Genomic DNA, 63,789 nt, shown 5'->3' with positions numbered 1-63,789 from the left:
TACCTGACAACACAAGAATCAATAAAAAAAAATAACTATTGATAATTACTTATTTTGTTTGGTATCTCAAACAAGGGAAAGAAATTGTACTTGACTGAGGTGGTGGTATAAGTGGAATTAGTTCCCTTTATATGTCTTCGCTTTAAGGTAAGTTTGAGACAAACAATAGATAAGTATACAATCTTCTATTTTTATAAGCACTTTAATAGCAGAATGGTTATTATATCGGCTTGAGGAGGCTTGAGTTCGAATTCAGGTCGTTTCCCCATTGTTTTCTATAAATGCTTTTAAAAAGTGATTACAGTAGAATTCATCCTGATAGCGCTTTCTCCCTGCCACCCCCTCCCCAATTCCCAACTGGTCTAAATAAGTGATGAGATTATAGAGATTATGAGATTATAGCTTAGTGAAAAAGCTAAAAGCACGAAGTAGCGCTAAACAAACACAATTGGTAAAAATATTCCTACACGCACAGTTTTGTTGTATTTGGTATAGATCTCTTACCAATTTTATGACACAACTGATCCAAACTAATGGATACAATTACACTTACAATAAGCTTGGTTGTTGTGTCTGTGTGTTTCTATATTGTCAATGTTTTTTTTTGTTCACATTTGTATCTATAAGATCCGGCTTACACTGATGCAAGAGAATATGGTAAGATACAACTACACTTCGTCTAAGCTTTTATTTTAACAATGTTTTTAAAATGTTTTTTTCCAAGCGGCCCCCGAAAGGGGAAAAGACGCTATTAGTTTTGTGTGGAATGTCTGTCCGTCCATCCGTCGGTCAGTCCCGTTTAGATCTCGTAAACTAGAAAAGAAAGTGAAAATCCGACATCATAATATTTTAGACCATTCAAAGTTCTAATGCAACGGCTACTTTTTTCTTTTCTAAAAGCGAAAAAGCTAATTTTTTAAATCACTTATGCAAGCATTTTTTTTTCATAAAAATACACCACTTTAATAGTAACAAACATTGGAGGCTTTTTATTTGGGAAGAAATACATATTCTACATTTTTAACACATTTATTCAAACGGTTTTAAATGTTTTGTCAAAAAAAATATTTTTTTTTACATTTGTATTGCTAAGTTAAGTAAGTTCTGTTATACTTACTACTACATTTACACACACACACAAATTCATTTTTTAAGAGAAAAGATCTATTTAGTATGCATATAAGTTGGACATAATTTAAAACAACAATTAATGAGTAGTTTTTCATATTATCACGTGAACTTCAGTGTTCGCATCTTTTCAATGAACACTCAACTAAAGGATTTTTTTACGGAAATTCTTTTCTTCTTAAGGAATAAGAGATTGACACTATACTAAACAAGTAGGTCAATTAGATATTCATTATCAGACATCAGTTAGGCCAGGTTCACATCTAACTTCTCATTCACTTTCACCTATCCTTTGGTCTGCTGGACCGCTGGGGCATCATACAAGATCTGTCAACCTTCTTTCTCCATTTTTCTTTGTTATTTGTCTTTGATAGAATTTCATTCTGATGTTCTTTCTGAAAATATTGAAACCTGCCTTTTTACCTGCCTGGGTGGACCACTTCGGGGGCCGTTTTGAGTTTATGTTTCCACGCAAGCTGCCTTTGTAACCTTGTTTTTTTTTTTAATCTTATTAGCTTATTTTTATTAGTCTGCTGAACTCCCCACCCCCGCACACAGAGACAAACAGACAGTCAGACTTCCACCTCAGATTTGTGTGTGTGTGTATTCCAGGAGCACCTCTGGGGTCTCAGGGTGTGAACAGACGAGATCTTGTTGTTTGCTGACGACGCAGAGAAAATTGAAAGCGAAGAGCTGTCAATAATCTGTGATCAACTCAAGACATCGTAACCTGCTCATAATCCTTGTTTGTCTCCAAGTTGATCTGTCACCCAGGTGTATGCAGTGTTTCACCGTTAGGGTCTCACGCCAGCTCACTCCAGAGCAGCAATGACCGCAATCAGTTAATTGTGACTGACCAGATGATATGTGCCCCCGGGCCATGATCCCTTCTATTCAAGTTTGACACGACTAGGGTCTTGGGGCCCCCAAGATAAAATGAAGTTTCTTTTCTTAGTTTTTTTTTTTCACATCATCCCTACCATTCCCCCTTTTTTCTACCTCCCGTCGCGTCGCCCCGCTGCCTGCCCCAGCGCAGGATGTGACAAATTGCCCCCCGACCTTCCATCTCTTAAAGTCTTCTCAAGCGTTGACTGCCGTTTTTTTTTTCACTGTCCTCATCTCGCGAGTCATTCTGGGGGTGCCGGGCATAGAGACGGAGGGGTGGGCGCCGAACCAGAAGTGGGAGTTGAAAAGTAAATCACGACAGCGTGCGTAGACTCCGCCCCGAGTTTGGAGACAAGCCTCGCCCTCTCGTCCTTACATTTGACAGTCCCTTCTTCCTGCTAGAGTTAGTATGATGGCGTTCGACACCCCCCCTTCTCTCCCCCGCATTCCCTGGTTCCCTCTTGTTTTTTTTTTCTTTTATTTGACAGTTATGCGGGCAAACGGGCAGTGGTAGTGATAGTCGGAGCCTAAGATGTCCTGCAGGTTTTGCCCCCCCCCCTTCCTTTTTTTCAAGAAAAAAAAAGTGTCTTTGTTGGTAAAAATAGTGGACGGTGGACTTGATGGAAGAACGAAGGGCTTGGTGGACACGCAGTGTATATGTTAGAGCTAGAGAGATGGACAGAAGCAAGAAGAGACAAAAAAAAAAGAATTGAAGATATGGGGAAAGCGAAGATGTAAGTGTGTGTGTGAATGGAGGGGGGGGATGCTGGGAATCCCTAGAAATCCTATAAATGACAGGCACAAGTACCACAGCTTGTTCCCCCCGGTCGATGAGCAATGGAGGACAGCGCATGACAGGAAAGTGGGCGTGGTTCCGCGTGTCAGTTTGTCGCGGCCGCAAATGTCGGGTGCTCTGTGCTGTCTCACCCCCCCCCCCTCAACTTGACGACACCACGCTGTCATCTCCACACTACATCTGCATGTATTCGGCACATCGTCACACTGACGATAACAAAAAAAAAATGGTTTTCTAAACCAACCAGTATGTACCGTGACTAAACAGCCGAACTGGGTGGAGGGTGCCGCTGATAAAAGGGGGCACATTTCCCTCCCATATACATATCTTAACAGGAAAAAAAAAATCAACTGGATCTTCATGAAAACTGGAAACTTAGTGACGACTTCTTTGTGACAACTTCTTCGCCTGTTTGTGTCATTTCATTATTTCAGTTCGTGTCGCGCCCCTTCCCTGACAAGAGGTCCGCCCGTTCCATAAGGGCGCGCGATGCGAGATGTGCCTTTTGGGAGTAGTTGCAGACCTTATATAACTTCTGACAGCATCATAGCGAGGCTCAGTTTGGATCCGACTATTTGCCGAGCAGTTTGTGATACGTTCAGTGTTCAGCCACAACAAAACTTGGACATTGGCCATTTCCAACTTGGTGTTCACTTGGGAACTGACCACCGTTTAGTCTACCTGCTAGACTCTCCTAGTGATGTTTAAATGATAATTCACATCTAAGTAAGTTGCTTTTAAATACACTTCTATAGTCTGTTCACTGCTCTTCATTTTGATAAAAGATAAACACGCTGACTTACGTGTCACGTCAATGAAACGGTCCATAAAGTTGTTTTAAACCGTAGGCCTATCAATTCTCATATAGTTACATTGTGTTCAAAATGATCAAATCTCTTCAAGTACGAGATACGTCTTGAAACTTAATTCAAGATCAGTTCAACATTTACAATTCTCGATATGTAACTGTCAATGCTATCTAGAACAAACAAACCAATTTAATTTTAGAACGAACCTTAATATTCCTTCTTAAAATTGCAAGTGGTCTTTTTTATTTATTTTTTTGTTTTTATTATTTATGTATCTATATTTTTGTTTCAAAACTTTGGCGTAAATTAAAATCTTCCACAAGCTACAACTAAAACGGAATAACATTATTGTCTACGATTCTCTCGAAACGGGAAATTAATTTTTTGTTACTAATGTGTTTTATGTCTCCTAGTATTATTTCCTCTAAAACGCGATATTTCAATCTAGAAACGGCCTGCATGTATATACGTTCTCTTCAACTCTGCTCAAATTAAAACTCTGAGAAAATTTACAAATGCGATTCGTTATTCTTAAATTTAAAGAAATTTGTTGATTTACCTGAAAACTAAACACATTTGAATATTCATTAAGTTTTTACTTTAAACATCAATTTATTTTTATATCCCTAGACATTTGCAATCATTTGGGCCTAACTTAAAAATTAAGACATCATTTTTTGGTTTTGTTTTGGTCATTAAAACTATTTATATATATTATTTATAACATAAAGCCTACTAAATATTAACGCTTGCTAGTTTCGTGTCAAACACGGCTTCAATATCTTTTTGGAAAATGTTGATAGACACAATGCCGAGAAAATAGGAAAGTAAAAATCTAAACCTTAAAATCAAACAAATTACTTGACACAAACTGTTAGGTAAATATACAAATATAAAATCTATTTTATCCTTCTAATAAGACCAAGCTTATAGGTTTAGTGACTAGACTCTAGCGTCCCCATACCGCAGAGTAGGTCTAGCAATGCTCAGTAGAAAGTAGATTCCTTGAAATATGTTTATCTGGGTGTATCATTTATCTGTGCCATCACACAACTTCAAGATCGGATCGATTAAATGTCATTCAAGATGACGTTGTAATTATAGAACTGATTGAGACTGATCGATACTTTGGTAACTGTAGAGACTACATAGGTAGAGCATCTTTTGTCTACGTCTGTCAAGTTTCTTAGAAAAAAATAATAACTTTACGAAATAATAAACTGCTTCCGGCATTATTTGTTTATTTATATATTGAAAAAAAATATTTCCTTTTATACATTATATATGTCCGGATAGATGTACTTTCCTTGCGAGTCGTTCACCTGTAAAACTATATACAAAGTCATCGCAAAGATTTTATTTTTAATCGCTGACAAGAAAATGGGATAAACTTTGTTGTTTTGTTTGCGATGTTTTGTAACGAAAGCCTTTTACACTAAAACCTCAATTTTTAATCATAAAACAAAAATACATGAAGGTAGTTACTTGTGTTTTTATTTATTAATTGTTATTCTTGTTTATTTTTGTGTTTCTATTTTGCAAGTAGAATATATTGACAGTCAAACGGTTAGGTGTCATCGGAGAGTATACTGTCTCTAGATTTTGAATTGTTGAGTAGCGTTTAAAGTATTCTCTGGGGTAGCGAATTTCTGTGACATATTTACAAAGCCTTCATTGAGTGCTGAGACATTCAATAATGTATGTCTCGTGTATCTGGTAGCTTACTAGCCTTACGTTTGTTGATTTTAGAGCGCTTACCCAGCAATTCAATATATACCAAATAGTCCTTTGATTTTGTTAATAGTGTTATTACACTATATACGGAATTATAAGAATGTGTTTTAAACTAATATACAAACATAAAACAGAAATATCTCGTAAAAATGATTCAAACAAGATGTTAAAAAACAAACAATGTTAACGATGAAGCGGGAAAGGACCAAATTGAATATTGAAACCGTTTGTACAGAAAACTTAGGACCTAATTGTTTCGCTTCAAGAAGAGAGAGAAAAAAGATAACCTACTTCAAAGCTGGAAGATTACATGTACAAAATATATCACAAGACATCATGGATTTAAAAGTAGCCCTCAACTATTATTAGTTACTTATGACCAGTATTTCATTTATAGATTTTTTGAATTACAAACACAAGCGGCATTTGATTATCATTAACAAAGCTGTAGGAAATATCACTGTAATTTTTGCCAGATTTAAAACAACTTACTATCACGTAGGCCCTACATATCTAAATACTAGTTCACATGTAGGACAGGTTTCAGCCCGTTACAAATTGATCTTGACCAACCATGTTAGAATCTATCTTTAATAAAAATTCATGTAGGCTTTATCATAACGCCAAACAGTTCTGGGATCAAACTTCGGATAGATTAAGTTAATAAAAATATAATTGATCTATGACTGTCGAGTAAGTGAATTCCTTGTATGACTGGTCTAATATAGGTTTTTTTGATAGGACAATCAGGTAGGCAAACCATAATGACAAACCAAATATGGCAGGCAGAATCCAATATTTCTTTAACTTCCGAACTTCAAACTTACGTATCTGTAGTGTTGAACATGTCACCTTAACCAGTGATACCCAAACTACGATCCACGGGCTATAAACGTGAAGCATTTCTTTACGGTCCTCCATCCCAGGACCATAAAGATAGGCCATCCACTGACCTAACCCATCCACTGACCTAACCCATCCACTGACCTAACTTATTCACTGACCTAACCCATCCACTGACCTAACCCATCCACTGACCTAACGTATTCACTGACCTAACCCATCCACTGACCTAACTTATTCACTGACCTAACCCATCCACTGACCTAACCCATCCACTGACCTAACCCATCCACTGACCTAACCCATCCTATCATTCCCCTTATACATAGTTGTATAACTAAAATAAACTAAGCAATGTTGAAGTAGTGTTTCTACATTCTATCCCTGAGTCGTTAACTTTCTTCTAATAGAACTACAGGAGTTTGTATCTTCCTAACAAATATATAACATATCATTCGTAGTTCAAGCTTTATTACAAATATAATTGCATACAATCTATTAATTAAGGCCAGCTTTACTAAAAGAGATAAATCTATGTACTGGTACTCCGTGTGATTAGATTCTCTCTACTATGGACCCACCAGTAGTTTAAAAGGATGCTTCGCGCTTCCCTTAAAATAAATATTACAAAGAAATAGCGATTCCAGACTCATATTTAATATATGGGTAAAGTTAACATAAACTGATCCTTAGGGCCCCCAAGCCACACATTTTTTCACGGATATTTTAAATTATTTTGAAGAAAAAGTAAAGGGAACTTTGTCTTGTTGATTACAAAGGGCCCCTTATCTCAAATAGCTTAGGATCTTAATAAGTGTAGATCCGGTCCTGTTTATAACTGCAAACTTTTTGAGACAGGAAATGTATCTTTGTGAATTATTTTAGTGACTTATCCCTGTGGCCTAAAAGACTTATCATTGTGATCTATTCTATTGATTTATCCCTGTGGCCTAAATGACTTATCATTGTGATCTATTCTATTGATTTATCCCTGTGGCCTAAATGACTTATCATTGTGATCTTTTCTAGTGATTTATCCCTGTGGCCTAAATGACTTATCATTGTGATCTATTCTATTGATTTATCCCTGTGGCCTAAATGACTTATCATTGTGATCTATTCTAGTGATTTATCCCTGTGGCCTAAATGACTTATCATTGTGATCTATTCTAGTGATTTATCCCTGTGGCTGAATGACTTATCATTGTGATCTATTCTAGTGATTTATCCCTGTGGCCTAAATGACTTATCATTGTGATCTATTCTAGTGACTTATCCCTGTGGCTGAAATGACTTATCATTATGATCTATTCTATTGACTTATCCCTGCGGCCTAAATGACTTATCATTGTGATCTATCTTAACGTTGTCCTTGGATCTTTCCAAGTTTTCTATACTTCTTCAAGATTGAACCATCGTTTGCTTGGCTCATTCCAAGGATGGAGAAATAGTGCGCTTGGTACATATCCCTTTGGAGTACACAGGATTGACTTTCTCATAAATTATACGTAGAAATACAGACTGAACTTAATTATTAAAATTTATAGAAGATTTATTCTTAACTGTTTGTTAAAGTAATTGAAACTGATATTGTAGTCTAATTCGTAGATACTTTTTTTTAATCTCTTTTGAATTTTATTCGGGGATAATCAAAAAGATCTAGAATTGATTAGGCCGATCTTTTGATGCAATATAACGGATGTACCTAGCATATTGGATACATATTATTGAACTGAAGTGCTCTGAGCTACTATCATGGAAACATTGCTTTGTTTGTTTGTCTTTTATATTTTACTAAATGAAAGCCCAAAGTTATAAGGAAAATGTGGTTCATGAGAACAAATCGAATGATTTTATTTCTTTCTGAAGCTATACTAGGCCTACTGTTAGAGACTTTTTAACAATCAGTATATCAGAGAAGATTGTTTAAAAAACTAACTTTCTATTTGATGTGATTTATCAAATGGCAACGAATTTATCTACTGTGCTAATGACAAAATAGGTAGGGCACAGATGGGTCTGAATGATCACGTAATGTACGAAATTATTCTTTTCATCTTTATGCATATAAAAAATGTATATATTTCTCAGACATACAAGTTTACAACAAATGACCACTTTATTTTGAGATTTTTGTTCTCGAATATGAATACATCGTGTGATATTTTTTTTAAATCTTAACTTAAATACACTAGTTTTATCCTTATCTGTGTTTTAGCTTCATTTAGATCTAACTTTCCCAATCATTTTGGTTTTAGCTTCATTTAGATCTAACTTTGCCAATCATTTTGGTTTTAGCTTCATTTAGATCTAACTTTCCCAATCGTTTTGGTTTTAGCTTCAGTTAGATCTAACTTTCCTACAATCATTTTGGGTTTCATCTATATTTAGATTTAACTTGTCAACATTCTGTTGTGTTTTAGTTTCATTTCAATAAAACCCCGTTGGGTTTTACCTTCACTTAAATATAACTGTTTCCCATCATGTTGTGTTTTAGCTTCTCATAGGACTTAGTTATAACTGTTTCCGATCATGTTGTGTTTTAGCTTCTCTTAGGACTTAGTTATAACTGTTTCCCATCATGTTGTGTTTTAGCTTCTCTTAGATATAACTGTTTCCCATCATGTTGTGTTTTAGCTTCTCTTAGATATAACTGTTTCCCATCATGTTGTGTTTTAGCTTCTCTTAGGACTTAGTTATAACTGTTTCCCATCAAGTTGTGTTTTAGCTTCTCTTAGATATAACTGTTTCACATCATGTTGTGTTTTAGCTTCTCATAGGACTTAGTTACAACTGTTTCCCATCATGTTGTGTTTTAGCTTCTCATATGACTTAGTTATAACTGTTTCCCATCATGTTGTGTTTTAGCTTCTCTTAGGACTTAGTTATAACTGTTCCCCATCATGTTATGTTTTAGCTTCTCTTAGTTATAACTGTTTCCCATCATGTTATGTTTTAGCTTCTCTTAGATATAACTGTTTCCCATCATGTTGTGTTTTATCTTCTCTGAGGACTTAGTTATAACTGTTTCCCATCATGTTATGTATTAGCTTCTCTTAGTTATAACTGTTTCCCATCATGTTATGTTTTAGCTTCTCTTAGATATAACTGTTTCCCATCATGTTGTGTTTTAGCTTCTCTTAGGACTTAGTTATAACTGTTTCCCATCATGTTATGTATTAGCTTCTCTTAGTTATAACTGTTTCCCATCATGTTATGTTTTAGCTTCTCTTAGTTATAACTGTTTCCCATCATGTTATGTTTTAGCTTCTCTTAGATATAACTGTTTCCCATCATGTTGTGTTTTAGCTTCTCTTAGGACTTAGTTATAACTGTTTCCCATCATGTTATGTATTAGCTTCTCTTAGTTATAACTGTTTCCCATCATGTTATGTATTAGCTTCTCTTAGTTATAACTGTTTCCCATCATGTTATGTATTAGCTTCTCTTAGTTATAACTGTTTCCCATCATGTTATGTTTTAGCTTCATTATAGCTCTGTTCCCTCATCATTTTTAGATCATCTCCTTACACACGTGACTATTTAAGCCCCCTGTCTTATTGTCCTTCTCTCTGACCTTCCGGTCAGGATTAGCGTGACATGAGCAATGCATGTCCACGACCTCTGACCTTTCCCCTACCAAGACATCACCCAATTAATGAAATGCATTAGGCCATTTGAGGGCGGAGTGACAAAAGGTTGTAACAAGGATGAGAAATTGGAAAACAGCTAGGAGTGTATCTAATTCTTTCTTCTTCATCACTCATAGGCGTCCCCCAGGCCCCCACCCCCACCACACACAGACACCGAGACACATAATCGTCCATTCCTATCAAAGAGAAGATGAGCACATAATAAGTGTGTCTGCTGAAGTAACTTCCTGTGTGTCTTGACTTTCTTGAACTAGTGTCATTCTGGCCTAGTTAATCTTTCGTGTTTCTTGCTATATGATTCAAAAAAACAACTAGATCTATGGTCAATAAACATGACCGCAAATTAGGGTTCCCTGAAATTCACCACTACAGGTCAGTTATGCTAAACGTCGACTCACGTTTTCGTATAGTCCTGTTGTTATCAAATTCGACACTCTCCAATATTGTTTGCTTCTATTGTATGTCAACTTTTTAAAGTCAGTAAAGATTTTTAAAAAATTAAGTATCCAGAAGAAGTTCTGACAATTACACGCTAATTGTGTAAAAATAATAATAATAATATTACACATAGATTGGTCAGTCACTACTATTTGTACTAAGCGATCAGCTTTTGTTACATTTGTGTTGTTTCTAGTTACGAACTTGAATACATTGTGTATTACTAAGAACGAAAAATGACATGTAAAAGCAGGAAGCCTGCATCATTTCGTAGTATCTAGAATCAACTTTATATATATATATCTCGTCACGACTTCTTTTTATTACCGCTAGTTGCCCCATTTGTTAGTGTATGTCGTGCCATTGTCCTGCATCGAACACTGACACATCCTCCATTGTGATGCTATGTGGGCTGCAAACGAAAGTGTGTATACATTGGATTGTGCTCAAAGAACACAAAAAATGATGTAAAAAACTTAAAACTGCACTGCTTATTAACAGCGATATTCTGTTCAAACAAAAACGAGTCATTCGTAATTATTCGTCATAGACAAAATCTTCAAATGTCTTGCGATAAATACAAAACGATCCTGAACTTTTCATGCTCTATTATAATGTCTTGTCTTCTTCATCGTTCATGATGGTATTATTGATCAACAATGATTGACTCTAACAGAGAATTTTATAATTGCCTGTATCATTTTCTAACTGATCCAGCTACATTCCAATGACAAATTGAACATATCTAGATATTCTGTTGTTTTTTTGGAGTAACCTGCTTTGCATATCTTGTGTGATATCCAATTATTTTTTTTTCCATCTCTTAGCTTTTAATTTTTGTCTGTTTGGCCTCTCGACCAACGAACCTCAACTTGTGAAGGATTAATTCAGTCTAGTATAAGCTACACATATGCATCGCCATCACAGATTCTAATGTCAATGAAGTTCCAGTTTTTTTTTCTCTGAATTTCTATAGATTATTAATAATAGAAGGCTGTTACTGTTAAGTCAATAGATATGCTACTGCTATCAAGTCTTTTGTTATATTACATCACTGATCTCAAGGGTAGTCTATACATCGAGTCATACATGTGCCAATTGTATTAATTGTTTCTTATAATCTTAAACGTTTGTTAGGATGTGTCTAATCAATATCTATCATTGTCTGAGTTTATGCTTTACCACGTAAGGGTTGCTTACATATAAAACAAAATGTACCTACAATCATTCACTGGCTGATTCATCGGACGAAGGCTGGACTATCGTGTGCGGGTGGTGGTGGCTGAGTGGTGAGACGCTTGCCTTACGAATCGGAGGGTACGGGTTGGAATCCTGCTGAAGATAAAAGGAGATATTCATAAAGCATTTTACTGGAACTCAGTGACTCTGGGGGTCTTATTGGGCCTACCACTTCACTTAGGATCAAACAAATATGCCGCTGTTATATAGTATATGTATTAGTGAATCGACTGATATAACCTGGTGTAACACATAAACAGTGTTGACAAATATGTTACATAGTAAGCCAGGTATAATAGAGTGAAATGGATAATGAAATAGGCAACATGTATGAAATATTTAGTGCTAATTTCATAGTCTACCAGCGTAGAAATGCTAAAGCTATCTTATATTTATTTAGTATTTTATAGATTTAAAAAAGCTTGTAGATATTTGTTTTAAAAAATGAGTTTATTTTGTTGGTTCAAGACGATTTCAAGCCTGTATACAATTAGTGTGTGAGTTAATACATTCGCCAAGAGGGCATGTTAGATTATATGTCTGTACCTACAAACCAACAAGACTTAATAGGACTGTTCAACAAACCAAGAGGCAAGGAAATAGAAGAGAGGAAGACCACGGCTAACGTGTATAAACAGATGCACAATAGATTGGAGTTCGGGTACAGAGACGTATATCTCGGGAGATATCTGAATGGAAAGATATTTTAAAGGGAGATCAGGGCTCACAAGTTGTTGCGCCAGTGGAACGGAGGAAAGAAGATTTAAACATTTACTTTATGAACTATGTTTGTTCCACCATAAACAAGCAAAAACAGAATCAAAATAACCTATTTTTCTCATTAAATGGGTTGCATTGGCGCATACATCAAGTTTTGTAGCACCAAGAAAACACCAGAAACGAATTAGAAATATCCTTTAAAAAAAAACTAGGTGCCAGAAATATTCTTTTGAAAACAGCTTTCTATTTATACATCGTTTGTTTCTGTTGTTTCTCCCTAAGTGATCTCTCAAAAAAAAACTTTTGTCCATTCTAAAACTGTGGCTGCTGAACCTTAAAACATTGAACGTAAATAAACAAGGATCGAAATAGAAACCTGGTCAAAAAGTTCGTAAGAACAAAATATTGCGAAATCGGTTAAAATATTATATTTTTGTCAGCAACCTAAGAAAATAGCTCTCTATTAACTGCAAGTAAATATTTGTATATGGCAGTGTCAGAGACACGGCGAATGAACTTTTGTGGTGCAGTGATTAGTATGTGTTTATTTTGCAGCGTAGTTACTATTTTGTGCCCGGAATCCTGAACCATTACCCAATAGAAAATGTTGACTGTAATCAACAAATTTGACGTGATTTCTGTGCGTAGTAAGAGCTTAGAAAGTGCAAGTGCTGAAATTTGTTTTAATCAGTCGAGATTTCCTTGTAATATTAATAACGTATGTTCTAATTCAGCATCTGAAAAATCGAGTACTTAAAGTCATATTCAGAAGTTAGTTGAAATGAATTAAAGTAAACTTGCTAAACAGGCTAAAGAATGAAAGTTTGTACCAAAGCATTTAAGCCAATGGAATATAAATATCGAGAAAAAAAAAAGAGAGAAAGCGCTTAAAACAAATATTTCCTTATTAGGAGAATTAAAAGTAAAATACCATTTTCGGACTTAGCGATATATAGGATAAATAATTAAAAGCTCATATGTTTCTATAGCCAGCGTATAATGAGGGTGCCATGTGGCCAGCACAACGATCAATTGCCTTTACTTTTCCCAATTCATGTCAGCTACCCATTACAGTTGGGCGGACTCCAGGGCGTCCTTAAAATCTCGAAGTTAAAAAATCTCAGTCTTTTCTGGGATTCAAACCCAAGACTCTTTGGTTCGGAAGCCAAGTGATTTACCACTCAGCCACCCAATCGGAATAATGAGATAAACTTAAGTGTGTTACGTTCATTTGTTAGTTATTAGCAAAAAAAATATTTGTTTATAATTAGGTACAAAATATTTTACTACTGACTTATAAAGCAGAGGTACTTACATTTTTTGACATGGGGACTCCTTTCAGATAGTCAAAACTTGCCCATGGACCCCTAAGTGAAAAAGCTACACAAGTGCATTGTACATAAATGACAAATGTAGGGTATGAATGCTGAAGGAGTGCTTTTTTTTTTTAACTTGTTTAAAAAAAAGTATTGTGATGTGGTTGACATTTTGTTGTGCATTTGTGTTTGTAAGCAGCAACCGCAAATCTCCACAAGCAACAATTTCTAGTTGGTTCCTTTTAGTTGGGATGAGATTCGCAACGAGCTGAATGCACATTTTATACACATTTTGTCAAATAGAAAGAAATAGAAAGACGGACAAGCCATTCACAATGTGTGTACAATAATCCACATTTCAGGATATAATAGTGTAACCTGTTTGTGGAAACAGTTATTTGTTCTATCTTTGTTCGAGAACATTGGTTTAGGTTCCTCTCTTGTAGGTATTTCAATTCGATGCTCTGTTTCTGTGTTTGAATTCTTTGTCCACACACAATAGAGTTCAACGCCCATTCGGGAATATCCAAGTGAAGAACGTCTTCAACCCTTTGGTTTAGGTCGTTAAAGAATTGTGCATAGTTGAATATTATTCAAATTATCCGATCGGATAAGCTGGCTTTTTGCGAAGAAAGTATTTTAATTGTATAAAATATTCATATTTTCTAGACCCCTTACGGCTGTCTCACTTGAAAGAAGCTGACCTTGGTGTTTTTGGAGGTGATCTTTTCCCAAATCAGGATTCAGGCAATACTACATTTACTCTTGTTGGAAGCCATCAAAGTCACGTAGACTTTCTTCTTCCTAGATTTGGCGATGCCCTCTTGGACATTTCCATTGCATTTAGCCTCTATGTAGACATTTCCTGAGACTTTTCTCTCAGCAATGAAACTTAGAAACACTAGAGAAATTCTGTTTGACAGATTTGTGAATGACATTGGAGAATATAATTCTTCGACCGGCTTACGCAATCATCTATAATCTTTGCAGGAACAGGTCTGAGTCAGAAAAGCTAGTGCTAACTAATTGGATGGTGCAGAAATTTTGATCTTAAACAGAAATAATTTCTTAATTTGTTTTCTTCTGAATTAATTCAGTACATATTAGGATTAAAAGACATACCCCCCCACACACACACACACAATATAAATAATCTTGTAAAAAAATATAAGAGTTGAGGATCTGATAATGAGAGATCTCATCGCTCTCATGTATTAACTGGAGCTCGTGGTCACGTGGTGTTATTACTTTCACAAGCATACATTATGTATATCCCTATGCATGTCAAGCCCTAGTATTTGTTTCACTCGATACCTGAGACATGATGCAATCCTCCCATCTTGCACATCACAAAAACATGGGTAAGATTTTGTTTAAGTTTGCAGGACTTTCATTGGATGTCTCTGCAGACTCGATCAAATATTCATAATCTTATGTAAGCATCCATCACAAGGGATTGGGCTTGAGTTTCTTCTTTTTCTTAGGAGAGCGTAAGATTTAGAGCAAACCAAATATTCACATATTCACATTTGATTAGAGTAACACCATTAGTAAATATCACTAAATTTTGGGACCTCAGGACATAAGACTAAAAAGACTTAAAACACCAAACCATATAAATACAAACAACAACAACAACAAAACTAATAAAATATTTAGAAAGACACAAAGATAAAAGCATTTTTATTATTTCTATGCAAGGATAAAATAACGTTAGAGCATTGAATGGGTTGCCTGAATCAGCCAGGAAAATCAACGACAGAGTTTAAGTCGCATGCAGGACTAGATTGATACATGAAAAGCACATGACGTAATTTAACGTCTGTAATTTATAGGATAAGATAAGATAATTTATTCATATAAGTATATATATAAGTTTTGTTTAACTTATACATAGAAGGCACAAGAGATAGGGGTCAAGAGGCGACCTAACAGTTTCAGAGTCTAATATAGGCGTTAGAAGTAGGTAATAAGGGTGGAACTCCCAATGACAGACCCTGTTTGGTAACCTTCGCTTAGTATCCGTATGCAGATTATAAGCAGTACGATGTTATGGAGTTCAAAGGTCTTAAATTCCACTCGCCCAAAGCCCACCCCAAGGCTCCGCACCTATCCCTCCCTATCTAGCAGCCTGACTTGTAAGAAGAGAATCCTCCATAAGTTTATTTATTTAATGGCCACGGTTTTGCAATGTGGGAAATAACAACAGATCAATCTTAATTAAACAGGCTATTGTTATTTCCTCTAGGTCTTGACAGAAATAAAGCGAAGAACACACAAGGCCATAATAGCATCGTGCGAGGAAGTGAAACCGAATCGTCATCTAGACAAATTGGATGGGTCGATGCCTGGTGGGGGAGGGGGGAGCGTGCGATCTATCCATAGAGATGAGGAAACTTAAAGGGATCTGGGGGGGGGGGAGGAGGAACAATGACGTGCATCTGGTCAACAAAAGCTGATGACGATTGAAAGAGGCGTTATGATTTCGATTGCGCGGAAGGATATTAAGTGGATGTTTGTTTAGCGGACTTGCTTTCAATGCACTTTGGTCTCACGGTTGTTACTAGTAATAGTAGAATGAATGTTTGTTGGTTGCTAAAAATGAAATCCATTTTTTTTTAAGGCAAACTAAAGATTTTTTTTTTATTCTGGTAACGTCTAAGCCAAAGCTTTCTGTCTATCGAGACTATTGTATTTATACTAATGAGGGGGAAAGAAAACAACCACTCTCGTTGTTTCAATACAACTGCTTGCAAATTAGATGGTCGACAAATATTTCAGTGTCCTATCTAGTTACCAAGTCACCAGGACCATCATGTGTGTCTGACCACTGACAAACATTTGTTTTGAAGTAAATATTCAGCCAAGGGACTTTCACATCGCCAACAGTGTTCTTTATTGACATTTTAAAGACACCATCAAACTGATTGTTCCCAAATAGACACACAGGTTTAGTCCCAGAGTAGAGCTAGCAGAATCCATAGAGTGGAAAAGCGAATGGATTATAAGGAAGAATGGTAGCGTAAGATATCAATTATGTACATATATTCTAAATGTTTTACATGAATTCAGAGTTGAAGATAATTCACATTCTAGTCCAAATCTCCCATAAAACGATGGGGACGGCAGTGGACAGGGTATGAACTGGAACCGAACAGTCCAGCATGCGTAGCACAAGATCAAACAACCATCCAATATCAATATATCTTTGGGGATTTTCATATTAGGTTAATCGCAGTAATCTTCTCGTTGTTTAGGTTTGAACTTTTTTAGGATTTGGTTTACATAAAAAAAAATTAATTAAAAGCAATAAAATGCAGTAAGGACGCAGAAATGAGAAAGCGATATAACAAAAATATGTGGGCAATATAATGGAACTTCAAGAAAGCGTTTTGAGGGAAACTTGGAGTGATTGAAATAGACAAGGCAACAATGTCAAGGACGTTCTACTGAAACAGAACTGTTACCAACAAAGTAATGACATTTTTTGATTGGGCTACACGCTACAAGACTTTTTTTCAGAAAAGTGAAAAAAATATGCTTTTAAAAAAGAAAACACTTAGTTCACCAATGCTTCTTGAAACCAGGCACATCAGAAAGCGAGCTATTTATAGATTTGCCTTCACTCTTTCTAACAATGCTCCTTGAACTGTCAAATTAAACTGAGCTTAAATAGAGTCTAGATTAATTTAAAACTTATTAGTTTTATTAAATTAGTTATATTATGAGTAGAAATAAACTGCATTCTTTTACTATAGTGGTCTGTTGACCAGCTTATGAACATGATTTGTACATGTTCTAACTATTTGTTTCTATTTTCTAGATTGCCACAAGAGTTGTCCAGAAAACAAAAATGTCAACGTCTCACGCCTCCAGCGATCCATGCGTGCAATCAAGCCACCAGAAACAGAATGTGGCAAGAGCATCGGGGAAAAAGTCGTTGCCCTTTTCTATCGACAGCATCATGGGCCGCGAGCCAACTATCCCTTCCCACACCCCTGTGGTGCTGACTCCCCTCACGCCCTCTGTCGCCTCTCCGTCACCCACATTCAACTGCTCGTCAGAGAAGAGCTCTTCCACCAAGGCTGAGGCGTCACACTACGCTGCCCTACCGAGCCCAGGGTCGGACTGTACGGACTTGTCGATGGGGCCGCTGAAAAGAAGCGTGAAGGCGACGTCGCCGCTGACAATTTATACGTCCCATTCGCCCTTGAGAAAGTCTCCTGGTGTTTGCCTGAGGACATCCACGCCGAATCCGGAACCCAGAAAAGATGTTGGAGACTACGAGAGAATTTTATCGGAACACCACATGAAAACGTCAGAGTCCCACCGACGTACACCAACAAGATCTTCAGCGTCACGAGGTTACGATTTCCGGAACGGCAAATCTGCCGCCGCTGCAGTGATGTATCCGTCTAGAGATTCCGGCAATCATGCCTTCTTTCAGTACACACGGGATATTTATAATGGCCTTCACGATCCATCACGAGGTCAACCCATCATGGCTGCTCTTCCTTCCGGCTTCACTGGCATTCATCCGGGGCTGACCAGAGATATACGAGATATGGGTCCAGTTTATCCTAACTTTCACCACGCCTTTATGGGAGCGATCCCAAGGCCTGCAAGTCTCGAAGACTATCATGCCCAGCTCTTACGGTGTTATCCTCTTCTCAGCCCTGGACTCTTGACCCATATCAGCGCTGGACAAATGGCTAATGTACCTTTAAACATTTTTGAGTCTATGAAACATTCACAGCTTCACCATTCATTTCTTAGAAGTCCTTCAAACAATAACAATTCCAATATTAACAATAACCTAAGCTGCTCTACCGCTCCAGAGAGTGGTCATATTTCAGGACATTCACAACGAATGAACGAACCCCCTTGCAAGCAACTTAGTCCGCGATCATCGTGCAGCACTCCTGGAAGTATTTCTCTTCAAAAATCGACAGACCAGCAGCGTGGATGCTCTTATGATTCCCATAGCTCTGAATCCAGCCCCCATGATATATCCGTGAAAACAGAGGACAGTATGGAAGCCGATGATCAGTGCGTGGACTTATCTTCCCCAAACAGCTCTGTTGCGAGTAGTAATGAAGATTCCAAATCGAAGAAGCTTCTTGGGAAATCGCAAAAGACATTCACCTGTCCTGAGTGTGGGAAAGTTTTCAACGCTCACTATAACCTTACCCGCCACATGCCTGTTCACACTGGTGCAAGGCCGTTCGTCTGCAAGGTCTGCGGAAAGGGTTTCCGCCAGGCTAGCACGCTCTGCCGGCACAAAATCATCCACACGTCCGAGAAACCGCACAAGTGCGGCACCTGCGGGAAAGCGTTCAACCGCAGCTCCACACTGAACACGCACATGCGCATACACCAGGGCTACAAACCGTACGTGTGCGAGTTCTGCGGCAAAGGGTTCCATCAGAAAGGTAACTACAAGAACCACAAGCTGACCCACAGCGCGGAGAAGCAGTTCAAGTGCAGCGTCTGCAGCAAGGCGTTCCATCAGGTCTACAACCTTACCTTCCACATGCACACACACAACGATAAGAAGCCCTACACTTGCCACGTCTGCGGTAAGGGTTTCTGCAGAAACTTTGACCTGAAAAAGCACATGAGGAAACTGCACGATGCCTCCCAGCTTGGGGGCTCAGGGCACTCCTCTGACCGCATGAGCCCACAATCCAATTCAAACCAGCCCCAACATCGGGATCTCCCATCCCCTCATTCACACATGTACTCTGGACAGGGAGGGTTCGGGCCCTCCGCGTTCCTCGCCAGACCACCCATGTTCCATCATCAAGCTCTTGCGTGCCAGAGGCGCCTCCTGTCGCCTTACATCGTCGGACCCAACGCTGCTACTCTTTTACACAAAATTTCATCCATGATATAAAAATTATGATGACATTAACTCTTAGTGATATTGACAAGAGAAAAGATAATGGACGCGCAACACACGAGGACCAGAAAACTTGTGCTTACAAGACGTTCCTGTAATTTATGATGTATTTTTATTTTATTATATTTTTTTTTTGGAAGAATTATGTTGACCTGTACTTTCTATCTTACGTTACATTGAAAGAAAAAGAAAATACAATCATATGGTGGAGACAAAATTTGTATGTGAGAATGAACTAGACAGACAGACAGACAGGCAGACAGATAGATAGATAGATAGATAGATATAGATTGATAGATAGATAGATAGATAGATAGATAGATAGATAGATAGATAGATAGATAGATAGATAGATAGATAGATAAATAGATAGATAGATAGATACACTACATACATACATACATACATGCACACATACATACATACATACATGCACACATACATACATACATACATACATACATACATACATACATACATACATACATACATACATACATACATACATATACATTTTAAAATATAACTTGCAACATGCAGTTTATATATTTTCAGTTAACATGGCTAAAAATATCTTTACATAGACATTTGCGGTAATATTGAAAATGTGAAAACCTTTCATCAATTAAACATTGTTTTCAATTGTCAACTTAGTCTCTAGGCTACTTTATGTTGTCAGTCAAATTGAACTAAATGCACTAACTTTCACGGCGAGTATAACAACACTAGGGAATTGGTCAACTATGGTTTAGCACGAAGACTTCCTGGTGGTAGTGTTTATTCTTGTTGAAGTGCAATGTCCAGGGAATGTTTCACAACATCACATAAGTTCCAATCAATTTTTTAAAATACTAATTAAAACAATTTGAAACTGTTGCAGTTCTAACTGCGCAGTGAAGTAGCACATTCAAGAAATTATTAAAATTAGAGTAAAATTTTCCTTTCAGACCATGCGATCTATGGCAGGGAGGATGTTAAGGTCATTTGTTTCTTTGGACAACGGTAAACGAGCAGGGTGTTATCTGGCAAGCACAACGACCAATCGCCTTTACTTTCCCCAACTATAAAGTCAGGTACTCACTACATTTTGGTGGACTCAGGGGCGCCAAAATTCCCGAAATTCAAAATAACAGTCTTCACCGAGATTCGAACCCAGGACTCCAGGTTTGAAAGCCAAGTGCTTAACCAGTCCCACCAAGTAATCATTACATTTTCTAAATAGTTCAATTATGCTTTGTAAAAACAATTAACAATAATGAAAGTAAAAGTAAGTTCCCCTTTTAGACCTAGCGGTTTCTGTGGCCAACGGTTAACGAGGGTGCCATGTGGCTAGCACAAAGGCCAACCGCCTCTACTTTCACCAGCTAGTGTCAATTAGAGCTGGGTGGACTCAGGGCCGCCCTAAACATTCAGAAATTAAAAAATCAGTCTGCATCAGGGTTAAAACCCGGGACCCTTGACTACTCATTCCACCTTTATGAAGCGACTTTCAGTAAGAACGATTACTTTGTTCTTAATATGAATGATATATATTTAAAAAAAAAACTCGGAACATTTGTTATCTTGCCCCTATTCTCACCCGCCCCTTTTGTTTTCAGATTGTACATTTAAATAATTAATAGTTTACTGCCTTCCCACCCATACAATTGAATGGCTTTATAATTTAGATTAATATCGTGTTTGGAAAAAAAAAACTTTACTTTTTATAACTACTTTACAAAACAACATATTTTCATTTTTTTACCGTTTTTCACGACATAGTGTGAAGAGATCTGTATGTCCATTCTAGACATAAAATATATGTGTCTTTGATCTGGATATATAGGCCTTCTTTTGGAATCTGGGATTTTTTTCGTGGGGAGTGAGTATTAGGGCGAGGTAAAAAATGTTCCTTTTTTAAAAAAATTTATCATTGATTAGTTGTTAAGGATTTGGTAATTGTTCTTATGGAAAGTCAATAGCTTCATAGAGGAAGAATTGTCTTTAAAAAAAAAAACTATTTTATTTTAAAAGATATTCCTTTCGAGCTCTCATACAATCTCCTCATGATAATATTTCTAAGCAGCCAAATAAAGTTAAAAATAGCATAAAAAAAACAACAACAATACATTCAGTACAAAAATTTAGACACGCCTCTGTGTCTCCCTGGTATGGAATGGTTTTTATTACAATTTTATTTTAAATGTTTATTTTAAAGATTTAAATTTACTTTCATCAATTAGCATGCAATACAATCAGCCACTTAGGTATAAAAACGTGTTGATCTAATTCTATAAACAAAATGAGTTGGTATCTAGAGTCTTCTACATTTGTTTGTTTCTTTATGGAAGAATGGCATAATACAATAGCGAACAGCTCAACAATGCAAGTAAGAGCTTTGTTTATTTTTATATACATAACACATAATGCTGTGACAATGCATTGTGACAATGCAGGCATGAAAACATATTTTTTTTTTGTAAACATACATTTAATTTGGAACAATGCGATGATGGCTGTGAGGCAGGTTGAACACTTTGTAACAAAAAATATATAAATTTGTGCGCTTTTGTATAACTTTTTCTTTTTTTATTAGTTTATGGTGTTTTTTAAGCGCATAAACCATTATTGTGTTGTTGTTTTTTTGTTGTTTTTGTTGTTGTTGTTTTTTTTTGGTGCGAAATAACCGTTTGACAAGAAGAAACTTAGATTTCTGTTTTTATGTGTTTTTTTTTCTGATCATTGTTAACTTTTTTTTTCTTTTTCCCCCATAAATAAACGCTGTGTGAAAGTTCAAACGTAATGTTTTAAAACAGTGTGACTCTATAGAGAGGTGAAAAATAAAATTAGATTCATGGTTTACCAATGCAAGACATATAGATAGCTATGATTTAGATCGAAATAGTTTGAGCTCCATACGAGTATATATGTACAACTAGTATAGAGGCGGGGAGAAGAAATAGCGTTGAAACAGTAAAGGAAAGTTAATTTTCTGCTTTTTTAAAAAATGGAGGTAGCCCTTGCGTGGTATTGTAATTGCGTGTGGGTGTGTGTGGGGGGGACGTGTGTTTGTGGGTATGATTGTCTGTAGGTGGGACATGCATGTGTGTATGTGACAATTTTTGTGAGAACGAGGTCCATTCTTTAATGTCTATCTCTCACATACATGTAACCATATAATTTCAAAGAAAATAATTATTTTGTATGAATTGTTTTTAGCATGTGTACAGTAAAAATGGATAACTGTCTGGCTATGTACATTAAATTACATTATCTGATATATTATTCAAAGTAGTTTAAAATGTATTTGTACAAAATTATCCAAATATACAAGAGTTTAATTTATATGAATTTGTGCACATTATTTGATTATATTCATTGTTCTTTAGTTTCTGGAAAGAATAATAAAAGAAGTTACAATTTTATTAAATATCTTTTTTTTTTAAATTCCTTTTGGCTCACCATGTTGAAAAGTACTCCATATGCTTGGACAAATTGGTAAAAACGCTCCAATCCTAGCGCTGTTTGAGGATGGAATGTGTTGCCTGAATCAGTCATAAAAACCAACGACTTGGCGGATTTACATGCATCGTTAGATTAACGCATACGATGCAATAATATAATAATATTCTCTTTTGAAGAAAACGTCTGAAGCTCAGTTATATATAGAGAGAGAGAGACATATGTTTCTTTTGGTCTAATCTATCGAAAAAAATGTATTGTATCAAAACTAAATTTAAATGGTTATATTGGCTTCTTTATCCTTTTTTTCCCTCTCTTCTCTTTCTCTCTCGATCTCGTAAATTAATTCATTATACATAATTTTGTGAAATAAAATAGATTGATAAGCACGAAACGCCAACAAGAAAAAATAAATAAAGGAACATTTGATATGAAGTCTGAACAAACATATGAATATTAATATGATCTTCAGGCAAACATTTTCATCTGCAGTAAAGCAATGTATTTACGTTACACACAATTATGCAAATAATTAATGTAATAATAATGTAATAATGTTAATAATTGACAAGAAACACTTGAAAAAGTGACATGAAAATACATTGTGGTTATATATTAGACGAATTTGGAAAAACGTAGTACAAAATTTTGCATCAAGCTATAAATATAAATATTGATTTCAATTTAGATCCACTGCGGTCTATTGGAGTTTTATGATCAACGGTTCAATCGCGTATCCGGTGCCAAGCACAATGACCAACTGTCCTAATATCAGGTATCTATTATTGAGTGGAAAATTTTTTATTTGGTTGGCGCGGCGGCTCAGGGGTAAAGCGCTTGGCTTCCGAACAAGGGTTCCGGGTTCGAATCCTGGTAAAGACTGGGATTTTTTTATTTCGGGATCTTTAGGCGCCTCTGTGTCCACCCAGCTCTAAAAGGTACCTGACATTAGTTGGGGAATAGGATAATCTTTATTTTTGCCCTATAGATCACAAGGTCTGAAAGGGGAACTTCCAATGTTATTGAGTGTATGTGTGTCTGTTTATATCGTCCATCGTGGTTCGATGATGACCACTTTGTCATCCAGGGGGCTGAGGGCTTTGCACTGGGGTTTTTTGCCTCCTCATGTGGCTGGTGAAAGTTGTATTTTGGATGGGGGGGGGGGAAGAAGACTTGTGACTTACGCTGGAGTTTTGATTTAAGTGTGGAGGATTCGCGCAACACGTCGACCTCACACTCTCGCCCTAAAGCCCATCCTTTTCCGAAAGCAAGATTTGGTCAAGACGTCCGGGGACAAGTTTGGGTGCAGTGGATGACCAGATACTTTCTGTGTGTCTTGTCCTGCTCTAGAGTGCTCCACATCACTGTGCTCGTATTTGCCTTTCTGTCCAATTTGTCTAGTTTTGTGACGTTACGCTCAGGCCGCCAAATCTTTATATGGTAGCGGGGGAACGAGGTTAGAAAATGGTTGTGAATGATGCAACATAGGTGGCATTGTCGTCAGTTGGTCTTAGGTCAGAAAACTCAAGAACATGAGACTGAAAGGTTGTGTTAATGTAGTGAGTTGGATAGTCGTACTTAAGTTTACTAAATTTATTTCAATTTATCTTCAGTTGATTCTTTTTATATCGCAATTAAAGTTATATTTAGTATTGTTCACAAGGAAGTTATTCAAGTTGTTTAATTCCATTAGTTAAGATTTATTACGCCTACAACGGTTTAGTTTCTACCAGCAGTTCTACCGACTACAAAACAATAGGCTACAATTAATTTTGAACAAATGATTGAAACAACTGTACAATTCTTAATAAATGTTACTGGCAAACTTCGAAATCTGGCATTCTATAGAGTACGTGACGATTTCAAGCGATCTAGGACATTCTCCATTGTTTACTTTACTTCAATCTAGAAACTCAAGAACTGTTTTAGACAAAGTGTATGAACGCTGATTTAAAGTATTGTATTAATATTATACATTTCTCGGAATAATATTTCTATTCGCCAGTTCTCTGAATGATTTAGTTCTGTCTTTAAAGTGTGGAGTTTGTTAAATTACGACTGTCCAACCGTGTATGCTGAGTAGGCTACAACTTAACTGTGATGCAGGGGCGGACTGAGTATAAAAATCGGCCACAAATTGCATGTCCTATATTTTTGGTGTGTGTGTGGGGGGGGGATTTTTACCCCACTTCGCATTATATATATATATATATATATATATATATTAGTGTGTGTGTATACGTAATTAATCTTCATTACATTCTGATCTTTCATTCTTTCAAACGTTTTTTCTACCCTAGAATATCCTCTTCCTAAAATTAGTGGAAAGACAGTACACACCGCCAAAGAGCAGGTAGGGAGTCCGGGGGAGTGCTATAAGCTCCGGAACCAAGCATAATTTCCGTTATTTTAAGCTTTAAAAACGCATATTCTGAGGTATCTACAGTGCAATTAGCCTGCTACTCTTCCGCTAAAAAAATTCAAAAACCAAATCTACTATTCAATGGAGTCCAGCGGCTGGTAGAAAATGGTAAAATGCTTTAGTTTTTTAATTGGAGGGGGAAGGGAAACCACAAAAACCCTTTTAACTACGCTCATGAAATTTGGTGACTGTAGTTTGCTTAAGTTGGCTGCTCGGGGGCAGTAAGTAAAGTTTCCCCTTCAGACAATGAGGTCTGAGGCTAGTGATGGTTGGAAGACCCTCCCCTCCCGGCTATTATAAGTGTAAGCCTAATTCTCAACAAATATATAAAGTTTGATAACGCATCGAAAACTGAATGTATGCATTCGTAGGATTACATAATGTATTCTATTTATACATGTATGTAGTCTGAAAATTATAAATAATACAATAGCAGCCTAATGAGTTTGAAGCTTTTTGGTATTACTTATAGATTACACACGTTTATTCAAAAAATAATATTGTTACGTCTTACGCATTTCATGTGTTGATCTAGTCATGCATGTTGATCTGTGATTTAAAATATGCTAAATCATTGGTTTCCTGGCTGACTCAGGCAACCCATTCCATTAAAAGATAAGAGAAAGCAGAACGGTTAGAGAGGCACTTACTTAATTAATTTGAAAAGCTCTTGCTTCCTCCTAGTACATTCTCAAAAACGCTATTTGTATATGAATATACTATGACCCATTATTAAAACTAGTCGACCGGCGGCGAAGCATACGCCGCTATTTTGCATGGCCGGTCTTAGGTCACTGCAACCTAAGCTACCGCAGTGGGCCCCCACTTTCAAAGGACCCGCACTTTCATAGAACCCGCGCTAATTCAAGGTGTATAAATTATTAAATTAAACCATTTTATAACTTAAAACAGATTTTCCGCGCCCTCCTGTCGATTTATCAGGAGCTCCTGGAAATCTCCCGAAATTTGCAAAAGATACGAAAAAGTCCTTCAAATATACGGAGATATATAGAAAAAAAATTGTCATTTTGGGGTGTCATTCAATATGGAAAACGCCAATCCTACGCGCGATAAATAATAACGGCATTATGCATTAGCCGTAATTGTATAGTCTAGTGAAAGAAGCTTCTCGCACCTCAAACTAATGAAGAGTTACTTGAGGTCAACAATTCTCAAAGATAGATTGAAACATTTGGTAATTCTTGCTATTAAGCGTGATCTATGTAGGAAACTGAATTTTTATGATATACTCTATGACTTTGCTATACGCAAGTCTCGTAAAGTAATTCTGTACGTAGAAAAGAATGAATAAAATACATAGACGAATTTACTTTCTAATACAAACTCTTAAATCTCACAAATTATCCGCTTCCCTACCCAAACTTGGCCCAGCGAAATCCGTTTCCAATAGGGCCCCACAATGGTTAAGTCCGGCCCTGCTATTTAGTGTTTGTAAAATGTTTGTTTGTAAAATGTTTTACATGTTTCGGATGTTCCTTCAGAGTTGAAGATAGTTTACTTTTTAGTCCAAACCTCCCGCAAGACGAAGGGGGGTGGGTGGGAGCGGGCAGGGTTTGACAGTCCAGCGCGCAGCCATCCGTATCGACGTGTGAATACCCACGTGTTCTCTCCCCCCCCCCCACTCTTGTTTTCTCGTGGACTATCCGCAGAAATAAGAGAGTGATCTGTCCTTTACTTCTTCTTCTCGTTTAAACTGTTGAGGGAAGAAGAGAATTATATATATAGATATAAATCTCCTTTCATTAAATATCGGATGTGACAGCGTATAATTATTGTAATCATTGTAATAATTTTCATCATTAATGACTTCATACTTAGCATAAGTTTGCTATTAATCATAATAGTATAAAAATTGATTTAGATCTAGATTTATTTTTTAATTAAATAATTTTTTTTGTAAGCCTTAAGTGTAGTATTTTTAGATCTATGTTATTGAAAATAAACAAAAAGAAACTTGCTTTTTCTTTTCAAATCGCAGAAAGTAGAGCTTTATACCCATATTGAGCTATGAATAAGTTGGGTGGTTTGCAATTTCGCGGCTGTGTGTATGTGTTTAAGTTAATTTCTATTCAGTATTGTTAACGAGTTTTTTGTTGTTTTTTTTTTGCTGAGTTATATCAATGTTTTCTAACTTAACCTCTCTCATCTCTCTTTTTGGTTAAATTTCATTGGAACCATTAAAAGACGGGGGAGGGAAGGAGCGGAAAAAATGGGAGTGCCATCAGAGGCCCATGCCGACCAGCAAAATGATCAGGCCAAACACAACCTCGAAGACATCAAAGCAGTCCATGCCGCTCGTGCATAGCTGAAAGTACGGTCTAACGTTTTGCAAATGATAATACGTACAGTGTATAGTGTATTTTTTTTTTTGATATTCTTGTTGAATTTCAAACAAAATTAGTTGTAATAAGAATAAAAAACAACAACAAGAAAACGTGTTCGGGCCTTTGTGTCTTGCTGCTGTCACTTTTTTTTTTTAAAGATGTCTGCATTGAAATTTTTTTTCCTTTGGTCGCGACCTGACCGGCCCATTTGGTAACGGCCCACCGGGCATTTGCCCGTTTGCCCATATAGCCAGTCCGCCCCTGCTGTGATGTGTAAATTGTTGAGACAGATGTTTCATATTGTTTTGTGTGAAAGGTGAAAGATAAGTATTACATGCAATCAAGGTAAACACCACTTTTTAGAATAAACCACTTGATTAGATCTTGACCTATAAGTTGACCAAACGTCTTGTTGTGATGATCGTTGAACACATAACAAGCTGATCGTGTTGAACAAATGTACTTTGAGTGTAATTCTTTTTTTCTGAAATATTTTTCACAGATTTCATTAAGTACTAAAGAGCGATAAAATCAGACATGGAGTTCCCTACAACGTTTTTTTTTTGTTTTTTGACGTGAATGATGAACTGGTGTAAAGAAAAAAAATCACTTCGTCTGAGAACGCTATGTTAAACTTAACATGTTATTTTACAGCCTATGATCTACAAACCTTTTTTTTTTTGTTAAGCACTTTAAAGCCTAGTTTTAATTTTCAATTTGTCTTATGTTTTATTGTCTTTGTAAGGCTTTCTCTCTTTTTTGTCCTCCTATGGGTTTGAATGTGTCCGGTAATGGTTAGTCTTTAAGACCATGGAAGAGTTGAAAATGAAATGAAAACCTGTACAAACAGAACCTACGGTAAACTGACGCTTTATATTGCTTTTTAGCCGCCCCCGAAAGGGAAATAGCCGTAATTAGTTTTGTGTGGTGTGTCTGTCACTTTGTTCGTCCGTCCCGACACTTAGGATTTAACAATATTTTCCTAATTATCAGCTCAATAAATACATATAAATACTAACAATACAATAATAATAACATTAATGAATCTCTGTATCCTGAGGTATCAAGTCGTTAGTCGAACTAACAATACAACATTGCTGGCAACACTTTCCACAAGAGCACCGTCTCTTCTTTTTGTATTGACGGAGATAGGGTTGTAGTTGTTGATAGTTTGTAATTCATTGTTTGTTTTAATATTCTTCCTGAAAATATTGAACCCAGCCTTTTTACCTGCCTGAGTGAACCACTTCGGGGGCCGTCTTAGAGTTTGTGTTTCCACACAAACTCTTTTGTTTTATTACGTCTTTGCTATATAAATTAAGACAAATGACTGAAACATTAAATGGATTCTTATTTCTTCTTGTAGACTTATTAGAAGAATCTAAACCAAATTATAGTCACTTACGTGTAGGCTATTACTATTTTAAAATACGATGCATTTAAACAATTATTTGATTATTTGAAAATTGAAATTGCTATTGGTATAAATACCTAGAAACCTAAAAATTTATTTTTGGTCGTAAAATATACAGTTGTTGATTTTGTGTTGTTGTTTTTTTTTCTGATCTTTTTTTTTTTAAATTAAATATCTTTCTAAATAATATATTTTCTCCCTTGCATATCGTAGATCTAGTCATTCTATATGATACCCCATTCATTCTGTAGAGTGCCTAAACCAAGTAAAAAATGGAGAATCATTTCGTACTTAGCCTAAAAAACGCCAGACATTCTATTGAACATTTAGATAAAAATAAGACATTTGTCTTTCACAGAGTAAGGCAGTGCTAATTATGGCACTCTGGGGATTCTCACAATCAATACTCTCCCCTCCCCTCGTATAGAAGCAACCAGAAAATGTTGTTGAAAGGTAGGTCCTGTTGACTTGCTTAATCTAGATCTTGTTCGTTTCAATTTGTTTTTTAGGCTTTCTCAATCTAAGCAGCACAGAAGATAATCCTAGAACTTAATAAGATTAAAAGCTTTATTTTTCGATGTTTTAATTTTTTACTGGACACTGACTTAAAATGGGGTCTGTATCTGGATGCTGAAAAAAAAGATTTAATCATAATATGAAGTACTGCCGAGTCATAGATACGAAATGAGATCCGGAGTCTGGACTTAATTTGTTTCGCCATCTTTTCTTGCTTCTTTTTTTTTCTAAGTAAAAGTTGTTAACGTGTTCTTTTGATATACTAAATGTCATATGTTGCATGCCATATGTTGCATGTTACCTTTATTATTTTTATCTTGTTCTATGATGCTATTACATGTCACATGACACATGTTTTCTGCTTGTTTGTGTTGCTTGTTCTGTTTATTTTAGACTTAAACGTGTACATTTGGTCCTTTTTTCATGTACACATTTTCTAAGTAATAATTAGATTTTTTGTGAAGCTGTTTCTAATTGTTACATTTCATTTGAGTTCGGTAGGAGTTAGGGGGCTGGGAGTTAGGGGGCTGGGAGTTAGGGGGCTGGGAGTTAGGGGCTGGGAGTTAGGGCTGGGAGTTAGGGCTGCCTGATGGAGAAACACCACAAGAAAAAAAAAACCTCTCGTTGTTGTTGATTGTATTTATTATCCTCTTTAACCATAAGAGCTAATAATGACATGCGTTCGTCCTAGCTGAGTAGCTGGTCTATCAATGTAAAATTGAAGTTCGACCAAACATACAACAGATTTACATCTACGTCTTGACGAGTATTTGCTTACTAAGTCCAACACAACTCCATTATGTATGGTGGCTCTATAAAGATACATTCTGTTTTTCTAAGCATTTCATTGTGTATTCTACTAGATTGTTCAATAGAGAGTTTCTGATGCAGCTTCTGTTTCTAACTGTGTTATTTTACTGTTGACACTCAACCTAACACTAGATCATTACTGGTATTGTGTCGCACAACCAACGTTAGCGACCTTAAGTATAATGGTCAATCTTAGAATACTTTAATCACAATGGTCAACGGTTGACCACCAGCGGCGTATACTGAACGGTACGTGTACGCATCTTGACACTTTTTGTGTCGACACCGTGGGGCAACAGGTCTGAGGCCAGAGGGGCGAAGTAGCTGGCGCCCCTGCACGATTTCACACGGTCAAGACTTGCTGGCCATTCTAAGAGATCCACAGTTACTCAATGATGGCGGGTGATTACTGCAGGCCCCAAGAACTGACTAGAGGATGGGTTTAAACAGGTACGAGGGGGGGGGAAGATTAGAACAATGATGAAAGAGAACCTCGGGGCGCTTTCTGGGACACTATTTGAGGGTGTTCCCGGGGATTAAATCGTCCAACTGTGCGCTGTGGCGTTATGGCGCCCAGCTGGGATTGAATCAGGTAATTGCTCCCAAATGTCTGCCTGTACTAACAGCTTTGCGTCCTCAGACTACTAACACCTTTGGACGGGTCACCTGTGGGCAACAAGTTTCGCCGGCGTACTGCGATCAGCGGACAGAAGAGCATAATGACCGTATTGTTCCAGTTACTTGCATCTGGACAGACTTGACATCAGTTCTCACCCCAACCCTCCCTTCTAACAGCGCTGCTGATGTTCAGTGTACAAGCTCAGCACAGTCCCAACAGTTTCAGTTCTTGTTACTGAGCTCTAGTCACTGGAGTATTATTGCTTATAGTTTGTATACCTGTTGGACACTTTCATTCATGGAAAGAAAACTACAAATAGCTTTTTGGTGTCTCCGGTGTATAAAGTGTCGCTTGGCACTTTTGAGCAGTGCAGAATAAACATTTCTAAGCTCTTCCGTTTGAGATAATATTACATCAGTCACTGAGGCAATATTACATCAGTTCTAGAGGCAATATTACATCAGTTCTAGAGGCAATATTACATCAGTTCTAGAGGCAATATTACACCAGTTCTAGAGGCAATATTACATCAGTTCTAGAGGCAATATTACATCAGTTCTAGAGGCAATATTACATCAGTCACTGAGGCAATATTACATCAGTTCTAGAGGCAATATTACATCAGTTCTAGAGGCAATATTACATCAGTTCTAGAGGCAATATTACATCAGTTCTAGAGGCAATATTACATCAGTTCTAGAGGCAATATTACACCAGTTCTAGAGGCAATATTACATCAGTTCTAGAGGCAATATTACATCAGTTCTAGAGGCAATATTACATCAGTCACTGAGGCAATATTACATCAGTTCTAGAGGCAATATTACATCAGTTCTAGAGGCAATATTACATCAGTTCTAGAGGCAATATTACATCAGTTCTAGAGGCAATATTACATCAGTTCTAGAAGCAATATTACACCAGTTCTAGAGGCAATATTACACCAGTTCTAGAGGCAATATTACATCAGTTCTAGAGGCAATATTACATCAGTTCTAGAGGCAATATTACATCAGTTCTAGAGGCAATATTACATCAGTTCTAGAGGCAATATTACACCAGTTCTAGAGGCAATATTACATCAGTCACTGAGGCAATATAACATCAGTTCTAGAGGCAATATTACATCAGTTTTAGAGGCAATATTACATCAGTCACTGAGGCAATATTACATCAGTCACTGAATCAATATTACATCAGTTCTAGAGACAATATTACATCAGTCACTGAGGTAATATTACATCAGTTCTAGAGGCAATATTACATCAGTCACTGAGGCAATTTTACATCAGTTCTAGAGGCAATATTACATCAGTCACTGAGGCAATATTACATCAGTCACTGAATCAATATTACATCAGTTCTAGAGGCAATATTACATCAGTCACTGAGGTAATATTACATCAGTTCTAGAGGCAATATTACATCAGTCACTGAGGCAATTTTACATCAGTTCTAGAGGCAATATTACATCAGTCACTGAGGCAATTTTACATCAGTTCTAGAGGCAATATTACACCAGTTCTAGAGGCAATATTACATCAGTCACTGAGGCAATTTTACATCAGTTCTAGAGGCAATATTACATCAGTAACTGAGGCAATTTTACATCAGTTCTAGAGGCAATATTGCATCAGTCACTGAGGCAATATTACATCAGTCACTGAATCAATATTACATCAGTTCTAGAGGCAATATTACATCAGTCACTGAATCAATTTTACATCAATTCTAGAGGTAATATTACATCAGTCACTGAGACAATTTTACATCAATTATAGAGGTAATAATACATCAGTTCTATATATATAGTTCGTCCATCGTGGTTCGATGATGACCACTTTGTCATCCAGGGGGCTGAGGGCTTTGCACTGGTGTTATATGCCTCCTCATGTGACTGGTGAGACCTATGTGAGCCCGGAATGTTCGGCCGCACACTGGGCAGGTTATTCCAGCTGGAGCTAGTGTCGTTTGTCTTGCTTTTCTTTTCTGGCGTTTTTCTTCTGCCAGCGTTGTTCTTTTTTCCTCAGCAACCTGTGCGCCAGTTTTCACAGTGCGACGCCATGATGCTCTGTCATGTGCCTCTGTCTCCCAGGTACCAGGGTCTATGCTGAACGCCTTCAGAGAAGCTTTGAGGGTGTCGCTGAAGCGCTTTCTTTGCCCACCTTGCCAGCGCTTTCCTTCGCTTAGTTGGCCATACAAGAGTCGTTTAGGGATGCGGTGGTCTTCCATTCTGTAGACGTGACCTGCCCATCGCAGCTGGGACTGCATCAGGATTGTGTGGATGCTTTGCAGACACGCTCTTCGAAGGACTTCTGTATCTGGTATTTTGTCTTGCCATTTGACATTAAGTATTTTTCTCAGACATGTCATGTGGAAGTGGTTTAGTTTCTTTGCATGTTTACTGTACACTGTCCATGTTTCTGAGGCATAGAGCAATGTAGGGAGGATGACGGCTCTAGCTTGGTGTTTGTGGTGATACCACGTCTGTTCCAGACATTTATAGACAGTCTGCCATAGGATGCACTGGCCTTGGCGATTTCACTATCGATTTTTCCATTTCTGGAGAGTGTGCTGCCAAGATATGTGAATTTGTCCACTGCGTTTATATCCTGTCCATTTATAGTAATGCTTGGATCCGAGTAGACTTTCCTACTTTCCTTCATCAGTTCTAGGGTCAATATTACATCAGTTTTAGAGGCAATATTACATCAGTTCTAGAGACAATATTACATCAGTTTAAAGGACACAGAGAATATGACATGTCCTAGAGATACAATCATATCAGTCTTAGAAGCAATATTACATGAGTCCTAGAGGCAATATTACATTATTTTAAGAGATAATTTTACATTCAAATCTAATGACAAATCATAAGTCTTTATTTGATCACAGTTAACTGTTAGGACTCAATACATAGGGACAATCTGTATTTGAGTACCATTATGACTATTTACCAGTATGACCTTCTAAATGTACGGTCATGCTATATCAAAGTAATACAAATGATTCTCTCAACAACACAGACCCTGACGTAACTAACCTTCAATATATGGGGGTGAGAAAAATGTAAACTGATACTAAAGCCATTTTTCATGCAGCCATTGCTGGAGTTTCACCATTTCGAATATAAAGGCTTCGTTTGATAACCGCGTTTAACTGATTCAATTATTAAATCCAGGACAATCAAAGATTGCCACAACAAAAGAAAATTATGACTTTGGCATTAAGTCCCTAAAGTTACCGCAAATGTTAACACGCAAACTAACAATGCTCACTCTGTTCTGGGCCTTATTCGATTAACAGGAGGGGGGCCCACGACCGAGCCACTGACGGCTGGTGATTTTTTTTAATGCCGTGATCCAAGGGGCCACATCGTGTTTTTCTCTTTTTAAAACGGCTCTTTTTTTCCCACCCACCTCCGGCGCCGGTAGACGCCCCTACTTCTTGACATATTATTTGATCTTTCCACTTCTAAGTGTATATTTCCCGTCTGAGATTTTATTTCAACCCTTTACCAGCCCCCCCTCCCCATCGGCCCTTTTTTATTTTTTTTTGGTGCACCCCCCCACCTCTCTCTCTCTTGTTAGAAAGACACAAGGCCAGCCGTTGATTAAATTAAAATTATTATCTTTAAGGGGCTGGAAACAGCGAGGATAATTATGAACTCGTGTTTTTACTGCGAACGGCTTTAAGGCCGCGATAATGCCCTCCTCTTTAGTTCCACCTTGGCAGACGTGAACAAGTGGGGGCGCTCACAGCAGAGGCCCGTAGATCTGAATAGTCTGTACGGAGGGAGAGAGGTGGGGGGGGGGGAAATAAGATAAATGCGAAACGATAAGAAAGGAACATGGGTTGGGGGGGGACTAGATGGAGAAGTTCGCTTTTATTTGCCCCCCCACTTGAGCGGTAAGCAGTTTTTTCTTCTGCAGTCTTTTTAGATATAGTGTTTAATGATCGACTAGCAGAAGTCACGCTTCAATGGGTACTCATAGATTCTTCACGCCTTGACGAACTTACCTGGAGAAGTCAACTCTGGTCGCCTCTCTTAGCCCTCATTCTCTCTATCACTTCATATAGCTCCGGTTTCTTTGATTCGTTTCTTTTTTTTTTATTATATGAATCGATAATTTTAAGATTACAAGAACAGGAGACGGAGCGGCGAAAGAGAAGACAAATGTGTAGTTGTTCTTTTAATATTTCCTTCTACGGTCAGGCAATTATGTTAAAAAAATGTATGGTCCTTCCCCCTACCCTTTCCCCTTTTTTAAAATAAATACTCTGGTAATCGTCATGCCTAAATGTTGTTTATGGCGCTGTTTTAGACTTTATGATCACGTGACTCTGGTTTGTATGAGCGCATTATTTAAAACCATTCACCTATAAAGTTAAAAGGTTATAAAATAACTATAAATGCACAATAGACATGTGAAGATATAGATATATATAGGAGAGCCTCTGGTTACGTCAGTTTCGAGTTACGATTGTTTTGTTCTATGTACTCTGTAAAGTCTTGCTTCGACGTAAGTGGGTTTGTGGCCGTAGTGTCGTAAGCATCGTAAAACGCAAACTACTTCCAGACTGTAGCAGGATTTGATGAGCGGCCTGCAAGAGTTCCTGTACCCTTGACCTCACCAGCTTCTCCAGACTTACCTGCAACAGTATTTGATGAAGCTAGAGAGACCTAGAGAGTATTAAAACATGTAATTTCCTTTGGGGCACTCGACGTATGTGAGCCCCTGTATATATAATAAAGTGGCACGCCCATTTTGAAATGTCATTTGATATCTTTGATAACATGATGTCTTCACGTCCAGATAGTCCTATTGTTGACAACTACATGTGTTTTGTATATTGTTTGTTTCGCAATAAACCGGACACGTATTTCCCGTGTCAATAAAGTGTTCGTACTGGACAGGATTTAGCCATGTCCTGCTCGATATTCCACGAGTTTTTTTTTTCTTTTCAAATTATTGCTTTCTGATTGGCTCATGTCTTGTGATAGTAGCAAAAAAACAAAAACCAAAACAACATTTAAAATATTTTTTTAATAAGACAAAACCTCGATAATGCAACTAATACAGCGATTGTTTTTTTTTTTTTTTTTTTTTTTTTTTTTTTTAAATGAATGGATGCTAGATCAGAAAACAATGGAACATTTTCTTACCCCCGACCCCCCCCTTCTACCCGAAAAAGACTCCTGGTTAACGAATGTCTAGATCTAGTACACTTTATAAGATATCAATGATAAGCATTTAGATCTAAGAGTTGTCTAAACTTAAAAGATGTTGCGCCAAATTTTCATGAACATTATTTTATTACACTCTTGAATCAATCAATCAAGCCTTACATTCGCTATAGTACTTTAAAAAACTCGCTAGTCCTTTCAAAACCGATGTTGGATCTACACCTAGAATCTCCATCCAAATTGAAATGTATTGAATATTGTAATTGAAAAACGACAACGGTCAAACTAGAGTTTTCACCAGGTGGACAACGAGCTAGTCATTCTTTTTTTTTTTTTCATCGATAATCAACTGTTACATTTTCTAGGAAAATCGTTTGAGTCGTTTTTCAAATCAGCTGTCCAGGTTCGTGGATTTAGGTTCCACGAAGGAGTGACTTGAATAGAGGTATTGTAAAAATGTGCATGTAGTCATGAAGCCCATTGAGTTTTAAAACATGATTCTATACATCGACCTAGATCTGTTACGTCCTGGAGAACAAAAAAGAAATCAGATTTACGAATGACAGTAAAACCTGTGAAATGATTTATAAATCAAATTGTTAGAAACTTGTTCCGTTGTTTTACTTTGATTTACTGTAAAATGACCACTACATTCAACTTCGAAATTACGTTGTTGTTGTTTTTTTTAAACCACTAAATAAATTATCCTGACGTTAAAGTGTGATCGAAAGCTCGGCATGTTGAGCACATCAAAGCGACGGGCTGTCCGTTTCGTTGTCCTAGATTGGACATTATTGTCTCGCTGCATGTAAAACTTCATTATTGTACATTCAAGATTACCCCCGAGCGACACCAAGTATTAAAAAAACAAAGGCCACATTTAAAAAACAAATTAATATTCCCCGAGCAAAAAAAAAAAAAGAATTGCCTAATGTGTTGCCTTAGAACAATGCCACAAAAGTGTTGTTACCGGTCGTTGACTTGTAGCACCAAACTGCTGGTAGACAACTAAACCACTGTAGGCGTATTATATTTTAACTTAAAGGTTTTTGTGCTGACCACATGACACCCTCATTAACCGTGAGCCTTAGAAACAGATGACCTTTACATCAATGGCCCTATAGATTGCAAGGTCTGAAAGGGAGACTTAACTTTTTTTTTTTTATTCTGGACTTGCCTGGAGTACCGAAGGCAGCTTGCGACAATGCCGGTTATCCAGCATCATTCACACTGCATAGAGACCAACCAATCGTTAACTTCTTCTCACCATCTCAATAGAAACACACACACACACAAACAACATAACAAGTGTCCCAAAATAAAGTCATTCTATTTCACCAAATATTGGCACTCAATAATGATATGAATGTCAACGTCTTGGTGATCTCACTTAATAAATGTCTCTAGTGCAAGTGATTAATGCAACCAAATGATGTCACCAAATAATAGCACCAAATAATGGCACCATGGCATACCACATATAATATCACAACATAATGCCACCTATGTCAGTGAATAAAGCCACCAAATGATAATACCAGATAATGTCCCCAGATAATGTCAACAAATAATGTCTCCAGATAATGTCCCCAGATAATGTCCCCTGATAATGTCCCTAGATAATGTCCCTAGATAATGTCCCCAGATAATGTCCCCAGATAATGTCACCAGATAATGTTCCCAAATAATGTCCCCACATAATGTCCCCAGATAATGCCACCAAATGATAACACCAGATAATGTCCCCAGATAATGCCACCAAATGATAATACCAGATAATGTCCCCAAATAAAGCAAGTGACTAGTGACTATTGCCACAAGCAAATACTAATGAATAATGACTCTAAAATACGCCACCAAATAATGCCACCAAATAATGCTAGTGACTATTGCCACAGATAATGTCAATAAATATAGCCACTAAAATACGCCACCAAATAATTCCACCAAATAAAGCTAGTGACTATTGCCACAGATAATGTCAATAAATATAGCCACTAAAATACGCTACCAAATAATGCTAGTGACTATTGCCACAAAGAAAGCCGATGAACAATGTTTCTAAAATACGATACCAAATAATGCCACCTAATAATTCCATCAAAACAAACGCCACCAAAATTGTCCCATAAATCTTGTACCTCGGGATGAAAAGAATACAAAGTTTTAAAAAGTCCCAGATGAAAATAGAAATTCAAAGTTGAAAAAAAAACAACACAACAATGTCTCAGATAATGGACTCGAAAGAAAGAAAAAAAAAAAAAACAACTAAAGGATGAGATTACACAAGATTAGCTTCAGGGTTAACGGTCCGGCGACGGCTCTAGCCCAGGAGACTGACAAGCGATGAGTTGATAGTCTACAAGAGTATCTTTACCCGTGAGTACCTCTCTGTATGTGTGCGCGCGTGTGCTCGGAGGTAGCCTGAGTGAGTATGTCTGAATGAACTCAATGAGATTAATACGAACTAGTCTCGGTCGATAAACTCAGTGTAACTAACAGTTAATTGGACGGCCTGGGGGGTGGGGGATAGCGCGAACCAGCAAGAGGCATTTGCCTGGAACAAGCTATCAAACTTAAAGAGGCTAGGAGCACTTTAGACGCCAGCGACAACGGAAATGCTGGTGGAAACAAAATGTTTTTTTGTTTTTTTTTTACAGTTTTTGAGAATGGGAAAGAATATATATATATATATATATATATATATATATATATATATATATATATATATATATATATATATATATATATATATACGTATTATTAAGGGGAAAAGTTTTGAAATACTGAGCTTATAGAAAAGATTATTGGAAGAGTTGGAAGAGACTTTTAATGTTAGAAGCTAAAATTTCTCATTTTGAATTTTAAATGATTTAAAAAAAAAAAGATTTTATATAAGATAAGATAAGATAATTTTATTGATCCAATCAAATGGAAATTCAGTTTGACTTCAATTGAGAACCTCACCGTAACTACTTTACAAAAACAATATGGATGAAAAAATTCGAACAACATTCACTCACACACATACACATTCACAACCAGCGCTTTATTAGTTTGACTTCTATGTACTTCTCGATGACGACAGATGATCTTGTAAAACTCTGACCGAAAGTGGGATAAGGGAGTTTTTAAATCTTTCTGTTTTGGTCCTAATGGAAAGTTCGTTCAGATCTTATGTAACAGTGGTTTAATGGGTGCAGGTTGTCCTTAAGAATTGTGAGTGTTTTGGAAATGCATCTTTCTTGAAAAGCTCTTCAAGAGATGGTAGCTGTATTTGAGTGACATACTATGCTTTTTTAATTAGTCTATTTAGTCTAAGTCTTTGTGCCAGTGAAGTATTACCATACCAGCAGGTGATGGCAAAGTTGATTAGACTGCTGAAAGTTGCTGTGTAGAAAAGTTTGATTATTGTTTTGTCTATGTTAAATTTTCTTAGCTTTCTGAGATAGAAGAGTCGCTGGTGAATTTTCTTGTATATGTTTTGTTATCACTTTACTCATTTCAGTTTGTTGTTGATGGTTGTACCTAGGTATTTATATTCTTGTACTTGTTCTATGGTTTGGTTGTTTATCTGAGTTTCTGCAATATGGTCTTTGTTTTTCCTAAAATCAATAATCATTTCTTTAGTTGAGAAATGTATTCCACTTGTAAACGTTGGTCTCAAAACCTTGTACTTATAATATAATGCTATATGCAATATGTACAGCTTAGTTCAGTAAGACGTCTTCCATAGGTTTTGTGGCTTACTCACAGAAAAAGGATCTTCCAACATCAAGAAAATTTAGATTTGTAAACGCTATTTCAATTTTAATTGCACAATCTATTAGTAACTAGGTCGGATATGACCCGCGGCCTGCAGACCCTAATAAAAGCAGGACTGATCTACTGGATTGAATTTAGATTAACATCAAACACGGAGAATGTTCCCTTCACATTTTTTTTGCCACGAAAATAAAATTAGATTAGTAGAATGTGAAAATGGGTTTGCCCCTTAAGCCAACATATTCATATTCAAATATAAAATACTGTGAAAACGGGTTTACCCAATTTGGTACACAAAAAAAAAGTTTTTTTATTCGAGTAACACTTAGATACTTTATGTCTACACCCAAAGCCCTTTGCTTGTGGGAGGGACATTAAACATACACTACGGTCTCCGCGTCGATATAAGGAACATTTATACTAAATTTATAGGCTATTCAATTTACCTTTATCTTTACCTATCCCTTAGTATGTTGGACCGTTGGGGCACCATGCAAGATTCGTCAACCGTCTTTCTCCATTCCTCTCTGTCTTTCGCCCTAGTTAGAACCGTCCATTCTTTTATGTTGTCCTCCCATCGCTTTCTCTGTCTGATTCTTCTTCTTTTCCTGGTACTGTTCCCTGAAGGAAGGTCTTTGCGACACCTGAATATCTTGTAATATGGCCATATATTTTTTAGCTTACGTTTTTTTTACGATAGTTATCAAGTCATCATGGGGTCCACTCCCTGCAGTAACCCTGTAACCCTCCCTTATATACATCTCTTTCAATCTAGTTTATACGATTTTATCGTTATTACATGATAGATAAAAAAAAAAAGCTTTTTTGATATGACTCCATTTGAACGGAGTGAAGATGTAGATATGTATTTTCTGGCTAGCAATGTAAGATATCTAAGTTTTTTTTTGGTTTTTATTATTTTTTTTGTGAGAGTATTTTATAGTTGGCACGTCTTGTTATTGGTAATATAATTTGTGTAGGCTACATGTTGCTGGGCATCATATCGCTGATTTTTGGTGTTGATGTCAAACGAACTAAAAATGGAAGGGGAGTTGAATCTTTAATCGATAGAAAAACGTGATACGGCGTAATTTGCAACCGAAAAGAACATGAAATTACGAGCATGTTTAAAATTACGTTTATACAAAGTTGGGTGCATTCTTACCTGGGGCGAATCTGGGTTTTCTTTTACTTGTAAGGGGAGACGAGATCAGCACATCATTAACTTCACTATAGATTTCACCAAATTGAATCCTAGATTTGATCGCATGTTATCCTTGCTGACAGTGGAGCTCTTACGACTATCTCTATACACTGAACATTATGTTGTTGTTGTTGTTGTTGTTTTAACCAAGTTTGTCCATGTTCATCCGTCGTTTTAGAAACGAGGTTGGTAAGCAAAATAAAGAACACAAGTTAAGCAAACACGCTGGGCAGACTTTGGAGAGGTTCAGCCCCTTCTCATGCCCAAAACGAGTGTTGAAATACAGCAAAAAAATAATAATGTGTTCGGATCATGAAAACTGTGCCTGCAACACTTTAATAAGATGGCCTTTTTAAAACATACTGCCATATGGCTTTCCTTCGTGACCTAATGACCTTTTTATTATTGTTAAACAGTTTCACAATTTTGTTTTTGTTAGAAAATCTTTTTTTTTTAATGTATTTAAGAATCTGTACCAGTGGCCACAGAGAAAGATTGGGTAAAGTGAAGGCCTTGCGATCTATTGGGGCAGATGATTAGCTGCTCATCTGTTTCTATGACCGACAGTTGCAAGGGTTTCATGTGGCCAGCACAACGACCGACCGTCCTTACTTCCTAGTGTCGTAGCTAATCTGAAAACCCCGCCGGGCCCCCAAATGAGTGTTTTTTACATAATATATTCAATATTACGCTAAATGCAGGGGCCTCCAATGAGGTCAAGCCCCGGGCCCCGAAAATTCCTATCTACCGCCCCTCTTCCTTCCCCTACGTAATTCTGGTACCCTTTAAAGTTTGGTGGTCTAAGGAGAGGCCTAACAAATGACGAATAAAATCACAGTCCTTAGCGGGATTCGCACTCCAGACTCTCGGTTTGGAAGTAAACCCCTCCACACTCATGTGTTCTTGTTTCATGAAATATTGGTGTACTTTAGCGACAAGTGTCCTTGTTTAATTTATTTATTAGATGAAAGACGGCCGAATTTTAATTTATCCCATGCCAGACTTATTAAGGTGTAGGCCAGTGATTCCCAAAGTGGTCTATATAGACCCCCAGGGGACTATGGGGACTTCCAAGGGGTCTACGGAAGTGAAAAAATAAATTGGGGGTCTATGGTCTGTAAATGGGGGTCTACGATATCGGATCTCATTGAAGCATGTGGTGACTTTAAATTTCATTTCCCATTAATGAGTTGTGCCTTTGAAGTTTAATCGAATGAATTGTTCTCAATTATAACATTTTAAAATTGTAACATCTTATTTGAAGCTTTATTTTATTTTGCTTCATTTTAATTTTAATTTCTGAATATATATAGCCTAGAAATCACAGAGAAAAACACATTTGAGGTTGATGAATCTTACAAAAAATGGATGGGGTCTACCGAAAACTGGAAAACATAGCTAGGGGTCTACGAGACTAAAAAGTTTGGGAACCTCTGGTCTAGGCCTAATTGCAGTACTATTTCTTTTTAACAAAACGTCGTTTGGAGGGTGTGTGTGTGTGCGTGTGTGTGTGTGTAAATGTGTGTGTTGTAACTTAGATATACACATTTTTATCACATTCTAATCTAAAAATAAATAATGTTAAAATAAATCTTTTCAGTAAATATTTGACAATTCAATAAGTTGTTGTTTTATGACAGAGACAAGGGAGAGCACAAGCTTTTCCTCCTTGTTAAAGCCTCAAAATTCCGAATTTACAAATCCATGCCTTCGTCGAGATTCAAACCCGAAATCCAAAATGCTTTCCCATTCAGCCATCACGACCCCCTTGTAGTCTAAAAATGCTTTCCCATTCAGCCATCACGACCCCCTTGTAGTCTAAAAATGCTTTCCCATTCAGCCATCACGACCCCCTTGTAGTCTAAAAATGCTTTCCCATTCAGCCATCACGACCCCCTTGTAGTCTAAAAATGCTTTCCCATTCAGCCATCACGACCCCCTTGTAGTCTAAAAATGCTTTCCCATTCAGCCATCACGACCCCCTTGTAGTCTAAAAATGCTTTCCCATTCAGCCATCACGACCCCCTTGTAGTCTAAAAATGCTTTCCCATTCAGCCATCACGACCCCCTTGTAGTCTAAAAATGCTTTCCCATTCAGCCATCACGACCCCCTTGTAGTCTAAAAATGCTTTCCCATTCAGCCATCACGACCCCCTTGTAGTCTAAAAATGCTTTCCCATTCAGCCATCACGACCCCCTTGTAGTCTAAAAATGCTTTCCCATTCAGCCATCACGACCCCCTTGTAGTCTAAAAATGCTTTCCCATTCAGCCATCACGACCCCCTTGTAGTCTAAAAATGCTTTCCCATTCAGCCATCACGACCCCCCCCCCTTGTAGTCTAAAAATGCTTTCCCATTCAGCCATCACGACCCCCTTGTAGTCTAAAAATGCTTTCCCATTCAGCCATCACGACCCCCTTGTAGTCTAAAAATGCTTTCCCATTCAGCCATCACGACCCCCTTGTAGTCTAAAAATGCTTTCCCATTCAGCCATCACGACCCCCTTGTAGTCTAAAAATGCTTTCCCATTCAGCCATCACGACCCCCTTGTAGTCTAAAAATGCTTTCCCATTCAGCCATCACGACCCCCTTGTAGTCTAAAAATGCTTTCCCATTCAGCCATCACGACCCCCCCCCCCTTGTAGTCTAAAAATGCTTTCCCATTCAGCCATCACGACCCCCTTGTAGTCTAAAAATGCTTTCCCATTCAGCCATCACGACCCCCCCCCTTGTAGTCTAAAAATGCTTTCCCATTCAGCCATCACGACCCCCTTGTAGTCTAAAAATGCTTTCCCATTCAGCCATCACGACCCCCCCCCCCTTGTAGTCTAAAAATGCTTTCCCATTCAGCCATCACGACCCCCTTGTAGTCTAAAAATGCTTTCCCATTCAGCCATCACGACCCCCCCCCCCCCTTGTAGTCTAAAAATGCTTTCCCATTCAGCCATCACGACCCCCTTGTAGTCTAAAAATGCTTTCCCATTCAGCCATCACGACCCCCCCCCTTGTAGTCTAAAAATGCTTTCCCATTCAGCCATCACGACCCCCTTGTAGTCTAAAAATGCTTTCCCATTCAGCCATCACGACCCCCTTGTAGTCTAAAAATGCTTTCCCATTCAGCCATCACGACCCCCTTGTAGTCTAAATTCACTAGAAACTTTACACAGTAAGAGTCTCAGTCTTTCAATTGAATATTTAAATATATATTTTTTCAATTTATTTTTTCCACCGTATGGGCATAACCTAAATTACAATGTTCATACAAATTAGATTAATAATAATAATTTTATTTGTCAAAATTTGTTTGGAATTGTAATTTTTTTAGTTAGTTAACATTCTAGTGTTACAGATTTTTCTGTATAAATACTTATTGATAGATATTTATGTTTCTCTGCATGTCTGAATGGTACAATAACATTCAAGTCTGTACTTTCTCTTTATCAGTTTCTTTCTCTTTTACACCGTTTTGTACTCTATAGTCTTCTATTCCATTCTCTTTCTCTCTCTCTCTCTCTCTCTCTCTCTCTCTCTCTCTGCCTTTCTCAATTTCCCTCTTTTTTTCTTTTTTATTTAAAATTGGTTGTAAAACTACTTCAATCATTTCTTTCGCAACCTCTCTTTCTCTCTCTCTCTCTCTCTGTCTCAGGCTGTCTCTCTCTGACTCTCGCTGTCTCTCTCTCTGTCTCTCTCTGTCCGTCTCTCGCTGTCTCTCTCTGACTCTCGCTGTCTCTCTCTCTGTCTCTCTCTGTCTGTCTCTCACTGTCTCTTTCTGTCTGTCTCTCGCCGTCTCTCTCTCTGTCTCTCGCTCTCTCCCTATCTCTGTCTCTCACTGTCTCTCTCTCTGTCTCTCTCTGTCTCTCTCTCTGTCTCTCTCCGTCCCTCTCTCTGTTTCTCTCTCTGTGTGTGTCTCTTTCTGTCTCTGTCTCTCACTGACTCTCTCTCTCTCTCTCTCTGTGTCTCTCTCTGTCTCTGTCTCTCACTGACTCTCTCTCTCTCTCTCTCTCTCTCTCTCTCTCTCTTGCTACCCTTTATTATCTAGATCTTGATCTATTTTCACTAGTCTCTTTCTTTTGCTTGCAATCTCTGCCTCTCTCTTTCTCGGCTCCCTCTTTTCTCTTTACTCACACGCAAACACACACACACACGCTGCAACGTTCCAGTCGCTGTACTGTTTAAGTCATTTATCTCCTGATGACCCAACATGATAGACAGGAGCTCAATCGAGGCCGATCGACAACGCACGTTAGAGTTACCGGTGGTGGTTTGGGCGAGGAGGGGGGGGTGCTGACGGACGGGTAGGGTTAAGGAGGTCGCCCAGGGAGTTAAAGAGCATGCAGGAGCAAGACTCGAAGAACAATGTGAGTGTTCACGCGAGCGGCCAGTTTGTTGACCAACATTAATGAGACTCCCTGTTTGCCAGATTTTCGGGGCATGTTGGTTTAGTCTTTAACTAATGGTCGCAAATCATTTTAGGCCATTCGTTTGGCTCACCGGCAAAAAGAAGCCAGCAAGGGTGGGGGCACTAACAAGGGATGAGAGAGAGAGAGAGAGAGAGAGAGAGAGAGAAAAGCGGCCATTGAAATCGGGCGCCGTTTCACATCTTGTTCAAGTCATGCTCACCGGTGTAGACTGATGTTCCTTATCAATGGATGAAGCTGAGTAACTGACATTATTGTGGGGGGGGGGGATGTCTGCTAATAGAGATGTGACTGCTGGGAATGAGGCTGGGTAGGAGAGAGCAGTCTGTAATGATACATCGTCACTACAGTTGAGTAGAGTCTCTTGGGGTTTGTGTGTGTGTGTTGTTGTTAGCTTGTCTCATTATTGTTATAACTCATCAAGATAAAAAGAAGTTTTTTTTTTGTGTTTTGTTTTTAAATAGAAAAGCGAGTGATAAAAAGACGGACAAATAGAGAGGGATAGACAGGGTGAGCACTTACAGGAATCTCAGCGACCTGGAACCAGGACCGTCTTTTGTTCTCCCCCGCGCGTTACATGTTAGGAAACTTTGTCATCGGCTGCCATGGAGCGATGTACAAACTTGTAGGATAAGCCACAAGGGGGAGCCTTTGTTGCCTCTCAGCTCATAATGAATGTACAATGTACTTTGATCTTTTGACCTTTCCATGTCGTCACATGACAAAGACATGCAATTGACCAATCTTTTTTTTTATATATAAAAGGGGGGTGGGGGTGACTTATAACTGTAAAGTAATTGGTTCTCTCTCAGACCTTGCAATCTATCAGTTAGATGATGTGAGACTAAAGTTTCTATGACAGACGGACCAACCGACTTTTTCTTTCTTAAATTCAGGTAACCATTTTAGCTGGGTTGACATAGAGAAGTCCTCAGAATATCAGCTAGAGAATAGAGCTTTACCACTCGGCCACCCATTTCAATTAAACGATCGTGTTTGAGCTTACCTTCAAGTGGTACCTTTGTCCAGTGGTTCAACTGGTCAGTTTGTAAGTGTATGCGAGTGGTGTGCAAATGAGTTGGATGAGGGGGGGGGGGTAGAAAATTAGAGGTTGACGAGAAATTTTTGTGTGAATGAGTTTTTTTTTGTGCAGCGCGTATTGTGCGTGCGCAATGTGACCTACTTTCAAAGAGATGTTTGCGAGTTGTTAATGTTACTAATATATGGTTATCTGTACTACATGAAGTATATGGCTTATATCAGTAGAAATGTGCACGACACAACGAAATAGAACGTGGCCATGTGACAACGTGTATTTGGAAAACACTTTTTTTTTTTGACGTTAATTACGTCAAATCTAAAAGGGGACACTATATGGACTTTTCTTAATTTAGTTAACCACAGTAGTCTGCCCTTTGTTTACATTTGAACTTCTAAGAACTGGCTTACACTCAAAAGTCAACTGTTCAAGCAACAAAGTAAAGTAAGAGACAAAAAGAAGGGAAATCAAGATGGGAAAATGTCGGGACGATATAATACAGCATTAAGATAAACATTTGAAAACAAAAAAGAGAAAGACTAGTGGAATTTGTAACTTTTGCCATGGCTTTGACATGTACACTTAAAAGTATGTTTTTTAACAGTTCAAAGAAACAGCAGGGATTAATTAAGCAGAAATATAAATTTAATAAAAGCAATCAGGATTAACTGTAACTGTAAACAACGCTATCAAATGTGGATCTATTAAACATGCAACAAACTAAGAAACTGCCCTCTACAGCACTTCTAGTATATATCTTCTACTATTAATCTATAGTGATGGGCAAAAGTTAACTAAAAAGTTGCTAACTTTTAGTTTAACTAAAAAAAATTAGTTAAGGCCAAAGTTTAATTAAAAAATAAAAGTTTAGTTAAAATCCTAGTTTAATTATTTTTTTTTAGTTACAAACTAAAAAGTTTAATTACAAATTTTACAAACTTTTTTAACATACATACCAATAAATATTTAGATCTATGTAATTTGGAGAATATATATAATGAATAATAGAGAGGAGAGTAAACAAGAGGGTGCACAGGTCACTAGAAAGCCTTTTGACCTTTACCCTATAATGGCCGCTATTCCCGCCTTTTCAAAAAAATACACTTGTTCATTATATTTCTAGCAAGTTTCACTGCTTGATAAATCCTGATTCTATAGATCTACATTTTTCAGCTTTTTATTAAACACCAGTGTGTTCCTATATAGCTGCAGGCAAAGAATTTTGCTTTACTATAGATCTAAAAGAAAAGTCGACTCTTTTTATTTAAAAACTTTTTACTAGATCTAGAGTTAGAGTCAAGTGACGTCAAAGTCTATTAGTATTATTAGTTTAGTCTATTACTACTGAATACTTATACTACTATTAGATCTAGATCAATAGTCATAATAGTCTATATATTTAATTATTTTAGTCTCTTAGTCTTAAGTAGAGTCTAACTCTTAGTAGTCTTAGTCTTAAATCTAGATGTAAATTTAAAATTATAAGTCAATATTATAGATCTATTAATTGAAATCTAGATCTAGGTCTATATTACTTTACTTTATTAGACTAGATCTATTAGTATTAGTTTAGAGATTCTTGTCTATAACTATAATATGTAACTATTCTAGAATTAGTCTAGATTAGATTGATTAGATCTAATGATCTAGATATATCTAAATTACTTATTATACTAAGACCTAAGATGCATAGATGATAGATCTATAATACTAATAATAGTCGTCACTATACTAGATCTAATACTAAATTAACCAAATCTATACTAGATTCTACATCTACATCTATGATCTACTTCTATTAGATCTATAATTATACTTATATCTACTATCTAGATCTATATCTAGTATTATCTACTAGAGTATATAGATCTAAATACCCATACTTAGTTATAATCATAATTATAATAATCTAAAATCTCTAGATCTAGAGTTACTAAGATATCCACTAGACTCTATCTAGATTTTAGATCTAATAGTAGTAGTTACCAGTATTACCAGTATTTCTTAGATTATTTTTAGATTAAAATATTAATTATTTGATCTAGGTCTAGGTCTAGTAGCTAGATCTAATTCTAGATCCAGATTATATTTCTGATCATTTCGTTTGTAGAAGATATTAGATCCAGAATATTCTAGAATCTAAAGTTGGTTAGAGAGTCAACATGCAGTTTTATCATTAGGCCTACTTCTAAAAGGTAACTTATAATACTTATATTAGAACTTGGACAATTACTTCTAATTTCTTTCTATAATGGTATCATTCTAGTGATTCTATTAAGATCTACATCTATCCCATAAAGACATTTAAATATTTTTTCATGTGCACAAACATTTTGCTAAAGAGATTGGTTGTGCTTTATACTTTATATTTTCATGTTTGGCTGTTTCGTCCTTAAAAAAGGTCAAAATAGTTAGTAAAAGTTTAACTAAAGTTTTTTAGTTTAGTTTAACTAATTTTATCAATTTGTGGTTAACTAAAAGTTTAATTACTTTTTTTTAGTTCAAACTTAGTTTTAGTTTAACTAAAAAAATTTAGTTTAGTTCCCATCACTATTAATCTATAACTCAGTCCTCTGACAATGTCTCAAGGACCGTAACTCTACTTTAACTAACAAACCAATAAAATCAAAACAAATAAACATATAATTCATCTTAACTTATCTTTTTATATAATACAGACGTTACTTCAAAAAAGAAAATGATTACGTTAGTCATGCATATTAACCAATGACTTAAATTCTGCCAAGTCACTGGTTTTCCTGGCTGTCTCAGGCAACCCATTCCATGCTCTAATAGCACTAGGGAAGAAGGAGTATTTGTACAAATTTGTTCTAGCATATGGGAGAGGCATGTCACTATATCTTTGTGTCTTTCAGAGTATTTTATTAAATTTTGTTTTTGTATTTGAAGATTATGGTTCAGTGTTTTATGTATAATTGCTACTTTACTTATGCGTCTTCTGTCCTGAAGGCTTTCTAAAGTTAGTGATTTTACTAAAGGTGTTACTCTAGTTAAGTGTGAATATTTGTTTGTTATGAATATCTCACTGATCTATTTTGTGTCTGTTCCAGTTTCTTAATGTTATCTTGAGTTGAGGGGTCCCAAACGGAGGATGCATATTCTATTATTGGCCTAACCAAGATTAAATAACATTTTAGTTTTATGTTCTTATTTGATTTATAGAAATTTCTTTTAATAAATCCTAATGCTTTGTTTGATTTTTTTTTATAATTTCATCAATATGTGGATTCCATGACAGTTTTTCATTTATTATAATATATATTATTGTGTAACTGGTTTGCCATGAATAAGATAAGTGGAATTAATTTTATTTTAGTCTTTTTGTTATTCTTAACAACTGACATTTTTCTGGGTAGAAAGACATGCTCCAATTTGTTTCCCATTTCTGTAATTCATCTAATTCTCTTTGTAAAATATCTGTGTCTTGTGTTGTTTTTATTGTTCTATATATTATGCAATCGTCTGCAAATAATCTGACTTTTGTTCCTGAGGTAATGCAATTTGGTAAATCATTATGTAAATTAAGAAAAGTAGTGGACCTAAGACAGTTCCTTGAGGTACACCTGAGTTTACTGTTATCGGTGTTGATTTAGAGCCATTTATTATTACAGTTTGTTCTCTCCCTATCAGAAAATCTTTAATCCACAGATGCAGTGGACCATTAATGCCGAAATATTTTAATTTTTTAAGCAAACTATGGTTTACAACCAATATTCTATTAAATAAAAATTTACAATACTAGACCCATATACAAATACAATTATAAGTTAATCAGATAAATGGTAGAATTAACTATTCGCTAGAAATCGCACAATAATAATTCTATGTATATGCCAATCAATATTTTCGGTATTCTAAACAGATTATACGCTATAAAGCTAGCTATTTGTAAGTATGCATTCATAATGAATATTCTCAAAAAAAAAAAAAAACAATAACGAAAAAAGGATTCATGATGACCTACACCATTATTAGTTCATTTTCGTATTCGTTGGTGATATATGAACATTTTTTGTCAAAGTAGGACAACACATCATTGTGAACATTCTCTGTTAGGATTATGCTAAATACTCTTGGTTTAAGAAAGTGTAAATGGTTGAACATCATTATTACATGTCTCAATCTTTAGCTCAATTTGGAATAAACTAAAAAGTCAAGCTCTTAACCGAATTACAAGAAAGTCGACGTGGATTACATGCATGACCAACAACACATTCGGAAGTTTAAAATTGGGACCAGTAAAATTTGAAATTAGCCCATGTGGACTGTCCCTAGAGAATGACGACCATATCCTTCAAGACTGAGAGAAAGAACACACAGTTTACAACTAAATCTCTCAATTTTGTAAAATGTATGTAGAATTCAATTCCATTTTTTAAAATATTAAACAAAATAATAAATTACTTAATTACTTTACCAGACAGACACACAGTGTGAGTTGATATAAGCTTTATAATTAAAAATAAATAGTTTTTAAAATATTTATACATTTTAATATTTATAACTAGTCGAACCGCGGCGTAGCATACGCCGCTATCTTGCAGGGCCGGCCTTAGGGCACTGCTACCCAAGCGACCGCAATGGGTTCCGCACTTTCATAGGACCCGCGCTAATCCTTGGTGTAAACTATTACTTAAACCATTTTGTAACTTATAATAGATTTTCCGCGGCCTCCTGATTTACCAGGAGCTCTTGGAAATAGCAAAATGTACGAAAAGTCCTGAAAATCTCCTGAAATTATTAAAATTTCTTAAAAACATATAAAAATCTCCTGAAATGTAGACAAATTTGTCATTCTGGGTTGTAATTCAATATGAGAAACGCCAATCCTATGCGCGATAAAAAAAAAACGGCATTATACAATACCCGTAATTGTGTAATCAGGTGAAAAAAGCTTTTCGCCCCTCAAACTAATGAAGAATTACTTGAGGTCAACAATTCTCAAAGATGGATTGAAACATTTGTAATTCTTGCTATTGAGCATGATCTATGTAAGAAACAGAAATGTTAAGATATACTGTATGACTTCGCTACACGCAAGGCTCGTGTAGTAATTCTGTGCATAGTAAAGAATGAATAAAATGCAAAGACGAATATATTATCTGATACAAACTCTTAATTTTCGCTTATTATCCGTATCCCTACCCAAACCGGACCTCGCGAAATCTTTTTCGCATAGGCCCCCACAATGGTTAAGTCCGGCCCTGCTATTTAGTGACGGGTGAATACTTCTTGTTCTTCCCCACTTGCAGAAATAAAAGAGTGATCTTTCCATGACTTCTTGGTGGTTTCATAAGGTTGAGCCATGAAGATATTATATAATCTGTTATTATATATTTATAGATTACGATAATGGACAAAGTGTTTTGTGGTCCATTAGTTTGGGGACACCATCTTACCATCAGTAACTCTGTACCGGAACATTAATATTTCCAGAGTCCTGGTTCCTAGTTTTAGAGAAGCGGGTCTCGGACAGGGAGCGTGTTTGTGCGTAAAACTAGTCCTAACCAATTGAGCTTTGATGGCTGCCATATCTGACAGTGTCTCGTCTCGTCTTGCAAAGAGAGCCCACTCTCTTCATTTGATCTCTCGAGGGTGCCAGATCAGGGGTGTGAAACACGGAAGCATGCCTCCCTGACAACCCAAAGGCCGTCTTTACAAGGTCATCGGTTTTAATTGCCCTTTCACATCACCCCTCCTCGCCTCGCTTCTTTCTGTTAGCGCTATCAGTACGGCGATGATGGGCCGTGGAGGGCGGGAGGGCGTCGGGTGAAAAGGGTGGGGCGAAGGGGGCGCCATAAAAAGCAGTTAATACGTCATCGTGTCTATCGTTTCATGTCATCTTCCGGTGGCACCTCCAGAGCATCGCTCCCTGGAGAATGTCTTCCTGCTGGTTCAACGATCCGTGACGATCGTTGACACAATCAGGGGGCCCATCAGTGCATGGCCTCCTTCTGGTCCGGCACGGATGGAATTAAACGCCAACCCATCATCCGTCACTCTGATAGTCAATAATTTGATTTCAGGATATCCGCAAACCTCTAGCCCTCCTTTCCTCCCCCCCCCCCGCACTCTTTTAAACTCTTTTTTTTTGTATGCATACCCCCCCCCCCCCCCAAATACAATTGAAGAATGAAAAATAGACATTTGAAATGGTCAAGTATTTATCTATACTTCCGAAATGAAGCTGTTACGTCCTAACCCCGGGCACACGACAAATAGCTCATAGACAAATGGCTCACCGAAAAACCGTTCACGACCATTCACGTCGCCTAGGGCCTCCATTTATCTAAGGCCGGCCCTGGCCCTGGCCCAAGCCCAGAGATCTCCTGTAGAACGGCAGAGTATGGCGGGCAGGGTCCAAATCCGGAATGATCGTGATCGAGTCCAAAGCACACAACACACGACCAGGCAGCCACCCAAATATTGAACAAAACAGCTGGGAAGGACACAATGGTACAATGTTCATATCTTCTTTTGGATGGGAGCTTGGTCACTTTAAAAAATCATAATGTTACTCACAATGTGAAGGACTAACCAGTGAAGGTATACTGGTGTGACTGACACATTGTACATTCCTCCAACACTCTCTTTGGGACATCACGAAATACAGGCTTGCATGCTTCTAACAATTTCTTGATGGACTGGAGAGTCCAATGACAGCTTGGAATCAACATTTGGTCTGAGTAATAAGAAACAAAATGGAAAACAAACGTTTTTTTGTTTTTGTTTTTTTTTGGGGGGGGGGGAGCAGAACGTATGAGATCTAGAGGATAAGTTGAACGAGATCTAGAGGATAAGTTTGAACGAGATCTAGAGGATAAGTTTGAACGAGATCTAGAGGATAAGTTTGAACGAGATCTAGAGGATAAGTTTGAACGAGATCTAGAGGATAAGTTTGAACGAGATCTAGTGGATAAGTTTGAACGAGATCTAGAGGATAAGTTTGAACGAGATCTAGAGGATAAGTTTGAACGAGATCTAGAGGATAAGTTTGAACGAGATCTAGAGGATAAGTTTGAACGAGATCTAGTGGATAAGTTTGAACGAGATCTAGAGGATAAGTTTGAACGAGATCTAGAGGATATGTTTGAACGAGATCTAGAGGATAAGTTTGAACGAGATCTAGAGGATAAGTTTGAACGAGATCTAGAGGATAAGTTTGAACGAGATCTAGAGGATAAGTTTGAACGAGATCTAGAGGATAAGTTTGAACGAGATCTAGAAGATAAGTTTGAACGAGATCTAGTGGATAAGTTTGAACGAGATCTAGAGGATAAGTTTGAACGAGATCTAGAGGATAAGTTTGAATGAGATCTAGAGGATAAGTTTGAACGAGATCTAGAGGATAAGTTTGAACAAGATCTAGAGGATAAGTTTGAACGAGATCTAGAGGATAAGTTTGAACGAGATCTAGAGGATAAGTTTGAACGAGATCTAGAGGATAAGTTTGAACGAGATCTAGAGGATAAGTTTGAACGAGATCTAGTGGATAAGTTTGAACGAGATCTAGAGGATAAGTTTGAACAAGATCTAGTGGATAAGTTTGAACAAGATCTAGAGGATAAGTTTGAACAAGATCTAGAGGATAAGTTTTGTAACTATGTAATAGAGCCGGCAATTTTCGTGGAGTGTTTTTTCTTCCCGCCGGCGAATTTCATGCCCTGCGTAATCAAAACAAATAGCAACATGAGTATTTTTTAGGCTAAGAGAAATTGATCTGTATTTATTTTTATTTTTAACATAAATATTGTTATTTCTTTTTATTAACTATTACTATTTAAAAATATTTAATAATGACATACATATTTAGCTGTCAAAAATGTTATCTGATTTCACCCTTATTTTCGAGATGCTAAAAATATCGGGCCAGTAAGGCTGCTTACGAGTTTCCGCTTTATTTATTTGTTTATTATTATTATTATTATTACTATTATTACTTTTTTTCTTTTACTTTCAAAATTTAGGCCACCCCAGATACTACACGCCCTATGCGGTTGCCTTGTTCGTCTTATGGTAAAACCGGCCCTAATCGGCGTCTTCAAATGCGTAGAAACGGGACTTATTGGCACCTAGACGGACTGCTCAGACAGAAAATCACATGTCCTATCAGCTACTATCAAACTCTCACGACGCCGTCACAACACAATAGATCGAGGCCAAGACATTGTGGCAACAGCTCAACTCTTCATACTCCCTGGAACAAAGAACGAGCTTAAGGTTAGAGGGCTTTTAACCAAAAAAAAATCATATGTAGCCTTGTACTCCGATTGGGATTTGACATAATTATACAAACAGGAGCACAAAACTTAATCTTTTAATAGCGACAGGTAAGAGTACAGAATGATAGCAGTCTGGTTGTGAGGAGGGACGTATATTTGTGTAGGTTTCTTAATTATTGCTATTTCTTGAGGTCGTTCATGGGGACAAGGGGGCTGTATGGTGTAGACATGGTCCTGGGAGATACTTGCTTCCTTAAACAAGATTAGGTCAATTGAGTCTTTGCCTTGACCTCTGAAGATGTTTAAAAAATGTTTAAGCGAACACCCCTTGCAGACAACTTTGTCTCTATCTCTCTTACTCTTTTTCTCTCATATTCTCCCTCTCCCACTGATTCATGCTTTCTCTTTCTCTCTTTCTCTCTCTCTCTTTCTCTTCTCTCTTTCTCTCTCTCTCTCTCTCTCTCTCTCACTCTCTCTCTTGCTAATAAGAGGAAGCAATAAGTCTGAGATTAACACTTGATAACTAGTTACAGTGCAAAGTTCATTGTGTACTAGGTATATTACTAGTGTACAAGTGCTATGGAGGGTGTTTGTGTGTTTATTTGGTGAAGATGTCAGCGACTGGTTGTGAATGATGCAAGATAGGTGCCATTGTCGTCAGCGGTCTTAGACGATTCCAGAACGTGAGACTGAAAAGAAGTTTTATTGTAGTAAGTTAGATTTTTAAAAATACCATTGTATATTATAACTAAAGTGTACTATATGTATTGCATCTCATGATAAGTTGATTCTGTAATATTTAATATTGTTCACAACATAAGTTATTGAAGTTATTTAAAGTTTGACAAGTTAAGATACAATACGACTACAGCGGTTTAATAATCTACCAGCAGTTTGGTGCTACTGTTGATGGTCTATTTTGTTGATGAGTATATATATGTTACTGGTGCATGCGAGTCCATATGACACAACAACAGAATGAATCAAGAATATACTTAATAACGCAGGCTGATAACTTCAACAATTTAATAAACAATAAAAAGGGCACAGTCCTCTGTCGTCGCTAGCCTAGCGTCGTCCTCTTAGGCGTCTTGTCCGTTATTCTTCTAGTTCATCATCCTACTCTGTTCTTACTCGTCACATTACTTAGGAAAAACCCGATACACATCAACTTCTACGCATCTTGTGTCATTACATATTTCCTCCCCCCTTTATCAAAAAAAAAAAAATTTTGTCAATTTTTTTTTTCAGTCTAAAACACTATCCCTACTGTCATGTCTGTACAATATATATGGCCAAAATTTTGGGGAAAGACAAAACAAACATATATCTTGATCTTGATGGACATCATCATGTTTCCCATCTTCATCAGTTCCTGGTAAAATTGTCCATGTTCCTATGTCACAAAGTTCACACTGTAGTTGAATGTTGACACCAAGAAAACAATACAGTTCCAATACAGTTATTAGTAAGAAAATATCTGGTATGCGGTGTTCTAATCATCACTCATTGACGATAAAATAGTATAGTACAGTGTAATAGTTTCACCAACCAATAGTACTAAGTCCATCAAGACATGTATACAGTCCCCATACGACGATGCCTTTGTCGATTCCACAGACATAAAACAGAGTTTTTCAGAATAAATACACATGTATATAGTCCACATACGAAGATGCCTTTGCTGACTCCATAGGCATAAAACAGAGTTTTTCAGAGTAAATACTGTTATTGGCTATATGTACGTTGATGATTGTCTCATATCACACCAAACCCCTCCTGTCAGACAAAATGTAATATTTGTGTCAAAACAACTTTCCAAATTATTCTACCTAACTTTTTTGTTGGGTACCAATAAGTATATTTTCTCTCCACTTACCATTTCCAAACTGACCTAGCCTTTTACTAATGGATGATAATGATTATATAAAAAAAATAATGACTGTAGATGATCATACTTACTTTAATTTACACCTTTGACTTCAATTATTGAAATTTTATAATTATCTCCCTTGATTTAATAAAATTCCCAATTTATATTTTACTGAGTTATCTTCCTTTAAAGGAAATAAAATATATATAGTCCATATATAAACAACTTATTCATACCCATTGACTAGAACATATACATATATATACATGCATAAACAAATCAAAATGAATAATCATTATTTACAACAGTTTATCTCACTGTAACTCTTGACAACATGTCAGCTACAATATTAATTTCTCCCCTAATAGCCTCCAATTGAAAATTATATTCTTGTAAAATTAGAAACCACCTGTATAATCTACCATTTTTAATACTTTTTTCTTGCATAAACTTAAGAGGCCTGTGATCAGATAACAATATGAATTTGTTTCCCAGTAAATAGCTTTCCAACTTAGTTACAACCCAAACAACAGCTAAAGCCTCCTTCTCTATGACACTGTATCTCTTCTCGGTATCAGATAATTTCCTACTTACATAAATTATTGGGTGTAATTTATCATACTGTTGCATCAAACAACCTCCTATAGCACTACCAGAAGCATCAGTAGTGACATAGAATATTTTAGAAACATCTGGTAATCTCAATATTAAATTTGTAGAAAAAATATGCTTAACTTTCTCTATAGCTTCTACACACTTTCTATTACAAGTCACTTTTCTAGGCTGTCCTTTCTTTAATAACTGGTTTAATGGATCAACTATCTCTGCTAAATTTGGTATGTATTTTCTATAATAGTTTATCATCCCTAGTATTGATTTAATCTGTTTTTGTGTTGTTGGTATTTCTATTTCTAATATCTTCTTTACATTATCTTCAATGGGACTGATAGTATTATTTTTAACTCTATGTCCTAAAAATGTGATTTCTTCTAAGCCTATCTCTACCTTTTCTGCTTGAACTGTTAGACCATTTTGTTTAATTAACTCAAAAATCTCCCTAATTCCTTTTAAATGTTCTTTCCAATCCTCATGAAAAATGCATATATCATCTAAGTAACAGATTACATTTTTTCTATGACCTATAACCGACATCATCATCCTATTAAAGGTAGCTGGAGCATTTATAAGCCCAAAGCTCATAAAGTTCCATTGGAATATTCCATAAGGAGTGATAAATGCAGTATAAGGTTTAGCTCTATTGGTTAAAGGAATTTGCCAATATCCTTTTGTCAGATCCAATTTTGTAAATACTTTAGCATTGGACAATTTGTGTAATATGTCATCAATGTTAGGCATAGGGTAAGGATCAAATTCAGTTATCTTATTTAACTGTCTATAATCTATGCATAACCTTATATCCCCATTCTTTTTCTTTGCTATAACTATTGGTGAAGCATAAGCTGAATTGGATGGTTCTATTATTCCTAGTTTTAATAAGTTGTCTATTTCATCTTTAACTTTTCCCTGTAAGTGTAATGGAATCCTATAAGGCTTCATGAAAATAGGTTTGTCACTAGTTAACTTTATGTCATGCTTTATGATATTTGTTTTTCCTGGCAAACTGGAAAAAATTTCTTTAAAATCATTGATTACATTTATTATGTCTTTTGTTTTCTCTGGAGATAAATTTTCTAAATTCAGTTTTTCCCATGTTTGATTATCTTTAGTTTCTAGTATAGGAATATTTTTAATATCATTTTCATTAGTTTCCTCATTGATTAAAACAATTAAACATTCATCTACTTGATTTTCATTTTCCACAGTTTCTGTATCTAACTTTTGAGTTTGATTTTCATTGTTTACTTCTGTATCCAAATTTTGAAATTGATTTTCATTTCTCTCATTGTATAACTTCAAATTATTTATATGATATGTTTTTATTTTTCCATTCATATTAATCTTATAGTTTACTTCACTTGTTTTATTTGTAACAACAAATGGACCCTTCCACTGTTTTCCTAATTTGTTTTTTAAGTCAATTACCAAAAGTAATACCTTGTCTCCTACCTCCAATGTTCTTAATTTTCTTTTTTCATTTAAGTTCTCATATACTGTTTCTTTATATTTCATGTTATTCTCAAAAGCTTCCGCCCATATTTGTTTTAAATCTAAAGCTGTTTCATTGTCATTTTCCTTTTCTATTTTATTTAAGATCAAACTTTCTTTAAAAATTTGTATTTCATCCCTAGGTTTCCTTCCATGTACTAACTCATATGGTGAAAATTGAGTTGCCTCATGAATATTATTTCTAATAGAAAATAGAACAAAATTAATATAGTGATCCCAGTTTTTCTGATTATTTTCTACAATTCTAGCTAAGGATCTTTTTATAACACCGTTAAGGCGTTCACAAAGCCCGTTGGCTTCCGGGTGGAATGGCGATGATTTAATGTGTTCTATACCATATTTTAATATCCATCTTTTAAATAACTCAGATGTAAACATAGAAGCATTGTCTGATAGTAATGTTTTTGGTATCCCATGTCTGACTATGAATTTTTGATCTAAAGCATTAATAATATTTTCTGTGTCTATATTGGATAATACCACTGCTTCAGGATATCTACTGAACATGTCTACTATTGTCAATATGTACTTATTATTATGTTCTGTTTTAGTTAAAGGTCCTATGATGTCTATTGCTATTTTTTGAAATGGTTTATTTGGTTCATCCATTGACTGTAATGGAGCTTTACCTAATTTACCCTTAAGTCCCCTTCTTTGACACATATCACATGATCTTATGTATTTTGATATGGTTCCTTTCATTTTAGGCCAAAATACTTGAGTTGCTAAATTTCTAAAACATTTCTTTATACCTCTATGTCCACTTAAATTACTGTCATGTGACAAAATCATGACATCCTTCCAATACTTTTGTGGTAAGACTAATTGTTTTATTTCTCTATCATTTATTTTTGTTTTCCTAAATAGTATTCCTTCTTCTATGACATATTTCTCCATTGGGTTATTATTTCTCCTGTCACTAATTCTGTCATATGTTTTCCCAATGATGTTATCTTGTTTTTGTTCTTGAGCCAATTTGTTTATTCCTTTCAATTCTTCTGTTTTCATTTCTTCAGTTCCATCTTTCTGTTTTTCTGCTTGCGTTTCGTCTTGTTTTTGACCTTGTATTTCAACCTCTTTCTCTTTATCTTCTTCACCATTAACTATTTCATCATTCATATCAATAAGTTCCTGAGTTTCTTGTTTTGGCTTGTTCTTAGATCTGGTTATTACCATATTACTAATGTAATTATCTGTTTCAGTATTCCTATTCTGCTGTAACCTTTCATATTTCTTTTCCCATGCTTCAATTTCCTGTCTTGAACATTCCTTCAAACCTGTTAAGTTTCCAATTAACATATCATGTCTCATGTTAGGCATGGCTACTCCCTCACAATGGCCAGTGTAAAAAGGTGTCTCAATAAACACTTTAAATACTTTAAATTCCTTTATACTGCCATCTGCCAACTCCACTTTCCTTGTATATCCCCTATAATATTGCGCCTCAATGAGATCAGCCCGAACCACGAGTGTGTTACAGCCACTATCTCGGATTGCCTTTATTGGAACATTGTTAATAAAAGCTGGGTAGAAAGCAAAATTGTTTTTATTTTCCCTAACAAAAAACACTCTGTCAGAATCTCTATTTTTATATTCCCTGCTTTTACTCCTATTGTATGTGTTATTATTGTAATTGTTGTTGTAATTGCTGTACCTATTCCTACTGTCTGCTCTGTAATTATTTCTACTATCTGTCCTATTGTAATTATGTGTACTACTTGATCTATTATAATTATTCCTACTGTTTGACCTGTTTTGTGTTCCCCTGCATCTCATAGCCATATGTCCTTTTTTCCCACATCTATAACATGTAACATCCCTGTTGTTTGACCTATCTCTACTATTGCTATATCTAAAATGTTGGCTATCCCTACTTCTATTTCTACTTCTTTCATTGTTTTCCTGTGTATATCCCACGAGATCAATATTCTTTTTATCTTTACATGAAAAAAGGTTGTTGGGATAGGCATTTTTATATGTTCTTATTATCTCAGTAACATCATCCAAAACTTTGGGATTCCTTTCTTTGATAAATGATTGTAATTGCGGGTCACACTTAGCTATAAAATTATCAAGCAATATAAAATTTTTTAATCCCTCAAAGGTACTGTCAATCTTCTCAAATCCCAGCCATTTATTAAAATAGTCTTTTTCCAAATTTATAGTGGTTTGTGGTTCTATCTGATTGGAAGGTGTGTTTTCAAAATATTTTTTTCTGAATGTGCTGGCATTGTGTCCATATGCATTCAGCAATTCCTTTTTTAAAATTTGGTAGCTATTTTGTACAGTATGATTATGGTTTTGACAAATTGTAAGAGCTTGCCCTTGTACAAAGTCTAACAAAATTTGAGACCACTCTTCCTCCCTTATATTACAATTAACCATTTTAATTTCATATCTCTTTAGGTAGTCTGAAATACAATCTCTAGCCTCCTGAAAGGGTTGTAGTTTTTTCCTCAACCAATGGTTGTTATCACTTGAAATATTAGTGTTGTTTGTGTGATTATTACTATTATTGGTTTCAATGTGATTGTCTGGGGCATTGGTAGTATTAGTATTAGATCTATCATTAGTATTATTGCTATTAACTTTTTGTTTATTTTGTTCAGCTTCAATTCTCAATTTCTCAAGATCATATTGTAATTTCCTATCTGCTTCTTCTTTTATTAATTGTGCTTCCCTATCCTTTTCTTTCTCTCTACGCTCTGTTTCTAGTTTATTCTTTTCCATTTCTATCTTATCTATTCTATCTCTCTCTATTGTCACCATTTGCTGTACATAGCCAGTTAGGTCCTTTCCTTTAAGTTCTAGCTGTTTAGCCTCAGCAATAATTTGCTGGCGAAAAGTCTCCATATAATCAAAGTTTGGAGCTGTTGCCATTATGCTTATTTTATTTTAAACAATGTCTCAATATAGTTTTGATATGGCCTCCCTATTGGCCTAAATATCCCAATTTAGTTTTCACAAAAACTCACTTTCAAATACTTCTTGTAATATATATATATATATTTATATATTTAAATACCTTTGCTCAATGTTATATCAAGAAATATTACCTCAGTGGACTTACTCACAGCCACAATACTTGAATACAACTCAAAATTTTATATCACCTTAATTCAGTGGACTTACTTTAGACCACATAAACAAATATCAATACCTCAATACTTAATTCAATAGACTTACTTCTTGCCAATAAATACCCCTAGGACTATTCTAGTCACTAGTCTAGATTCAATACAACTTCAATACAACTTCAAATAGATAAATCAATATTATACCTCCAACAGTAAATCACAATCCAGTGATACTGACAAAAAATTTTATTCTGACCAATTAGACTGTGTTTAAACACATCTATAAAATAATGTCAACCGATTAATCGGGACAAAAGATCTATATATAAATAATTACTCCTTAGACTCAGTTGTCCTCAGGATAAAATAGATCTAAGGCTCTCATAGGTATAACAATTTAGTTAATACCTGGAAACAATCTAGAATTTATAATCTAGATTAAACGTGGCTTACCTTATCTACTTAAGATAAAATTACTAATATATAATAAGAATAGTGTAAAATAAACATAATAAGACACACAAAAAAATAAATCTATTCTAATGAGATGAGACTTTTTAGAGGAAGTATACACTGAAAGAGACAAATAAAGATAACTTCACTTGACTTCTAAAAAAAATAAAATGTACGTGGATACGGACAGATTCACGGTCCATATGACACAACAACAGAATGAATCAAGAATATACTTAATAACGCAGGCTGATAACTTCAACAATTTAATAAACAATAAAAAGGGCACAGTCCTCTGTCGTCGCTAGCCTAGCGTCGTCCTCTTAGGCGTCTTGTCCGTTATTCTTCTTGTTCATCATCCTACTCTGTTCTTACTCGTCACATTACTTAGGAAAAACCCGATTCACATCAACTTCTACGCATCTTGTGTCATTACACTACACTTAAAGGTCGTAAAAAACAATAAGATTACCTTAAGGTACATAACTTGTATATAACATGTATTACGTGTAGTGGCGTATCTAATGATTTGGGGGCCGCCAGCATTTTGTAATTCGAGATCATGACATCATGAGATGATGGCGTAATATTTAATGTAAAAACAAATTTCAGACAATCCCAAGTGGGGGCCCGGGGGAATTTTCAATTTGTTTTCACCCTCCCCCCACCCTTTCTACCCCACGTATTACGTGCTCAGAAATTTATACATATCTGAGCCATATTTTGTTGTGTTTCACTTAAGTGCAGCAAACTAACTGCATGTCATGTGTCCGGACATGAGAAAGCGCGATCTACCCAGAGGACGTCCTAACTATTTCTGATGTAACATCCTAAACTTATCAAACTAAAATTAGACACTCAGCCCAATAAAATTTAAACCCTGAATCCTAATGCCAACATGTCTTGCAAAGAGGCTCAACAAAATGGCCGTCTGTTGAGCTCCTCCAATATTCCATTATTCCCCGTAAAAGAGTGTCCCGTATCAACAATGTCTACGTCTCACCATGGGCCCAGCGAGGTTACCCAAGGAGCATGTAGACAATGGTACCACAGTTAACCATATGCTGTGGAGTTGTGTACAAATCCAGACCCCGGGCTGAGAGAAACTCGATATCCTTCTATTTCCTCGTCTACGCCGCCATGTTGTGAGGACTCTTCTTGAACGCTCAGGTGGGCGTGGCCTACGTCATATTTCAACCAGCAATTATTGATAATTTCTCGATACAATTGAGTTCCCCTGGCTCGCCTTACCTGTGTTTCCCAGCCGTGAATCTCCTTCTAGTCTTCTGGAAGTTAGGGCCTCTAGTTGCCCCCCCCCTTCCCATCAAGTCTTTCATGCGCCCCCCTCCCCTGTTTTTTTTTTCAACTGATC

At 36.5% G+C, this 63,789-nt stretch overlaps 1 protein-coding gene across 1 annotated transcript; it reads left to right on the top strand.

Annotated features, from left to right (window-relative positions):
- Positions 1-3,082: 3,082 nt before the first annotated feature.
- Positions 3,083-22,854, top strand: LOC106054074 (fez family zinc finger protein erm-like). The gene is made up of 2 exons (XM_056025211.1): positions 3,083-3,535; positions 17,385-22,854. Exon 2 carries the CDS (start codon positions 17,415-17,417, stop codon positions 19,455-19,457), a length of 2,043 nt encoding a protein of 680 aa, XP_055881186.1. The 5' UTR covers positions 3,083-3,535; positions 17,385-17,414; the 3' UTR covers positions 19,458-22,854.
- Positions 22,855-63,789: the final 40,935 nt, after the last annotated feature.

Source organism: Biomphalaria glabrata, chromosome 4 (genome assembly GCF_947242115.1).
Source record: "Biomphalaria glabrata chromosome 4, xgBioGlab47.1, whole genome shotgun sequence".
In the NCBI taxonomy this organism is placed as follows: Eukaryota; Metazoa; Mollusca; class Gastropoda; family Planorbidae; genus Biomphalaria; species Biomphalaria glabrata.
The sequence above is the reverse complement of the archived record's forward strand: the minus strand, read 5'-3'. Positions and strand labels throughout refer to the sequence as shown.

Coding starts and splice junctions, on each gene's coding strand:
- LOC106054074 (XM_056025211.1), top strand. CDS start 17,415: ATGTCAACGTCTCACGCCTCCAGCGATCCATGCGTGCAATCAAGCCAC.